At 35.7% G+C, this 72,089-nt stretch overlaps 2 protein-coding genes across 3 annotated transcripts; one reads left to right on the top strand and one right to left on the bottom strand.

Moving 5' to 3' along the window:
* Positions 1-19,295: 19,295 nt before the first annotated feature.
* On the top strand, positions 19,296-23,042 carry LOC131158141 (uncharacterized). Of its 2 annotated transcripts, none has more exons than XM_058112783.1 (2): positions 19,296-19,619; positions 22,750-23,042. In XM_058112783.1, exons 1-2 carry the CDS (start codon positions 19,383-19,385, stop codon positions 22,930-22,932), a joined length of 420 nt encoding a protein of 139 aa, XP_057968766.1. In that variant the 5' UTR covers positions 19,296-19,382; the 3' UTR covers positions 22,933-23,042. The 2 variants fall into 2 exon arrangements, with proteins under 2 accessions (XP_057968766.1, XP_057968767.1); XM_058112784.1 differs by lacking the exon at positions 22,750-23,042 and adding an exon at positions 20,737-20,999.
* A 695-nt stretch (positions 23,043-23,737) lies between these two features.
* LOC131158255 (uncharacterized) lies at positions 23,738-69,676 on the bottom strand. Its single transcript, XM_058112992.1, has 11 exons — positions 69,132-69,676; positions 62,911-62,979; positions 58,222-58,314; positions 56,871-56,992; positions 56,021-56,216; positions 50,071-50,246; positions 41,042-41,171; positions 34,930-35,090; positions 26,793-26,884; positions 26,516-26,612; positions 23,738-24,065 (listed from the first exon to the last, which is right to left on the bottom strand). The coding sequence occupies exons 1-11, from the start codon at positions 69,435-69,437 to the stop codon at positions 24,020-24,022; spliced, it is 1,488 nt and encodes a 495-aa protein (XP_057968975.1). The 5' UTR covers positions 69,438-69,676; the 3' UTR covers positions 23,738-24,019.
* Between the last annotated feature and the right edge of the window lie 2,413 nt (positions 69,677-72,089).

The following is a 72,089-nucleotide window of genomic DNA, read 5'->3' as shown; positions in this document are numbered from 1 at the left end:
GGATACAAAAGTAGAGCATTTAAAGAATCGGAATCGCATTATCACTCCACCTTCAAAGAGATTTTGGCGATGAAAAGAGGGATTGAAAAGTTCAAATTCCATCTAATAGAACATACTTTCATAGTCAAAAGGGATATGTTATCCTTTCCAAATATGATTCAATTCAAGTTAAAGATCTTCCCGCAGGGACAACTTCTTAGATGGGTGAACTGGTTTTCATAGTATAAATTTGAAGTGAAGCACATCAAAGGAAAACACAACATCCTTATTGACTTCCTCTCAAGACCAACCAACCCCTAAGTATTTTCCTCATGGCATCCTCGCCCAAAAACCCAATCTCTCTCATAGCTTGTCCATACCTTTCCTAGTGAGATCCAAGATAGCATTCTCGGTCACACCATAGATAAGGGGAACAACAAAATGGTTCAAGGTCTCCAGTCCATCTGCCTGTCAAAATTTGGACTAGTTGATGCACCATTAAAATATCTGGACTGGCATCCACTTTTTCCATATATTAATGGCCTTTGGGTCCCCACACTATCTTATTTAAACTTCCCAAAATAAGTCTTTCTTCTTCTTTGGTACTTTTGAGTGAAGAAAGCCAAAATGTTCGAGATGAACCTAAGGCGAGATATTTATAGGCAGGTGGCAGTACTGAGGATCCAAGATTTTGCAGAGTTGGTTGATAGGGCCACTATAGTAGAGGAGAGTCTATCTAGAGAGACGAAGACACAGAGTCAGAGGAAGAGGACTGCGCCCTTGAGTTTTCAGGTGAGTCCCAGCCGAGACCCTTGGAGGGGAGGTAGATCTGGCGAAGGCCAAAGGCAGATAGTAGAGCATGGGGGATTTCAGGGTAGACAGCTTCCTGCTATTTGTCCAAGATGCAGACGAAGACATCCTGGTGAGTGTCGACTAGGGGAGAATGTCTGTTATTGTTGCGGGATGCTCGGCCATATGGCTCAATCGTGTCGGATGCAATCAAATTATGCACCGACTCCCAGACCATTTCGAGGTGGATATCAGGCACCCTGCGGAGGTCAGCAGAGGAATACTGCATCAGCGAGAGTCTATGCGTTGACGTCGGGAGACGCTAAGACGGCTAGAGATGTGGTTATAGGTATCATTATTGTTTTACCATATAAAATTGTTGTTTTGTTTGATATAGGTGTCACTCATTCCTTTATATCAGCGAGATATTTGAAAATAACTGGAATAGAGACACAACCATTAGATATAGAACTCTCTGTGGGTACATCGATAGGGTCTGTGATAAGATGCAGGAGAGTGTTTCGGAATTTCCCAGTGAGTGTTCAAGAGAGAGTACTACCCGCGAATCTCGTGGTCCTAGATATGTAGGGGTTTGATGTGATATTAGGCATGGATTGGCTAGCAACTTATCACGCCAGTATTGATTGTCATTAGAAGGAAGTAATTTTCAGACCCCGGGCGAGCAAGAGTACAGATTCGTAAGATTACGCGTACGTGCCTCGCCACAGCTGGTATCGGCTATTCAGGTGAGGAGGCTGCTACAGGGTGGTTGCCAGGGGTATGTCGCATACATAAAAGATTTTTCAAAAGAAGAATTGAGACAAGCTGACATACTAGTAGTGAGAGAGTTTCCAGATGTATTTCCAGAAGAATTACCTGGTTTGCCACCTGATCATGAGATTGAGTTCATTATAAACCTATTGCCGGGATCTGCCCCAGTATCTAAAGCATTGTACCGTATGGCTCCAGTCAAGTTGAAAGAACTGAAAGATCAGCCACAGGAATTATTGGATAAAGGTTTTATCAGGCCTAGTGTGTCGCCCTGGGGAGCGCCAATTTTATTCATGAAAAAGAAATATGGAACCATGAGGTTGTGCATCGATTATAGGGAGATAAATAAACTGACAGTTAAAAATAAATACCCTCTCCCTAGGATCGATGATTTATTTGATCAGCTTCAGGGGACCCAGGTACTCTAAAATTGATCTGCGGTCAGGCTACCATCAGGTGAAAGTTAGAGTAGAAGATATTTCGAAGACTGCATTTCGTACTAGATATGGGCATTACGAGTTTTTAATAATGTCATTTGGGTTGACTAATGCACCAACAATATTTATGGATCTAATGAATCGGATGTTCCATCAGTATTTGGACCAATTTGTAGTTGTGTTTATTGATGATATACCGGTCTACTCGAGGAGTTTTGAGGAGCATGAGCATCATTTGAGGCTAGTGTTGCAGATATTAAGGGAAATAAAATTTTATGCAAAATTTAAGAAGTGTGAGTTTTGGTTAAAACAGGTTACTTTTCTTGGCTATGTGATCTCTGAAGCAAGTGTATCAGTTAATCCAAGTAAAATAGAGGTAGTGGTGAGTTGGGAAAGGCCGAGAAATGTTCAGGAAGTCAGGAGTTTTCTGGGATTAGCAGGTTATTACCGGCGCTTTGTGGACGATTTCTCTAGACTATCAAGTCCATTAACATGACTTACGAGGAAAAATGTAAAGTTTGACTAGACCGACGACTGTGAGCAGAGTTTTCAGGAGTTAAAGCGACTGTTAGTTTCAGCTCCAGTACTGGCTATTCCTTCAGGGGAGGATGGGTTAATAATATATAGTGATGCCTCTTTGAAGGGTCTTGGATGCGTGTTGATGCAACATGGCACGGCCATTGCATATGCATCCAGACAGCTTAAAGAATATGAGAAGAATTATCCTGTCCATGATTTAGAGCTTTCTGCGGTGGTGTATGCCCTTAAGATTTAGAGGCATTACCTATATGGTGGAAAGTGCGAGATTTTCACAGATCACAAGAGCTTGAAATATTTCTTTACCTAGAAAGCGTTGAATATGAGGCAAAGAAGGTGGCTAAAGCTCATTAAAGACTATGATTGCACGATTAGTTATCACCCACGAAAAGCGAATGTAGTGGCAGATGCTCTGAGTAGGAAATCAGGGGGACTCGTACTGGTAGTTATGGCAGATGCTCTGATTGCACGTGTTGATGCAGCATGGCATGGCCATTGCATATGCATCCAGACAGCTTAAAGAATATGAGAAGAATTATCCTGTCCATGATTTAGAGCTTTCTGCGGTGGTGTATGCCCTTAAGATTTAGAGGCATTACCTATATGGTGGAAAGTGTGAGATTTTCACAGATCACAAGAGCTTGAAATATTTCTTTACCTAGAAAGCGTTGAATGTGAGGCAAAGAAGGTGGCTAAAGCTCATTAAAGACTATGATTGCACGATTAGTTATCACCCACGAAAAGCAAATATAGTGGCAGATGCTCTGAGTAGGAAATTAGGGGGACTCGTACTGGCAGTTATGGAGATACAGCACTCAATTCTGATGAATTTGGAAAGGCTCAGCATAGAATTGGTAGAGAAGAGTCATCAGGTGGTTATTGCTAGTTTAGTAGTTCAGTCTATACTATACGAGAGGATTAAAGCAGCTCAGAGTGATGATGCGGAGTTGGCAGAGGTGATGGCTAGAGTGCGGGATGGTCAGGGAGAGGAGTTTAGTATATCAGATGACGGAGCCCTGCGATTCCGTGCTAGGCTCTGTGTTCCTGCAGATACCAAGATTAGGAGAACTATATTAGAGGAGGCTCACAAATCCCTATACACCGTACATCTAGGTAGCACTAAAATGTATCGGGATCTGCGAGGGTATTTCTGGTGGAGTGGAATGAAGAGGGAGATAGCCGAGTTTGTTCAGCAATGCTTGATGTGTCAGCAGGTTAAAGCTGAGCACTGGAGGCCAGCAGGGCAGTTTCCGCCGTTGTTTATTCTCGAGTGGAAATGGGACCACATTTCTATGGATTTTGTTATGGGATTACCACCAATGCGACACGGGTTGAATGCGAATTGGGTGGTTGTTAATCGTATGATGAAGACCGCTCATTTCATCCTTATTAAAGTCAGTTATTCCATGGACAGGTTGGCAGAAATTTATGTTCAGGAGATAGTTCGCGTCCATGGTGTGCCGATATCCATTGTCTCAGACTGAGATCCTCAGTTTTCTTCATGATTTTGGAAAATTTTTCAAGAGGCTATAAGTACACAGTTAGCTTTTAGCACTATTTTCCATCCCCAGACAAATGGTTAGACTGAGAGGACGATTCAGACACTAGAGGATATGATTCGTGCTTGTGTGCTTGATTTTGGAGGCAGATGGATTCAGTTTATGTCGTTAGTCGAGTTTGCCTACAATAATAGCAACCAGACTAGTATCGGCATGGCGCCATATGAGGCATTGTATGGTAGGAGATGTCGTTCTCCTCTCTTCTGGGACGAGGTAGGCGAAAGGCAAGTTTTGGGTCCAGAGATAGTACAACAGGCTTGTGACAATGTCTGACTAATTAAAGAAAGAATCAGTACAGCACAGAGTCGGCAGAAAAGCTACGCAGATACTCACCGCTAAGAGTTAGAGTTTGATGTGGGAGAACGAGTATTTTTTAAAATAGCTCATCTGAAAGGAGTTATGAGGTTTGGAAAGAAGGGCAAGTTGAGCCCTAGGTATATTGGCCCTTTTGAGATACTAGAGAGAATAGGGTCAGTTGCCTATAGGCTAGCTTTGCCGCCAGCTTTGGCTTGAATTCATGACGTGTTTCATGTTGCTATGTTAAGGAAATACATCCCAGACCTGTCCCACATCATCAGTTATACAGAGATAGAACTCAAGGATTCACTAGCCTATGAAAAGACACCAGTACAAATTTTAGACAGAAAGACACAAGTACTGTGCACCCAAGAAATTCAATTAGTGAAACTTTTGTGGAAGAATCATGCTATAAAGGAAGCTTCTTGGGAGCTCGAGGAGCAGAACAGATAGAGATACCCGCAATTGTTCCAAGAGGTATAGATGTACTCAGGTAAGGTATAATAGTTAGATAAGTTTCTTTTGTAGGTACATATATGGATTTAGTTAGTAGATAGTTTTTTTTATAGTTTTATATGGGTAATCTCCCAGAACCTAGTATGTAACCCCGGTATTCCTCCACCATAAGTGAGGGCACGTAATAAAATAAGTAGCCTTTTGCCTTTATAGGATGATAAATGGAGATTCAGATAGCAAATTTCGAAGACAAAATTTTATAAAGAGGGGAGAATGTAACGACTCGAAAAATAATGGAAACAGAAATAGAAGGAGGCAGTAGGCTTTGTCGACAACATTGTACTTTGGATGGAATAACTTGAAAGTTACATGCAGGGCCTCGTTGACGCTCGTCGACGAACACAGGGAGTTCGTCAACGAGCGCATAAGAGGACCTTGTCGATGAGAAGATACCGAGAAGGGTTTTTGGGACAGTCTTAAATTCGTTGACGAGGGAGGAAGTTCATCGATGAAATTATTAAAGGACTTGTCGACAAGGTGACGTGTCTCGTCGATGAATCCGGCTCTATAAATAGTGAAAACTCGAATTTTTAATGGAATTTCAGCGCAGGAAACCCTCTTTTTCTCTCTCTACACCCCTTCCTCCTTCTCTCTTTGATTCCGTCTCTATTTCTCACCGAATTGAAGATCTGAGGCCACAACAATGCTCCTGGCAAAGTTCTCTGCAAGTCTGCTGGAGCTAATCATTGGTGGAGTTGATTTCGATTTTGTCCTAATCTCAGGGTAAGACATTTTATTCGATATTTGTCTTTCCCTCAGTTATAAGAAATACAATACACGAAGAAATACTAATGTTTTGTTCTAGGGGATGTGATTTTCAGGGTGTTGAGTGGAGAACCCTGTGGGTATAGGACTAGAGTACAGTAGGGACATTTTAGAGATAAGGTAAAAGAAATATGCTATGCTAGGAGTTTTATAATGTTATCAGAGATTTTTATATATGTATATACTAACTTATTACTCAATTTTTATAGAATGAGTTTTAAATGCTTGTGTGGCTTGAGTAAATAATTATTTGATGAAGAACTTACAATTTTTACAGTATATCATACTATACAAAATACACAGATATAGACAGTATATTACAATTTTATTCAGATCAATATGTTATAGTTTTATACAGATCAGTATATTACAGATTTCCACCCAGAATTGTATATTATAGTTTTATTCAGATTAGTATGTTATAGTTTTATATAGATCAATATATTACAAATTTCCACCCAGAATAGTATATTATAGTTTTATTCAGATCAGTATGTTATAGTTTTATACATATCAATATATTATAGATTTTCACCTAGAACAATATATTGCAGTTTTACTCAAATCTGTATATAACAGCTTTATTTAGAATAGTATATACAACATTTACAGTATCCCATGTTTCCTATTACGATAACATTCAGAGTATACAAACAGAGTATATAAACATAATATACAAATAGATATACAAAGATAGCATTAAGATGCTACAGATATATGATACAAAGATTATAGAATTTACAATATAGAAAGATAGCGTTATAGTAATTGTGGAAACATGATGAAAACAGTAAAAGACTATATATGTATATATATAGTATCAGATCCCTGAGGAATGATTACAGACAGATACAGATAAAGAATACAGAGCACAATACCGTTGCTATATACACAATAGAGTGCAACCACATATCTTAGATAGTGTGTGGGTACCGTCAAACTGTGCTCGGAGAGGATGTAGCTCCCCAATTCCCTGGGTTGAGGGGGCCAGTTTGATAAGGTAGCAGTCAGTCCTATGTCTCGGAGAGTATGCAGTTTGGCCGAACTGAGGTAGTGTAGAGTATATTGACTTATCTGGAGGGCCGACCAGATTAAGTCCCGCCTACGAGCCGCACAACCCTATCATGAGGGGTCAAATCATGACATACAGAGTTCCAAAGATAAAGCACAGTTATGTATATGTATACATTTTTACAATATCTGATGAGTATAGTATGATATTAGCAGTATGAAAAGTAGAAAATACAGATGATACAGTTATATTTTAAATTGTGAAAATGATGGGCATGCTTTACAGATTTACTATTGTATTATAGTTTAGTTGTTAGTTAAACAGTATTCTTAACTTAGTCACCACACACTAGTAATAGCATATTTCCACTTACTGACCGTCGACTCACCCCACGACTTTAACATTTTTCAGGTGAACCAGCTGGGCGAGCTGACCAAACTCGCAAATAGAGAGTCTATTTGATTACCTTGGATTAGAGGGTAAGTTTGTGCAGGATTTTGTGTTTTGGGACAAATATTTTGGAGAGAGATGTATTATATAATATGGTTTGGAAATACAAATTCCTAGTATTGTATGATGTGTATGGATGTATGGATTACGTTTCTGCTGCATAGGTATGATTTTATATTTAGATTTATCCCGATGCCTTCCGAAGTATCTATCAAAGAATAAGTCCTTGAATCGAGCCTAGGTCATCAGCACTGGTATAGCCCTCTACTCCTCCAATAGTCAGGTGGCTAACCACCATCTCTCGGCCTCCCCTGCCAGCCTATGCGTGGCATATAAAACTCCTTGCTCGTCGGTGCAATGAAGCACTGTCAGAATCTTCTCTACCTCTTGCACCCAGTTCACTGTAACTGCAGGGTCAGTCGCTCTAGAAAACGCTGGCGGATTCATCTTCATAAATTTCTCTATGGTACATCCCTGAGCTGAAGATGGACCTCCCTGCTCTCTAGATGTCCATGCAATCTCAGTTATAACTTGTTAACTCACACTACGTAGCACAGCATTTGAATCCCCACCTGCTGCGCCAGAAGGACCAGCACCATCGTCCTTACTAGCATGAGCATTATTGCCTCTTGGGTCCATCCTACAACCATATAGTACACCGTTTCAGAATTCTATTTCCCTATAGACCCAAATTATTCAACTAAAACTCCAAATTCTTTATTAGCCATCCCTCCTGATCCTAACCCCAAATCACATCCCATAACCTAAATATATAACTTGTCGATAGTTTACTATGGCTTTCCTGAAGTCGTTACCCCAGGAAAAACTCAGAAACCACCACAAAAATCCTATATCCGGATCATAGAATAAAACCTCAAATTTTTTTCCTATATTCTGGTATTGTTTTCCGCTGCACTCTAAAGTCTACAAAACCTAGAAACCTAGGTTCTGATACCAAATTGTGACGACCTCAAAATTTACATCATTATATATATATATATATATATATATATATATATATATGCACTACTCTGATACCCTCTGCTATGAAACTCGAGCCTCGGAAGGCATCGGGATAAATATGAATATAAAATCATACCTATGCAGCGAAAACGTAATCCATACATCTATACACATCATACAATACCAGGAATCTGTATTTCCAAACCATACTATATAATACATCTCTCTTCAAAATATCTGTCCCATAACACAAAATCCTGCACAAACTTACCCTTTAATCCAGGGTAATCAAATAGACTCTCTATCTGCGAGCCTAGTCAGCTCGCCCAGCTTGCTCACCTGAAAAATGTTAAAGTCGTGGGGTGGGTCGACGCTCAGTAAGTGGAAATATGTTATTACTAATGTGTGGCGACTAAGTTAAGAATACTGTTTAAATAACAACTAAACTGTAATACAATAGTAAATCTGTAAAGCATGCCCATCATTTTCACAATTTAAAATATAATTGTATCATCTGTATTTTCTATTTTTCATACTTCTAATATCATACTATACTCATCAGATACTGTAAAACTGTATACATTCACATAACCGTGCTTTATCCCTGGAACTCTATATGTCATGATTTGACCCCTCATGACAGGGTTGTGCGGCCCATAGGTGGGACTTAATCTGGTCGGCCCTCCAGATAAGTCAATAAACTCTACACTACCTCAGCCCGGCCAAACTACATACTCTCCTAAGCGTGGGACTGGCTACTACCTCGTCAAACTGGCCCCCTTAACCCAGGGAATTGGGGAGCTGCATCCTCTCCAAGCACAATTTGACATTACCCACACACTATCTGAGATATGTGGTTGCACTCTATTCTGTATATAGCAACGGTACCGTGCTCAGTATTCTTTATCTGTATCTGTTTGTAATCATTCCTCAGGGATCTGGTACTATATATATACATATATAGTCTTTTACTATTTTCATCATGTTTCCAAAATTACTATAACGCTATCTTTCTATACTGTAAATTCTGTAATCTCTATATCATATATCTGTAGCATCTTGATGCTATCTCTGTATATCTGTCTGTATATTATGTTTATATACTCTGTCTGTATACTCCGAATGTTATGGTAATAGGAAATATGGGATACTGTAAATGATGTATATACTGTTATGAATAAAGCTGTAATATACTGATTTGAGTAAAACTGTAATATACTGTTCTGGGTGAAAATCTATAATATGCTGATTTGTATAAAACTATAACATACTGATCTAAATAAAACTATAATATACTATTTTGGGTGGAAATCTGTAATATACTAATTTGTATAAAACTATAACATATTGATCTGAATAAAATTGTAACATACTGTCTATATCTGTGTATTTTGTATAGTATGATATACTGTAGAAACTGTATAAGTTCTTCTTCAAATAATTATTTACTCAGGCCACACAAGCATTTAAAACTCATTCTATAAAAATTGAGTAATAAGCCAATATATAGATGTATAAAAATCTCTGATAACATTATAAAACTCCTAGCATAGCATATTTTCCTTACCTTATCTCTGAAAAGTCCCTACTGTACTCTAGCCCTATACCCATAGGGTTTTCCACTCAACGCCCTGAAAACCACATCCCTCAAAACAAAACATCAGTATTTCTTCGTGTATTGTATTTCTTATAACTGAGGGAAAGACAAATACCGAATAAAATGTCTTACCCTGAGATTGAGATGAAATCCAAACCAACTCCACCAATGATCAGCTCCAGCAGACTTGCAGAGAACTTCGCCAAGAGCGTCGTGGTGGCCTCAGATCTTCAATTCGGCGAGAAACAGATTTGCAATCGAAGAGAGAAGGAGGAAGGGGCGTAGAGAGAGAAAGAGAGGGTTTCCTGCGCTGAAATTTCATAAAAAATTTGGGTTTTCATTATTTATAGAGCCGGATTCGTCGACGAGACACGTCACCTCGTCGACGAGTCCTTTAATAATTTCGTCGACAAACTTCCTCCCTCGTTGACGGATTTCAGGCTGTCCCAAAAACCTTTCTCGGTATCTTCTCGTTGAAGAGGCGTGGCTTCGTCGACAAGGTCCCCTTATGCGCTCATCGATGAACTCCCTGTGTTCGTTACAACTTTGCTAGGAATTATCATATTAGCATTGACCCTGCATAAACCATGGACCTATGCCTTCATTACGAATCAAAGGGAGAGACCTCGCCAATATTGTTACCTAAAATATTAGCTCTTCTTTTTCAAACACAAAAGCATAATGGGTTGAACATTTATATTTAATATCTGGGTCCCTATACTTACTTGTCACCTTCCACTGCAAAGGTAAAATCCAAAACCAAGTTAGGAATAAGTATGTCAACATCCCCCCCATCTGTGAAAGACTATAGAATTTTAAGGAAAACCTTTTGCGGATCCACATCTATCAATAGACAATTAGGTTGATATAGGAAATAGCCTATGCTACATCAATCATGTTGACCTAAACAAATTACCACAAGATCTATTTAACCTAGTGCATTTTCAAGATTATGGAAGAGCCAAGAGCTCTAATTACTCAATCCTATTTTCTCAATTTAATAACACCTATCTAACAAATAGGATGACACTCTACTATGTATAACAGACAGGATGTAATAGGATAGTAAAGGACTTGGAAATTATGGCGATCTATCCAACTAAAGAGGAAGATGAATACTGATCAAGATATGATCTTTGAAACAATCACATGGACACCAATTTTAACTTTTATTGTATTGTTACTTTTCGTGTGTTGTCATTTTTCATGATTAAAGTGTTAGTTTTATCTAAAGTTACTTTTCTAAAGTTACTTTAGGTAATGAAAGTTTTAACTTTATTTTTGTAAGCTATATGTCACTACAAAAAATAAGGTTATTGGTGAAGGATCAAAATCGTCACTAATACTTATAAATTAGTGACCAATTTATAAATATTAGTGACGGTTTTAAATTAGTTGTTATATCTGCCGTTACTACTAATTATTAGTGACGAATTTTGATACCGTCACTAATAATGTAGTATTAGTGACGGATTATATCCATCACTAAAACCCCAATACCATCACTATAAATTCTATATTGGCTCAGCACAAATTCTTCACTAATAGTACGGTATTAGTAACGAATTTCAAAATCGTCACTAATTGTGTAGTATTAGTGAAGGATCAAAACTGTTACTAATACTCTACTATTAGTGACAAATCCTGAAATCGTCACTAATAGTAGAGTATTAGTGAAGGATCAAAACTATCACTAATACTTATTAACCTTTAGTGAAGGATCATAATTCGTCACTAATAGTTGGGCTTTAGTGAAGGATTAGTATTCGTCATTAATAGTATAGTATTAGTGACAGTTTTAATCCTTCACTAATATCTATAGAAATCGTTACTAATAATATAAAATTAATATTTTTTTTAAATCATTAATTCTTGTGAAAATCTGTAATTACATTTTCGCATAGATAACATTAAACCATAATTATTAAAAAGATTCATAAATTATTAAAAATTTTAATTCAAAATCAAATACAAATACATTATACAAATTCTGAATGTTTTATACATGAATCCCATAAGTTAAGATAAAAAAAAATATACAAAAAAAAAATAAAATCAAAAGCTATGTCCTTCTGTAGTGTAGGGCATCAGCTACTGCTCTAGCGGTGTCTCGGTCCCGTGCCATTTCCTCTAGAAGACGACGCAATTCAGGGGTAAGAGGGGAGGGTGGTGGTTTGCGTAGCCTGAGGATACGGTGCGGCTCCAGCTCATTAGGAATGTCCGCTGGAGGCCCTGCAACAAAATCATGTGGCATGGTCGGCCTAATCGTATGGAACAACACCGGATGAGTGGGCATGTCTTCTGTAAGGCCTGGGGTAACATTCGGGGACTGCTCTCTAATGGGTGGTGCAATAAATCGTGCTGGGGTCAACTGCACATCATCAAGAGTCACCCTTGGTGCTCTCATCTCATCTGAAATTTGTTCGTGCTCACTCAGGGCCGCTCGACCCCTGGAAGAAGACTCTCCCCTTGGCGAATCCTGGATCCTCTGCCGCTTGGCAGTGTATTATGGCGAGTGGTCGTGCTTTGAGGCAACCCGAGGCTTCGTTCGTGGAGGCATTGGCCAGGAAAGACGAAACCCTAAAATTTATGTTGAAAACAAATTTTTTTTTCAGAGGGACATACTTAACAATAACATTACGAGAAAATATTCACCTCTACTTAAATAGTTCAACATAAATTTAATTTTAAAACTCATTTACTAAATAAGTAAAGTATGTTAAAAGTCAACTCAATTTGGATCGACTTGATTGTAATCTTACCTAACAATAACATTACGAGAAAATATTCAATTAATAGGCAGACGTATATAACTCACCCCTTTCATTCCATTGGAGACACATGTAGATGTGATCAAGTGATCAACTGTGGCCAGCTCAAACATAGACATGCATACAATTGTCATTTTTAACTTTGACAAATACAATGTGTGTAACACATTTTTCGAAAATATAAACAAGAAAATAATCGTATGCATATTTTCCTAAATCTAGAATATAAAAGTATGTATTTGTTAATGTTTAAGCATATTTGTGCATTTAGAATAATTGTACAAAGAAAAAACAATAATAGGAGTAATGACTACACACTAATGCAAATCTTGACAAAAAATTTGTCCAACCCATGTGATTTTCCTTATAGTTTTGTGTAAATGAAACTAAAAATGTAATTTTTTGAAAGTATCCACATTGGAATCATATATATATATATGCTTAGATGGGTTCTAAATTCAAAGGCATGCATCCATTATATTATATCGCAGTTATATACTTCAACATTTATTATCTCATATTTTGGAAAAGTTTTTAACAAAATTTCGATAGCATGCCGACTGTAAAGTGAACATTTCTAAAAAAAAAAATTTACTTGAAAAATAGTTTATATATAAGATCATGTGAGAACCTAGATTCACTACCAACATGTGATACACAAATCTGCATCAGTCATGCAGAAGACATATTCACAACCAGTATGGCAACTCAATCTAGTTTTTCACAAGAGATGCAATATTATTTCAATAAGAGTAGAAAGTCTTAACACAACACTTATATGGTAAACAATACACTAACAAGAAAGGAATATACATTCAAATGGTGAAATAAACTCAAATTACAAACAATCAAATATATCAAGCCAACAATATTCACATTTTTCTTGAAATACGACAAAAAGTATATGTAAAAACAAAAAATTCTGAAGATACAAGGAAGAAACAAACAATTGAGAATATGCTATTTTAAGGCATACTTAATGGGCATATGGAGTTATTATGTTAAATTACATGATCAGAAACTAAATATATAAGTTTGCAAGTATATGATGACTAATGGATTTGGATACATCCAACTAAAATTTCTGTTTATAACCTGTTTATTCTTACCCAAGTGTGCTTAGTTTTTCCAGCCACTAGCCAGCAACTCTAATAATTATTACAAACACACAAACTTGCACATGGACCTCTAAATACATTCCAGTACATGCTTGCTTATACAACTTAGTCCCTCAAACAAAATTCAATCACAACAGAGTGAAAAAATAATGGTTTAAATAATTGTGTCCAGTAATACACACACACAGACAAACACACACACACACACACACACACACACACACACACACACACACACATATATATATATATATATATATATATATATCATAATTAAGCAGGCTTCATAATAACTCCTAATAGAAATCATGTTCATTTTCATATGTTATGCTTTAATTGTTGTTAGCTTTACCGTAATCCCAAGAGGGGGGGTGAATTGGTATTTTTTAAAAATTTAAGCCTTAGGTTAATCTCCTAACACCAGTACATTCACAACCCTATGGACAATCTAGTGCAAGCAATGTAAACGTATACCAGAAAGTAAATAAATCAATTTAATCAATCACACATGCACTAGAAAGCAATAAAGTAAGAGTGACACGCAGGAATGTTATCGAAGTTCGGTCAATTGTCTAAGTCCTCGCCTTGGCTAAAAAGCACAAGGATTACCACTATAACTTGCTCACTTAAATGGGTGGAGCGGCACCGATGCAAACCAGGTCAATTAGCACAGGGTTGACCTCAACCTTTACAACAATCCTTACTGGGCTGGATTATTGCCCCCTCTGGCTATGCCTGGAAACACTTAGATTTTACAATCAAATGGTACAGATAGAAGTGCTTTCAAGTAAAGCAGATATGTACTCAAATGTGTTCAATCATATAAACCACAAATGATTTAATACGTAAGCTCAGTGTGGTCTAAATAGTTCAACTCTTAAATGTATTTCCTATCAGTGTAATGAGTACGTGAGAGTGTCAACAATCAATCTTTGTATTTCAAAATGTTCTCAATTAAGATGCTTAAACAAATATATTACTTAAGTTTCAAATAATCCAAAGAGTAGAATATATCAATCATGCAAATAGTGTATATGCTTGGTTTGCAAAAGATATTTAACCTTTGTATTCAACAAATGATATGAAAGTGAATAAATGTTGTAATAAAGATCAATATCACAAACACAAATATCTTTTCAAAAATATGTCAATATAAATCACACAAGATAATTGAGTATGTTTTGAAAACGTTTTTGCAACCCAAATACAAATACGAGCTTCCTAAGATATTACAACACAAATGCAATGCTCAGAAGCTTAGGCAAGTCTTCTTAAGATAGACTTATGAGTAAAGTCTCCTAAGAATACTTAGGTTTGACTCTTAAGAAAATCGTTTCAATCAAACAAACAAGGAGAGCAAACCTTTCAATACAATCACTCAATCAACTTACAAAGACTTATGGCAATAGGAGAAGGTAAGTATGAGTGGTTTGAGAGAGAGTAGGAATAGTAGTGAGAGTTTTGCTTGAGAGAAAATTTTTGAATTTTGTATGCTAATCAAGTTACTAATTTTCCCAAATGAAGGGGTATTTATAGACATCCCAAAAGTTTTTACCATTAGGGATAAGGCTGGTATTATTAGAAAAGTTTAATGATGTATTAGCCATTTTAACCCTGTTTTAAAAATATTAACCACAGTAAAAATTCATAGCAACCCGAGAGACCCGGTCGACCAGAAACCTTTTGGTCGACCGAAGTTCATATGGCTCGGTCGACCAGGCCAACTTTGAACTTTAGGGTCGGTCAACCAAGAGAGGCGATTTTCCCAACTTGTGCGGTTCGGTCGACCAGGGATATTTGAACTGGGTGATTCGGTCGACCAGACCGTTGGGACTTCTCCCGAGGACCCTCGGTCGACCACAGCATTGGAGTTCATTTTGTGCTCGATCGACCACGCAGTCAAACTATTGACTCTTGGGAGGTTTCGGTCGATCGGGGGCTAATTGAACCATATAGTTCGGTCAATCGGGACAAGATCAATTTGTTGACTTAAACCGGGTTCGGTCAACCAGGACAAAATGAACTGCATGGGCCGGTCGACTGAAAGTGCACAAAGTGTGCATTTCGGTCCTGTTTTGATTCACAAACACTCTATTCAAGTACCTATCACAAATAAATGTAAGGGTGAGTGTTCGAGGGTCTCTTTAGGCCCAATTTGAAGACACCGAAAGAATTCGGTGTTGGTCAACGGAAGGGTAAACCCTAAGGTCATTTGTATTATGAGCTTACGTATTTGACCATGCATGTGATGTATGTGATTATTACATACAAAAAGCTCTAATTACTATTACAGACCCTTTACATGAATGAATTATATTACAACATAAGAAATTGGGTCTTCAATAGAAATTTAGTCTTTAAGCTTCACTCCTCCATGTGCATTATGATCTATTGATTTAAGTTCCTGCACAGTCTCAAACACTCATTAGAAACAATGAGTATTTGTCATAATCAAAACCGAGCGTGACCTATAAGGTCAACAATAATGTTACAATTTTAATAGCAATAATTGTAGGTAAAATCATCGACTAAAAAGAAAAGCATATGTGAAGAGAAAAAAAGATTGTACGAACTTCTACCAAAAAAATTCTAACTCCTCTAAAAGCGCTCTAATTCTCCACTAAAATCCATCCCACAAAATACATATTTTTAGCTTTTTAGGGTTTTAAAAGTCATAATTTTTAGACTCCTAAAGAAAAGAATACTTTGAATAAAATTTCGTAACCCTCAAATATTCAAACGGATCCATAGAATTATTTTCATTTCAATAATTTCAAATATTTCAACAATTTCTTATCACAATTTCATATGGTAAATTAAATTCCACCACTCATAAACCATTTGTCTGTCAATTTCCTCGGGAATGATTATTGTTGAATGAAGCTTCAATAAAATACCACACAATCGAAAACAAATATCTATTGTCAAGCCATTTTTTCTCGACAGATAAGGTCTCAAATAGGAGATATTCTGCATTCATATCTGGGCACTGACATTCCAAAGTATAATATTGTAATAGGTTCAGTAGTTCTCCCTCCATATCAACAAACAATTCAAAATACCTAAACATTTTTAGAACAAGTTCGATTCAAATATGATTCGAAGCATTTCTTTGTACACTTTTAAAATCCAAGGACTCATTTGTGCAGATACGCGAAATATTCTATGATCACCCAAAAACTTGGAAAATTTTTTTTTCATTATCTCAATCACAGTCTATCCATCTGGAAGGTATTGGTAATTTTGCCCCAAGAGCTTCCTCAGCAACTGAGCCAACAACATGTCAGTAGATAGCCCACCCTCCAAAAAGGGACTATGAGCCAGTGGCTTACCTCCCCATTCTCCTTTATAGAGATGGGTAATTTCTTAATTTCTTTTTTAAGAAAGTAAGCCATGAAATTTAGGTCAAAGCAGACAACCCACAAACAAAATCTCGGATTTAAAAACAACAAAACGTAAACCCATGAAACATTTCCAGAAAATAAACCAATTGCAAAAAAGAATAAATTTTTTTTTTTAGGGAAAAAAAACTCTTGAACCAACACAAACATATAATAAACATAAAAAAAAAAAAAAAAAAACATACGAAAACAAATTCTTCAAATCCTAGTTCAAAGATACCTTGAAGGCTTCTGGTAGTTGATCTCCTCGGCGAAGGTGATGGGGACGGATCTAGAGCGTTAGCAATGGCAACGAAGAGAGAGAGAGAGAGAGAGAGAGAGAGAGAGAGAGAGAGAGAGAGAGAGAGAGAGAGATTGAGAGATGGAGGGAAAGGAGTGAGATTGGGGGAACCCGCGTGCGTTTTTCAGTGTGAGACTATTAGTTACGAATTTTTAAAACCGTCACTAATAGTGTTTAATAATTATTTTTTATTTTTTTAAATAAAAGAAGTATTAGTGACGGTTCCGAAATTTGTTACTAATATGTGGCTATTAGTGATGAATTTGAAGATTCGTCACTAATACTGTTAAATAATTTTTTTTTTATTTTTTTTAAATAAAAGAAGTATTAGTGACAATTCCCAAATTCGTCACTAATAAGAGGCAACTAATGACGAATCTTCAAATTCATCACTAATATTGTGAAATAAATTTTTTTATTTATTTTTAAATAAAAGAAGTATTAATGATGGTTCCCAAATTCGTCACTAATAATGGGCTAATAGTGACGAATCTTCAAATTCATCACTAATATTGTAAAATAATTTTTTTTATTTTTTTAAATAAAAGAGATATTAATGACGGTTTTTAAATCTGTCACTAATAATGGGCTAATAGTGACGAATCTTCAAATTTATTACTAATATTGTGAAATTAAATTTTTTTATTTTTTTAAAAATAAAATAAGTATTAGTGACGGTTCCCAAATCCGTTACTAATAAGGTACTAATAGTGACGAATCTTCAAATTCGTCATAAATATTGTGAATTAATTTTTTTTTATTTTTTTAAATAAAAGAAGTATTAGTGACGGTTTCCAAATCCGTCACTAATAATGGGCTAATAGTGACAAATTTTCAAATTCATCACTATTATTGTGAAATAAATTTTTAGTGACGGTTATTTAATTGTCACTAATAAGAGTCTTTTAGTGACAGAATTAATTCGTCACTAATACTGCAGAAATCGTCGCTAATATTTTTTCGAGATAATTTCTCACAATATTTTTTGATTTTTAGTGATGAAACTATTAGTGACAGTTTCAAATTCGTCACTAATAGTGTCATATTAATGACAGTTACTAAAACTATCACTAATACCTACTTTTAGTAATGAAATTAAATTTGTCACTAATAGTTTCGTCACTAAAAACTAATTTTTTTTTTTTTGTAGTATGTAAAGGAAATAAAGATAAAGAATATATTAGAACATATTCCAAGATGTCATGACATATTCTTTACTCCTCATCTATATAAGGAGGGTTTCAACTTTTAGTTAAGTAGGGCAAATGAGAGCAAAGAAACCTCTTGTAAAAAGTTATGTATCCTCTTTGTTTAATGATATTTTGCTCAGTATGTTTTTATTACCAATTGTTCCTTTCTTCCATCTTTTTACCTATGATCCTACACATTTGCCCTAATTGGTATTAGAGCATTCTATTGTTCCTTTTGTCTATGGTGTGACTGAGAATGCTATGTTGGATCTCAATAAAAAGGGTCTGGACAAGCTATGAGAGAGATATACCAATGCTTAGCTAGGCTCCAAATTAGAAAGAAAAAAAAAAGCGTGACTTATTAATTCTATAAATACAGTATTACCATGATTGATGGTATATGTTTATAGAACTTAAAAATCAGAGCTTTATTGAAATTTATATAAATTTAGACAAATTATAATACAAATTAATTGGATTAAATTTTTTCTAAATTTATGTACATTTAAATTCAAATATAAAAATTTAAGTTTTCAAATACAAAGATAAATGATTTTGTGTACGCTAGAAAAAAGGTACCGACAAATTGTGTATAAAAAGAGAAAATAAAAGAAAATTATATCTCTAAGATTACTTGCTTGTACCACAAAATGAGACTAATGTTGATTTATTCCGGTTGAAGGTCTATATAGTTAATTTTTTTTACTATATTTGAATTAGTTAGATGATTATTTTAAATCACAAGGGTAGTGTTTTGTGCAGCATTGATGTTTATGAATGAATAATATTATTATATGATGAACAAAAATTTTAAAATAAAATATCAATATATATCAAAATAGAAACATGTTTATTTCAAATAAAAATTGACTATTTATATTTTGAATTTTAGAAATATTTTCAGCCAAGGCCTCGGGGCGACAGACCGTGACGCCCTTAGCCAGCAGATTATGGCTGCCGCAGCCGTAGGTCTTGCAAACACACGGCCGCCGTGGTCTGCCCGCGGCCGCGTACTGCTCAGTCGCACGGCTGCGGTCGTGTGCAACTTCGCCGTCGGTAACCCGAATCGCCTCCCCACGCCGTCGTCCAGGAGGCTCTTTCTGGCTCGAGCTTCAGAGCCCCAAAAAGAAGGAGAAGAGGCTTCGACCACCAACGAGTACGACATTGCCAGTGCCTTCACGTCTCAGGTCTGCCCCCATTCTCGCTCCCATCCACACTCCAAACTTTTATCCTTAAATACGAGAATAGTTTATTTTGCTCTCGAAATTGTATTTGGGATCGGGAAGAACTTGTCGTGATGTAATCACGAACTTTGGAAGTGGAAAATGGACAACTAAAGCTCTCCTTGATTATTGATTGAAGACAAAATTTCAAATTGCGTCTATGAATGTAAGGGGGGCATATGAAATTTGAAATTCGGAAGCTGTCCATGAGTTAAAATGGGCATGAATGATAAATTTGAACGAATTTCTGCTAGAATGCGCTAGGAATTAGTTAACATTCAAAGGATTGCGGCTAATTGATGGTTGGATATCAGAGACATGCTGAGGAATAAGGATAGTATAGTTAGATTAAAAGTTCTGTCTGTCCAGCATGTTAAGTTCTTATGACAAAGTGTTGGGTGCAGGTGCATCTCCGAGTGTCAGGCTTGCCGGTTTCACAAAAAATTTCATTATTTTGAAGTATCCAAAATCCAAAGCACCTCAGTCCCATATCCAAACATCTGACGTGGGCACTCTAAGGTGAAAGGAAGGACTTTGGGTATCAAATCTACCCTATATAATATATTTCCTGATTTTCTAGATTGACTCTAAATGCTTGTTCTTTCTATATGGTTGAAACTTATTTTGAGGCCAAGTTTCTAACAAAGATAAGTTTTGCAAAGAAAATTTTAGAACCCACTACATAGGAAATCAATGTCTCAGTGCCGCTCTAGTGTATGGTGTTATTCATGCATTTGTATCAGTGCATCATTGTGTGCAACCATATGTAGTGATTGATGAAAGCTCATTGTACGGTTGTACCTTTTTCCAAGTTCTCAAGTGCTTGTTTGAGCTTTCACCCCCTTCATGGATTGATTGGTTTACTGGTTTGTTTATTGATGTAGTAATTTTTCCTTTCCCTTAATTTATTTGAATGTTTCTTAAATTCAAGGTCTTATGTTCTCAATTAATCTTTGAGGAATTGAACTCCTGATTGTAATTTATCGAATCAAGCTTATGTTACTCTTTAAAAGAAATCTTATATTGATTACAAAAAAATTCTAAAATGTGTTTTTTTTTTTGTTGTCCCTTTTTATGTCAGAGTTAATTGCATCAGAAGTGCACAGAACTTATATTTGCTGAATGGGAAGTTCGATTGTCAATGAGAAAGGAGAACAGAGCCTTTGTTTTTTCTGCACTTGTGGATTATTTGAAAATAGGCCATTGTATATCTTATTGTAAGTATAGGAAGTACAATGAGTGCAGTCCGTCCTTCCCGTGATTTCATCTTTGAGACAAATGGGATCTCATAGCTGGGACTGTAACGAATGAGAGTTGGAAAATAAACCAGGGCTTGAATGACCACATACTTTGCATTTGCACCAGACACAAACGCGCGCACATACACATACATATTGCAGCATATACAAATGCCTAGTATCCTAGAATATGCTAAATACAATAATTGGCAACTGTGGAGGGCGATGTAGAACCCTTTGCTGTCAGTGAGGCTGCCACTGCACCCTCACATGATAGGCATGTTACCAGAAACACTAATCTTGGATCAAAGTGTAGTATATTGTTGCCAAGGGAGGGTTTTTATGAGCATGTCTACTGGTAGATCCCTAGTAGAGACATGGGAGACATGTAGCTAATCTTTGAAACCTATCTTGGACAACAAAATAAAATTCATAGCTGCCTGTTTCATATGAGAATGAAAAATTGGATTGGCACAGGGCCACAGGCATTAGTAGCTGTGGTATTATGACCAAAAATGGTAGGAGGTGAGGAGGAACCAATTCCAGTCTGGTAAGCGGAGTGAGCCCACTCTAATTCCGAGTTGCTTGTAGCAGCAATTGAATATTTGGCTTCAATAGAGGAACAAGCATTTGATTGTCACCCACAAAGAGCTCCGGGTTATCAGATTCCGCAGACGTAAACCCCACAAGCAGAATTGAAATATAATCATCCTTATTGTCTGTCCAGTCAACACCAAAAAATGCATGAAGAGCTTATTCTATTTGAGATGCAACCATGATAAAGAGTACCTTTGAGATAACAAAGAGCCCTGTTTAATTAGCTGGGATGATGCATAAATTGGGGGACCCTGTTTACTGCAAAAGTGATGTCAGGAACCTCGAATAAGCTGATGTAGGCAGCGTTAGAACCATCATGTAGTGATAAGGAGGATGATTTGAGCAGTGGAGTTGAATAAATCTCAATCATTCATGTTTTTAGGCACAAAAAAATGTCTATTGAACCATGAATTGCCTCCACTTGAATAGTTTAGATTACTGACTTGAGAGAAAATTTGAGAATCTAAGACATAAGACTATTTGTTTAAGAGCATGCTGTTATACACGAGGATCCAAATCCTAGTCCTGATGATGGTACACAATCTTTGGAATCCTAACCTGCTTCAACAAGAACAAAATCAGCTGAAAAGTGATTATACGGCTAATATGCTTTCATTTCATGAATATGTTCTTTGGCTAGTTGACATAGTTCCAAAAGAGGATTTTGTTTCATACTTTACAATCACCAAGTACTATTTAGCAAGGAGATCTTCCGTGTCATGTCCATCTACAAATTCTTGGCTTTCAGTTTATCTGCTAGTGCTACACTCTCTCCCTCCATCTACACTATGCTTTGATTTGAGCTTGCTATGATGCTACTATACGACATGAGGCTATTGGAATAATGAAAATATCAATTTTGAAATTTATGTGAAGCTCTATGGCCATGTGCAACATTAAGAACATCCATCAATATTAAGGATGATTGCACAGAACTCATCTTGCACTCTTAAAAATTGAAAATGAATTATTCTGAATGATGCTTTCTTAGTTAAATAAATACATAACAATCATTGTCGTTGGAGTACAGCAATTTTTAACCAGCTAATCAAATGGTGAAACCCACAGGGTTTGGGTCAATCTGTATGATCTACTTGATAAGCAGGATGGGCTTTTAGCGCTGTGATAATAACCCTCGCAAGGCCCAACTTTAGAGGGCTTAGTGACCATATGTTTTGTTTGGAGCTATTTTCAGCATCTGTTATATCTTTGTTAGTTAATATCAATTCAACTAACCATTGCTGCTGTGACTAAAACAGGAGGATTTGGATTACTTATGGAAACTAGGAGCTGGTTCTGTTGTGGGTGCAGCTATCATAAAGTATGGAAGCATCCTTTTTCCTGAGCTAACCAGACCCAACATTGTTCAGGCTCTGATTATGATACTAAGTCCTGTCGTAATTGCTGTTTACCTTTTGACTAAGCAAAGTCGTGTAGAGTGATGAGGTGAAGAAACTTCATGTAGCATGTTGTATTCGCACTTGTATATAAGATAATCATGTAAGTGTAAGTTGTTCAATAACATTTATGCAATCAAATTTAGTTGGCAAAAGGTCTTGCTTGTGCTGAGATAAAGATGCATTGCATCAGAAAGCGATGTTTAAAGTTGTGAAAACATAACGACTGGTGAACATCAAAGGCTTGATCGAGTTGATTGTATCTCTTTCTTATAAACCACCTGACTGTACCCAAGGGTGGGCAGTGATTTGATTCTGGAAGTTTCTTCCCAAAATCTTAATAGTTTTAGATTGCTGTCTAATTTTATTCTTGCATAAGAGTGACAGGTCTTTGGAATTGAAGTTCACTCCCTATAAGGTTCTAATTGTAACAATTTTAATTATAACAGTTGATGCTTAAACTTTCACATACGAATTAGTTCATGTTCCTGTTCAATAATGTTATTAAAGTTGAAATTAAAATTTTCAAATATTAAACTATTACAATAAAAACTTTAAAGAAGTTAAGTGCAATTAAATGACACTTCAGTCTGTTTTGATAGAAACTTAATTGAAATAAAGGTTTGATTTTGACGCTCATTTTGGCAACAGGAACAGTTCTGGAGAATTGATTGGAATGATCCACTTCAACCACAAATCCCAAATCCACCAGTAGTTCCATAGCATAATTTGTATTGCAATTTGTCCATATTAAAACAAAACCAGAAACATCTGAACCCTCTCTGGTCAAGAAGCTAGAGCACCAAGAGGCCAAGAACCATAAAAAATTGTGTTCTGAGGGGGGGTAAAGTTACATTCACTAGCTATTGCCACTTGCCATCCTGCTTATATTATACCAAATTGATACACTTGAATGGGTGAAACTGTATCAATTCACGCAATACCATAATTTACAAATGAAAAAACAATAAAAGAATACCCACTGGGGATGCTCGATCAAAACCTTGAGGCTAAAGGGAGCAGAGTCCTGCGGCCAGTCAAAAGGTGAAAAAAAAAACACCTATAGCCTGACATTACACAAATGTAGTGGGTACAAATGAGTTTAGATTTCACGTAATGGGGAAAAAATTGATTAGAGATTGTCCTTCAACCATTTCAGAGCTCCATTTGCAAGAGACCTGCAGGTTTCACATTTTTCAGTTAGCTCTAGACGAGTTCATTGACAAAGAATCCAATATACAACACAAATAGCAGCATGAGAGATTTAAAGTGAAAAAATTTATCACCAAAATCAAAAAGACCAGCATGACAACCAAATTTAATTCATCAAATTATGATGTGCAAAGGGTTACTCTTTTTTTACTCCGTAACTCTATAAAGCCTCCGCCAATGGAGAACAGCACCTAGTAACAGGCCTACAGTCAGTTACTTCCCCTAACTTATTAGACATTCTGTTTAGCTAAAGCCAGCCAGCCAGCCCAATACAATAAGGTACAAATGGTAGATATTTTTTGTTGTTGCTGATCAGATTGCATGCTCTGTTGGTTTACTGTGAGCTGTATGACCTCAAGATTGAAACTTCCTAAACAACAAAGCCAACCCTAAGTGACTATCAGGTAAAGACTTTCAAAACGCTGCTGGTCAACAGTTATTAGTCATCATCTCAAAATGTGAAAAATTAAGACACGGTAGTTACTGGGTATCTCAATTAAGCCTGTAAGATTAGTGCTTATAAGAAGAAAAAGAAGTAGAAAACTATTGAGCTTTATAATAATTTGGACGGCATAATTTTATCATAACAATTCTGAGAAGTTTTAAGATCAGGATGTCCAATATCATTTAACTATGAAAAAAATCTGACAATAGTAAATCTTCCAATCTGTCAGCATTGAGAAACCATGCATTCAGTCTGCTTTGGTTAGGTAAGAGTCTCTTCAATAGTTAAATGTGCTCATGTTTGGAATGCTTTAAATGGTGAAAATAAATAAATAAATATTCAGTTTATATCAGAACCCATCATGGCAATCTAGAAGCAGAAGTTCTTTCTACAACATTTCCTTCACCACTGGTCATAATCCTAAACTTATGGTCAAAGTTGCGGGCTATATAAATCCCAGATATTTTTTTTGATACACAAAGAAATTTATTAGAAAAGATAAGAATGTACAACTAAAGAAAAAAGTCGAGAAGAAAGAAAAACCAGGAGCATAAAAAATCCTGCCTTTTGACACAAAAAACAAAGAATTACACCAGGAGATCAACGTAATCTGAAAGCCAAGTCAATGAAGCAGAGCCAACCAGTCCCACCCACTGCAGGTCTCCCAGAGAAACATGATGAAAACAGCCATCAGCCGAGACCCACAAAGACGCACGATAAACCAGTCTACACCAAACCAAATTAATAGCTGTGGCCACCCTTTTGAAAATTCTGGTGTTTCTCTCCAACCAAACACACCAAATAACAGCCATAATAGTGCATCATCACAATGCTTTTCTATCCCTCCCTTTTCCAAAACCCCTAAAACTGATAAGAGCAAAAAGCCTTCAAAGTGGAGGGACAAATTCAGTCTTCACCACATATAACAAATAATTTATTCCAAATGACCCAAGTTAAGGGGCAATGAAGAAACAAATGTGAGCAAGTCTCCCCATTACTCAAACAAAGGACACAAACATCTGGTGATAGGGCCTTATTGGGCCTTCTCTTCTAAAGCGCATCATTAGTATTAATTCTATCAAGTACTGCAGTCCAAATAAAAGCTTTTATTTTGAGGGAGCTTTAGCTTTCCAAATCAAAGAGTACAAACCAAAATGATCCTCGGTTGCAAGTCAGAAAAGGAAAAAGGGATTTACAAGAGAAATCCCCAGAAGGATCCAAGCTCTGAACTCTGTTATCATTCCCCAAATCAATGTGAAGAGAATCAAGCAAACTGGTCAAAAGAGCCAACTTATCAATCTCTTTATCGTTGAGATTTCTCCCAAAATGGAAATGCCAAGAGAGACTTATCCCCTTGCAAAAAAAAAAAAAAAATGCAGAAATAGGGGTATTATGAAGAATACGGGGAAAAACAATAGCCAACGGCATCTCTCCCAATCCAAAGATCCTCCCAGAAACAGACTCACTCCCTGTTACCCACCATGAACTGGATTTTAGGAAAGAAATAATCATAAAATATAAACATCCAAGGATTTGCATGACTGATATAAACCCCAGCTTTAGCATCCCACCCATTCTATGATAGACTAAATTTACTACAAACTACCTTATACCAAAGAGAAAAATCAAAAATCAAAAATAAAAAATAAAAAATAAAAAGAGAGAATTAGATTCTAAAGGAAAGCATTATAAAAATTTTCTTATCAAGGAAATGTTTCTGGACACCAAATTACGAAGACCCAGACCTCCCTCCCTTTTAGACTTACATTCTCCCAACCCACAAGGTGATCTCTTTGACTCTCTCCCCCACTTGATCACAAGAAATCACTCATCAATTTCTCAAGCCTGCGGGCCACTAATCCTAGATATAAATATAAGCTACTCTTAATGCGAAACCCAATTCACAGTATCATAAGAAATTATTTGTTGTGACAACACTCAATAGAGTAAAGAAAGCAGAAGAAAAATTACCCTGCAAAATCTTTGAACTTATGCCACAAGTCATTCTGATCTCCTGATTCCTCAGCTCTGTCTGTAACAGCATCCACTTGGCCTTCAGCACGTTCAGCTGCAAGAAGCAAAACATCATGTTCAGGTTGCGCAACCTAGATAAGCACATAAAATCAGATCTATCAAGAGTTCAACAGACCGAGTCAGGAGCGTAAAATCCCATTTAAATTATGAACTATGACATCACAATACGCATGCAAGATAATTGCAATTCACAAATGAAAAGATAATTGCTTACGGGTTGGCTGGGCCTTAGGGCGAGTTCCTCGACTGCTGCTTGTTTTGTTAACTAGAAAAGCAAGTTCTTCAAGCAATTCACGCTCTTTAACACTGCAACATGCAAGAAAAACTTGTGCAATAAGATTCTGAGAAAAAATCTTCTGGCCTCACTGTTATGTTTACAATATGTTCACATGTAAGAATTAAAACTGAAATAAAAAAGTTGGACCTTTAGCAGTCTAACACTCATATTCTAAACAAACAATTTCTCCAATACCGTGTTAGAAATGAGCTAACAGTTCTTTTCAGCACTTGAAACTAGAAAAATACCAAACATAAATCAAGTTAAAAGGATAAGATTAACACACACACCTGGCTTTTTTGATAAAATTAAGTGTTGTGTGATTGTTCACCATTTACAAAGGCAAAGATTCCATCAAAGGTTGAAGCTTGTGTGGATAGCCATCCTTAAATAGAGTTAACATCAACAATCTTTGCAGATTGGAAGACCCTTATAGGGATCTGTCCCGTAATAGGTGTATGTGATGTGTTATGCAAGAGACTCAATTATCGTCTGTTTCTTCATTGCTTTCTGACCTGGAGTTTATGGAACAAGCTTTTTGATTGTTTGAAGTGTGTCGAGGTGCCCTAGTTCTTTAAGGCCTTTCTTTTGATTGCTTTTAGAGGTTTTTGGGAGGCATAAGAATGCAAGTGCTTTATTCTGGCATGCAGTATTTGCTGTTCTTTAGGTTATTTGGTTAAAGACAAATCTTCATATTTTGCAAGATCTATCTTCATCTACCAATTTGATTTGGGACAGGATTGTCTTTTCACTTTGCTATGGGTCTTCTCATCAGGTTGGCAGGACATGCTGATTTTTAGATTGGAAGGCTTTGTTGCCTGATTATTATTTCTCTACAGCATTCACTTGGTTTCTTCTTTTTCTTTCTTATTTTGTTGGAAGGATTTCTTATCTTACTTCCACATACTTTCTTCTCTTGATAAAATGTCATTTTCTATTAAAAAAAATAGAAGAAGTGTTGATCACTGAATTAAGACTAGAATTTCTGAATCAGTCTCTGAATGAATAAGAAGATTAAGGAGATGATAGCTTAACAATTCAAAGCCATCAAAAGGATATTAAAACATGCAATCAAAAATCTATGGTTCATTGAATAAGCTCAAATTAAGAGACTGGTCCATCAAGAGGTCAATATGCGCAAACATCCCACATCCGCCACCCCCCCCCCCCCCCCTCATGCAGCCCCCTATAAATAAATACGTGCCACTCATAGTCAAATGGCATCAACTAAAATGTGAAAACCCCATTGTTAACCATAGGCATGGAAGAAAAATAAACTAGAAGGCAAGTTAAAATCTCATGCTGGGGCGAAATGCAAGAGTTCTTACAAACTGTTACTGGTTACTTCTGTTATTTAGCATTCCTGTTGTTCAATTAGTAAGCGTGAGTAAGGCAATATGGCCATTGTTATGTACTTGGCATATATTGCAGAGGGAGAGACCTATCATTGTGATTCGGTCTTCCAATTTACACAATACACATAACTAGAAAATCCTGGACGACAATGCCTGATTCAGGAACACCCTAACCACTTTGGATCTTGCAAAATCAACGCCATAGCCACCTGTAGACACTGCTGATCTGCCTACACCTGAAATCCCATCGCCAGATCTTCCGTCAGGCACCCTCACACGCCAGTCAAAGGCTAGCAGTGCCAACCCCACACATCAGCATGTGAAGCATCATTTTAGCCTGAATTGATCCTATGCTGTTCCTTCTTTTTTTTTTTTTTGATAATAAAACAAGATATTCTAGATGGAAAGAAGAGAAGGTACAATGTGTGGGGACAAGGAGTTCACCATAAGAAAACACTTGTCAAAGGGAAAAAAAACACACACACACACAAAATCCCAAAATAAAATTAAAACAAAATTAACCAAGAAACCCCTGTTCAAACCCTTTCCATCATAATTTACCGAACTACCCAAATTAGCTAAATTGCCTTTGACCCTTAAAATCCCTCTATAAACCATATTATTGAACTTTTGGTGATGGATTTTTTTCCAAAGATCTCACCTTTTACGTGTTCATGCACAGCACTCCTAGAATGATTGTGTGGTACTGCCAAAGGCTGTTTGTCTGCGTTTATTTCCATTGTGGTGAAACAGTGGTATTCACTGTGATTGTTATTTGTTAAGTTTACCTCGTTCGTTATGTGTTTGTAGGTTGCTTCGCTTGTCAAAGGTTGTGTGTGTTGAGATGGAGTCCATAAATCCCAAAATATCGTGTTCCTTGTGTGTTTGTGACATCTGGTGGTCAACATTGTGTGTGTTGGGATTGAGTCCACAAATCTCAAAAGTATGTTTCCTCATGCCAATGGTGAACAGTGTGCAATAACTATCTAAAAGGAATATTCAAGGTTCCCGCAGTATCAAGTATCTCATTGCATTGCATCGTTTGCTCAGAAAGGTAATACTACAGCCTGCAAGTCATCTGGTACCTCTCCCTCCTTGGATTATTAATCTGCCGCCACTAACCAAATGACAAGTTTAGCGAACTTCTTTTCTGCCTCCAGTATTCTAAAACCCTACCTTGAGTTACCCTTGCTTATCAGTCCATTACTATAGTTAAGGGGATATAAACCCTACTCCTTCACTCTCTCTTTCTTTCATTTTGTAATTCCTAAATCCCCCTTTAATCTCATGTCGATTAGTAAGGTTATGAGATCGCTAAATTGTTTTGGAACCTTCTTTCTTGATTTTGTTGTTATTCAAGATCTGAAGATGAGGAAGACAATTGAGACAGAACGTGAGACTAGTGGATTTTTTTACTACTTCAAGTCGCTCTCTCCTCCTAGTTCCCACTTTGAGTTATGTGTCTAATCTTGAGTATGAATCTTGTCAATCAGGAAACCTATCACCATGTTCCCTTGCTTCCTAAGTCAGTAAACGGGTGGTCAGCCCTTTCATGTTAGTTCATTTTTATGTTTAGGGTCCTAGTTATGTCACATCAAAGTTGGAGTTCTGAAAGATTGTTCTAAGTTATTTAATATCTTTTGTGCCTTCTACTCTCAACTAAGGAGACTCAATTTGATGTAGAGTAAGGATACATCATAGTGAGAATGCTAAGGAGTACTTCATTAACAAATTGACTACTGCTATGGCTAACTCTGGTATGATCCATCACTGATCTCGTGCCCACACTCCACAACAAAATGGGGTTGCAAAGCAAAAAAAACAGACATATTCTCAAAGTCACTTGTACCTTACTATATCAAATGAATGTCCCTAGAGGTTTTTGGAGTGATGTTGTGCTCATTGCTTGCTCTCTCATCAATAAAATGTCGTACTTTGTCCTGAGTGATAAAATACCGTATTCAATTCTCTTCCCAAAGGCTCCTTTGTTCTCACCTCCACTTTGTATATTTGTCTATGTCCTTTACCAATCAATTAAGTCCATGAATGGATAAGCTAGATCCTCGTGCTATCAAATGTATTCTTCTGGGCTACACTTGTACTCAAAAGGGATATCAATGTAATGACCCTATTTTATATCGATTCTTTGTCCGTTATGTTAGCTTCTTTGAGTCGCCACCATACTACAATAATTTCTCGTTAACCTGAATGACTCACTTTCACCACCTAGCCTTCTATATCCTAACCTATCATGTCTGCCTAGTCCTCCAAAATCTTCATCCAATTTGAGTCCTCATTTCTAAGATCACCCTAATTTGCATGCATACACACAACAACGACTCAATAGAGGAGAGCCTCCTTCAACTCCTACTTCTATGCCTCTAGTTCCCTCTCCCAATGATACTATTTCCCAAGATTTTGATTTTTTATTGCTTTTCAAAAAGGTAAATGCACTTGTACCCAACATCCAATCTCTTATTTTGTTTGCTATGATTTCTTGTCACCCCATATTACTGTTTTGTTAGTGCTCTATCTTTTGTTGCTCTTCCTAAATTTGCTTTTGAAGCCCTATCCCATTCTAATTTCTGGGTGGAGGACTACAATGGTTGAAGAGTTGCGTGCCTTAGATGATAATGATACTTGGAAATTGGTGTCTCTTCATCTTGATAGGTCTATGGTTAGTTGTTGCTATGTGTCAATCCAAATGGTTCCCGTGGCTCGTTTGAAGGTCCACCTTGTTGCTAAGGGATATCCTTAGGCGTACAGTTTTGTTTGACACATTCTCTCCAATTGCCAAACTTGTCTCAATTTGTTTGTTCATCTCCTTAGCTATTAGGTGTCATTGGCCCACCTTGGTCAGCGAGAGTCAAGATTAGCATGTCTTGTATGGAATGAAGAAATGGTTGAAGAGTTGCGTGCATTAGATGATAATGATACTTGGAAATTGGTGTCTCTTCATCTTGATAGGTCTATGGTTAGTTGTTGCTATGAATCAATCCAAATGGTTCCCGTGGCTCATTTGAAGGTCCACCTTGTTGCTAAGGGGTATCCTTAGGTGTACAGTTTTGTTTGACACATTCTCCCCAATTGCCAAACTTGTCTCAATTTTTTTGTTCATCTCCTTAGCTACCAGGTGTCATTGGCCCACCTTGGCCAGCGAGAGTCAAGATTAGCGTGTCTTGTATGGGATGAAGATTTCCAAGAGCGTAGTTTGATTGATTCAATGTCATAATACTTAGTTTGGTCTTGCACAGTGCACAACAGATCAGTCTAAATTTTATAATCACCACTGCTTCTGGTAGGATTCTTCTTGTTGCGTATGTCAATGATATTATGATTATTGGTGGTGATAATCAAGGTATCCAGCATTTGATGCATTTTCTACAAACTAAATTTTAGTGTAAAGGACTTAGGGTCATTAAAATACTTCTTGGCTATAGATGTAGCTAGATCTTGTGTAGGGATTGTTTTTTCATAGAGAAAGTATGTTCTAGAGCTAGATAAGACTAAGCTTTTGGGATCCAAACCATCGACGCCCATGGATCCTTCTAGCACGTAGTGCCATATGTGGGTGATATTTTGGTCAACCCTAAATGATATCAGACATTTGTTGGCAAGTTGAACTATCTCATAGTAACTCAATTAGGTATGTCCTTCATAGCAAGAGTCGTGTGTCAATTTCTTGATTCTCTAAGAACAAGTTGGATGTGGTCATTCATATCTTGAGATACCTCAAAGGTGCACCTAGGAGAGGTCTCCTATATCAAGATTAGGGTCATACTTATGTTCAAGGATAAATAGATGCTGATTGGGATATGTCACCTTCCGAAAGAATATCCACAATTGGTATTGTGTTTTTGTTAGTGGCAACTTGGTACCTTGGAAAAGTAAGAAATAAATTGTGATTGCCCAATCAATTGCTAAGTACCAAGCCATGGCCCATACTACATTTAAGGTTGTTTGGCTAAATAATATGTTGGAAGAACTTGGTTTTCCAAATTCTTGGGCTATGAGTTGATCTGTAATAATCAAGTTGGTATTAATATTACCTCCAACACAGCCACTCATTGAAGTTGATTGTCACTTTTTTTGGGAGAAACTTGCATAGAAGCTAATAACAGCCACTCATGTTAAGACTAAATTCCAAGTTGCTAATTTATTTACTAAATCCTTGGGAGGTGCTCAACTTCAATCCATTTGTAACAAGCTAGAAGCATATGATATTTATGCTCCAGCTTGAGGGGGAGTGGTTACTTTAGTCATTCAGTATTACTGCAAAGTGTTATTGTTGTGTTAGGAAGCATGAGTTAGTGCCTAAGGGTGACACGATCATTGTTATGTACTTGGCATGTGTTAGAAATAGGAGAGACCTATCATTGAGATAAGGTCCTCCAATTTACACAATAATCTTAACACAAACAATTAGGGCTATACACATTAGAGAAATAAATTAAGTGTTCCCAGATTTCTTCAGGCCCATTATGTAGGAACTAGAATGGACTTGGCTCAGAATGTTGAAGATCTGGAATGCACAGATCCATCTCAACTCAGGCCACATTCAACTCCTCAAGATAAGCCCATACATAAACCCAGCCCATCCACCCAGCTAAACTCAAGAATCTTAAATTAAAATTATTTAGTTGAGGCTCAAAATCTGTGTGGAAACTTTCAAGGCTTTGCTCTAGTAAGCAGAGGCAGCTTGACCATTAGTTATAATGCTTGGATGCATAAAAGCTCCATAAATATACCTCCCATTCACAACAAGAGGAAAAGAGAGGAGAAATATCTATTCAAAAATAATTCAAATAGAACATAGGATGGTTCATTAGGCTTCAGCAGAATCAGAAATTGGTTGCAAAAGCTCATCTACTTGATCATGCACAAAGGCAGTATTTAAGACCGTCCAAAATGCATTGTTCTGGTGTACTGTATGTTATCATAGTTACAATACCGGCTTACATAAAGGAGTGGAAAGGAGAAAAAAAAAGGGAAAGGTACAGAATTAATTTTTACATTGAGTTGACATTCACTCTCATCTTTAGAAGAATGTCCCATACAAATTGATTCAGTCCACTGTGCCTCTGTTTTTTAAGAGAGGTGGTATCACTTCAACGTAGTAGCTAGTTGACTACTGTTATTGTTAAGACTTGATATACATTGTTGGCACACAACCTAATAGGCTAACATCTTAAGCTTTTAGGTAATGTGGTAATCCAACATGGTATCAAAGTTGGTTACCAGGAGTTAGGAAGTCCTGAATTCCAGTCTCATTGCCCGTATTTATTATGTAGTGTACTAGTGTTTAAAAAAATTATTGTATTCCCTGTAACGGGTGTTATCTATCACATGTTTATCTCTCCACGTGCTGCCGGGCGGCCCGTGCAGGGGAGTGTTAAAGCTTGATATACATTGTTGGACCACAACCTAACAACTTGAGCTTTTAGATGAGGTAGTTATCTAACAGTAATCAACCAAATATATTAAATCACACAACATAACAGCTAGTTTACTGTAACCAAAACAAATCAAATTGCTCATTCCAATCCTAGAATGCCGTTATGCTAACAAGTGTCATAATTGCTATCAAATGCACAAGACACATTTTATCCAAGCAAAACATAATGGATTGATTCAGTGTTTTAAAAGGCTCGCCTCAAGGCACAACATGCCTAAAATGCCCCGAGGCTCAATCCAAAATACCAAATTCCAAAAAAGCTAAACACATTATATGCTGAGGCTAATGCATTTTTACAAAAAGGCACGCCTTTTGCGCCTTTTTAGTGGAGGCTTATGCATTTTGGGAGTGTGATTCTCACATAAAAAATTGGTTAAAAAATTTTAACTACATGTTTGTACAAAAGGTATCCCATAATATGAGTCGGTTTCTAGAACTCTTGAACCTCAATCTTTCCAAAATAACAGAGAGTTATATCTTAGATCATGAAAACAATTTGAACTATGTAATAGTATAGCTATCTCTTGTCATGATTTATATCATGTATTCAAGTTAGCAATTTTTGAATAGCCGACAAGTAGTCTGCAAAGTATATGCAATTTTTCTTTCTTACATTAAATTTGTGATTTTCTTAATTTTTCTTTATTTTTAAAATATATAAAATTTATGTACATTTTTTAATCTTAAAAATAAATTCTTAAAAGGCTTACACCCCAATGTCTTAAGGCTTACGCCTTGCCTTTTAAGGGTTAAAACGCCTTGCCTTATGCCTTCGCCTTTTAAAACATTGGGCTGATTCAATCTTAGTAGTTATCCAAACACGACTTTAAAGGACCAACTGATTGATGTTGAAGAGTCATAAGCTCTTTCTCCAGAGTAACTTCGAGGATACAAAAGCTCATATGGATTGGCGCTTATTTGCCTATAAAAAAACTCATTGCTGTAAATTTTCATACAAAAATTATAAAAAAAAAAAAAAAAATCTGAATCACTTAAAAGAAAAGCAAGAAAAGACGTGCACATAATGCTCAAAACGTACACAAGTATGTACATGAATAAGAGCAAGGCCACAAAGCATACACCAAAGATCAAGAATATTCAATATCGCCTAAAAGAATACATGTAAGAGTAGGAAAAAAAGAAGAGCTAATTTTTTAGGTAAAATGCACACTTGCAGAAACAATAGCACACAATCATCAATATTTATGATTCATAGCACAACAAACAAGCTATTCAGTTAGAGGTGCAATTAGATTAACTATACCCGATACGCCTTGGTATGGTGACTTTAATTGTGAATAAATGGTCACCACGTATTGAGGGTCTGTTCAACTTTGGTGCACCTTTCTTGGCCAAGACTAGAACATCCCCTGGTTGAGTACCCGAAGGTATCTGTAGTTCACTGATACCTTCAACTGTCTTCACCTGTTTTAATGCCAAGGAATTAATTGAGCACCAATAGCTGATATTTATCTTAGCTTGAAACAACTCACTTTTGTACAGTCTATCGCCTTAAATTTCCAAAAAATTGTCGAAATTTTCACTTTCCACGACCCTCAAAATCAAAAAGAAATTCAATTTCCATCAAATTTTCCATGAACCATCCAAATTTTATCAAAATCTCAAATTAAAAAAAAAATATCAAAATTTTGATTATGGAATAAAATTTCCATGAAATTGAAATCTGAGTTTCAAATTATCCAATATTATAACTCAATTTAGAACTATTTTTGTAAAAATTTGATGGAAAATTTGTGGGTTCTATAATTTTTATACAAAATTTTGACAAATTCTTTGAATTTAATTACATAAATTGCTTCCCTCAATGGAATTTAAGTGTGTGAAGTTTGAACAAAGCTTTAATAATTTACATAAATCTTCAATTGAGCAGTAAGCCATTCAGCCAACTGAAAGCCCTCCTTTTATGTTTTGGATCATGCAAACTTGTTTCCAATCATTTGACACCTTTCCCATATTGAGTTAGAACTTCATCTTCCATTTAATAACTTGTACGTACATATATTTTCCATATCTTTTCTTTTTCTTCACCAACAAATAATTTTTATTTTGGTTATTCATATTGAAAAGTAATTACCATATTATTAAATTATTAGTTTAATAACTCAATACTTATTCATCTCAGTAATAAAGTTGTATCATAATAAACAAGTACAATATATATATGAGTTATTATATAGATATATATATATATTCGTTTGACCATTATAAATAGATTTTACTATAAATTGGCATCAAACATTTTGTCAACTTATGACTAAATGATCTCTTTCTATTAAAGAATCCTTTTTAATAAAAAAATAAATATTTTTTTTATATGACAGAATTCTATTAAGAAAGAAAGAAACAATACACAAGACTAAGAACAAGAAGTCCACCACATAAAACGAAAAATATGATATAAACCAAAAAAAACAGACCGATTAGATCAGAAAGCTCTCCACTAAAATATAACTCCAATATACTCCTACAAAAGCACCCACAACTTAAGACCACAAAGCAAGGTACAGAAAACCATTTTATCCAAAGCAAACGAGGAAGAAAAATATCCCTAATGATCCTCAAATTCCTCTCCAACCAAATGCACCATATCATAGCAAGCAAAGCAGAGTCCTATAAAATCCTTCAATCCTTCCTTCGCCCAAACACCCAAATCTTGAGAGAAACAACTCCTATACAGAAGACAGGCATGCCCAACACTCCTCACTAATGCTCTAAAGAAGATTCCACAAACTCTTATACAACATTGGGACTGAGAATCATGCACAAACAAAAGCCTGAACTTGACAGGAATATTGGCCTCCCAAATAATTTTTTTTCCAAAAGGAAAGGAAGCTCAAACAATATATGTATAGAAAGAACTACAGGGAAAAATACCAGAGCTATCAAGACACCAAAGTACCTTGTCCATAGGGAAGAGAACCCACTACGAGTCAATAATAGTACTCGAAGAACTGAACTTAGCAACCTCTCTATCATTAAGATTGTGAAAGAATGGAAAATTCCAAGAGACATCAGAGCCATCTCAATTTTAAAATTAGTAATAGGAGTACAATGAACGAGCCTTGAGCATCTTGAAATTTTATGTATTATTATTAACTCTCAGATTAACTTCAACATTTTATTCAACCATTTATTTTTGTATTTACATATAAACTAATATTTAGTTGATTCATGAATGTTCTTATAGTAACTAAAGATCTTTAATGTCTATCATTTTATAGTACTTATTCGACAGTATACAACTTACAGTCGTCATTTATGCATCGAATTTTCAAAATTCATTTCTAAATCACAGATTACTATCTCTATCATCAATTTCCAAAATTTTATGACTAATTCCAGGTTTTACTACTACTTTCCATCATTTTTAACAATTGAAAATTGAATAAAAATAAAAAATTTTGCAACCCTAATTTTAGTCAAATTTGAAATTAAAAATTTGTGTATAGAAAAAATAAACTAAACCACAAATGTTCTTTGAAACTCTAAAATTCTGAAAGACATGTCATGTAGCCATATGACATGTGCTATCTATATTTTTCTTTTAGATAGAAAATAAATTGTTAGAAGAAAATATGTTATCTTTCAACTTAAATGGTTTTTAGTAATTTTTGTCCATACATCTTTTTTATTCTTATTAATATAAGAGGGAGGCCTGGAGCTGTACATAGGGCGCCAGGGAAACTGCAGACTGGTTTTTTCTTCTTTATCTCTTCATCTCTAACCCTGAGTGCTGTATTTTCTTCTTTGATTCTTCAATTTCTTTTAGAGTTACAACATGGTAATAGCAGTTTCTCTGAACCTGATTAATCTGACATAGTTACAGCCCTTCTCTTCCTCTCCTTTTCTCTCCCTTGTCAACCCTTCAAGTATAGATTTTTTTTTCCTCTGCTTTGAGACTCGTTTAGGGTTTCTTATCCTTCTCTCAGCCGTGAGCCACTCTTGTGGGTGTTGTGTGGCCTGTGGTAGTTTGCTCACGTAAAGACGACACCCTACTGTTTCTCATGAACTCCTGCTGCTGTTCTGATGTTTCCTCTGACTGCTGGTTCAGTGATGATACTATTATGCTATGATGTTGTGTTGAAGAAGGTAGTGAGGACTACCTTTGTAAAATCCATGAGTTTGTTTATTTAAACCCACTGTGTCTAAAGGTTGTAGCAAGCTGGGGATACGTGAAATCTATGCACCTACAGGGTTAGGTGATATTTATACAACTCCAGCTTGAGGGGGAATTTAGAACAAAATATGTTATTTTAGTAATTAGATTGCATGTAGAGGTGGGCATGAAAAACCATAAAGCCAAAAAACTGAATGACTGTAAAACCAACCAAATCGAACCGAAAAATCAGTTAACCATTTTTTTCAATTGGTTACGGTTTAGGGTTTTCAATTTTTTTGGTCAAAGGTTCGGTTTCGCTTCGGCCCATGCAATAACCGCTGTTAACCGAGCTGAACCGATATATTACAAATAAATAAAAATATGTATCATGTAATTGTATATTGAATAATATTTTAATAATTATTATTTAAATAAAATTTTTGTTTTCAAATAATAATTTAAAATTTTGGTTGGTTACTTTTATGCTATGTTTTTAAGAATTAGAACTTGGATTATTGATTTTATTTATGTTTAATTCATCGCTGGATGTTTTCAAGCCTATGAAGGGTGCTAATTTAAAATTTAAGACTTCTTATTGATGATTGAATTTGAATGTTTAAATTAAAATTTACAAGTTGATTATAGTGGAAGAAAAATGTCAATTTCTAGTGACTTCAAAAATTTTAATTGAATCTACCGGTTCAGTTCGGTTAACCATTGTATATTTGCCTAAAAACCAGTTAGCCAAATTTCAGTTAACTGTTAAAAACGGTTCAGTTACGGTTCACACTTTTTGGCAAATTGGGATTTCAGTTTGGTTACGGTTCGAAGGGAATGGTTTGGTTAACCAAACCATGCCCAGCCCTAGTTGCATGAGCGGGAGTATTTTTGTCCTTGGATCTTATTTATTATTATTAGTATACAAGATAGCAGACCTGGAGCTGTGCGTAAGGCTCCAGGAAAACTGCCGTTTTTTCTTCTTCTAGTCTTCTTCCCTTTATCTCTAACCCTAAGTGCTGTATTTTCTTCTTTGATTCTTCAATTCATTTCAGATTTACAACAAAAACATTATTCAGATAGAAAAGAAATGGAGACAAGATATCCTCCTCCAACAAACACAACAAATGAGGATAACTAAAACAACCTGCTAATCAACAAAAGCCCTCCAATTTCTGTGCACATCAACCAGCTGCAGTCTTCTAAACAACCAACTTTAGAAACCAAAATGATACCAATATACTAACCCTACTCCAAACCAAATCAATAAACATCACTTGTCCAAGCATTTTGCATTCCTACCACAACCAAAACCCTAAACATTTGAAGAAAAAACTTTCCCAAGTACAACACAACCACTGCTCCCCAAAACACTAAAAAGACTGTTCAAAATACTGTGGAGGAAAACAATGCAAAAACAAATGCGTATTCATCTCCCCACTTTGGAAACAAAGAACACACATATATATATGGAGATAAAGCTTTATAGTGTCTTCTAACTTAAAGCATGCCAATGGCATTTATCCTATTAAGGACTGAAGAATAGGCAAAGATGTCTTAACTCTTGCCTTTCCTTACAAGATAATGCAAAAGAAATTGAGCAGCATAAGAATTACAGTTAAGATCTACCAGAAAATATCCCAAAGCAACCATAATCCAAACCCAGCAATCTCTCTCAGAAGAGCAAGAAGAATTAAGCACCCTAACAACTGAACAAGATCAGTTGTTTCTCTCACATTTAAGTTCATTCTAAAGAAGCATTCCAAGAGACAATGCCCGTCAAAGATTTATTAAAATAAAATTTTGAAAAAAAAAAGAAGCACTAGGAACATTATGGCAAAAGTCAAAAGGTGAAAGAGATGAAGATAGGCAATAATACAAGGAGCATCCCTAATCAAAGAATACACTCAAGACAAACCATTTCTAGTCTCTATTGCCAATGAAAAACTTTTCCAATGAAGAAAAGAATGTGAAAGCTAAGAAATGAATTTCAAGGGTTGCACAAGACTAGTATTATCACCTGCCTTCTCAGCCCAACCATTCCAATGTACACTACATTTATTGCAGATCACAAGACTCAGCTCAAATGGAAAGTGCCATAACCACTTACCATTAGAGTTTAGAGGAATGTTCCTAGAAACTAGGTTTCACTGGCCCAAACAACCCATGCACTTCAGCCTATAAACTTTTATCCCCACTAACCAAATCATCCCTCTAGTTCTCCCCCACCCTGGGCATAGAAATCTGGCACCTTCCCCAACCTATGAGCAATACACGCAACAGAGATAGAAAATACAGACGTATTAAAGGATAAAGAGGCCCAACTCAAAGTAAGATGGTCTCATAGAGTGAAAAAAATTCTTAAGTCCTAGACACTTTCTTCACAACCAGGCTCCCCACCTACCCACAACACCACCCCCCCAACACACACACCTTAAGCCACATATTTTCAAAGCAAAAAGTGCTGGATCCACCTCAAACCACCTGCAGCAAGCAGAATCAAATGATGATTTGAATATTAGATGTAGGCAGTTGGCCTGAGCAAAGGCTTTTGAATAACCTTTGAGGAACAAGCTCTTTGCCTTCAGGAAATTTTAAATTTTTGACTGATTTAGAGTCACAAAAAATTATAAAGTGGTTACCAATTTTTTGGCATTTGTTCTTTCATTGGATTTTTCCCCCCATGTAATCCCCTAGTTAACCCTCAATTAGGAAAATAAATGCCAGAATTAAGAAAGAAGTTTTGTTGAAGTATCACTCCTTGTGCCTTTTCTTTGGGTATGAAATACAAAATAAAATGATGATTGACGAGGTTAAGCTCCCTATTTTGAAGCCTTAAGAGACTAGCTTTATTGTGGCTTGAACTTTTTTTTCCTTTGAAATTGTAAAAGTGTCAGAAGAGATGCGCACTCTGTGGTACTCTTGCATTTCTCAACCTTGCAATTCATTTTGCGTTATTTCTTTCTTTCTTTTGTTTTTTTTTTTGGTGTTAAGAAGATTCACATTATTTAGTGGAACTCCTGATTGCTTAATTAACCTTCCATTTTGTTTTTGTTTTTTTTTTCCCCTTTTTGGGGTTCTAAATTATGTATATTTCCTGTGTACTATTCTTGAGTAAAATTCTTTCTCATTCATCAAAGTAGTTTACTACAATCTTTTAATTTGACACTAATGGAATGAGACAAAGACTAAAAGCTCAAATACAAAGCAATTAACTTTTCCACTATAAAAATAGTAATAAAAAAAAAAACAAAATTACCTTAACAACAGCCCCTAGTATTGCATCTAAATAACTAATAGAAACTGTTGAACTGAGATTTATGCCATCTCTTTGAATCTCTGGTATCTCTTCTACATCAAGATATACAAAAAGATCTCCTGGAGGGCCCCTGCGGGAAAGAAAAAAAAAAGGAACTATTATGATTCTTGGCTGAGTTTAAAATCTTCTAAAATTTTTATAATATTATAAGATCAATGAACTTTTGACTGGAAAGCAAGAAAGTCTTGAGAAGATAGAAATTAAGATATCCTTCGTTTTCTCAAAAGAAGTGAGAAACTACTCGCTTTATAATTCTAAAAGTCTTATCATTACAGCAATAGGACATAGATGAAAAACAGGACAGGCAAGCATAAGCAGACTATGGAGCCAACCCAAGGTATCCCAAGAAAATGTTCACATATTTTTATGCCAATAGGCATGACTATACCAGGCCCTCCCCAGACACCCTTGATAGCATGGAAGCCTTGTGCACTGGGTGTAACATTTTCTTTTCATTTTAGTGACAATAGGCAGCATATGAAACTTCAAAAACATGGTCTCATTTGCCTTACAACTAAAAAAAGGGTGTCCGGCATCAAATGCTACAATATAAACATGACAAAATCATTATCTTCTTCCCTACAGAAATGCTAGAAAAAATAAAGCTATTTTTTATTCAGAAAACGATAGTGAGAAACAATGTTATTGATCCTCATGTGCTGGCCTTTTGTTTGCCTTTTTTCTCCCTTTTATTTTGAAAAATGCAGGATTCTTTAAAAATATGTTAGTTTTTAATAAATACATTTTTAAACCAACATTTCACATTGATTTCTATCTAATGCATGGAAACCTAGTGTAAATTTTCCTATTTGAGTGATGAAAAATGCAAGAATGATTTAATTTGATTTCCACCAATCCTGACTCAAATTTGAGCTGCAGAAAAAGACTCCTTCATTGCACAGAATTTCAAAAAATATTAACAATAAAAAGTTACTAGAGGTAATAAAAAGGATCTGCATATTTATAATAGCAAACAAAATGAGTTGAGAAAGTAATTGGTTATGAAAAGAAATTCAGCAAATAGTGTTCCACAGCTATGGAATCTTAAAATATCAATGCACAGGCAGTACATACATTTGCAGAAGTTCCAAGTGACACAAAAGGAATTCTCTTAATATTCATGACATATTTCAAAGAAAGATAGCATGAAATGAGAAGGTAGTTGGCAGTTCATTGAGTGTTTGGTATAATACTGTAGTCCACAACACAGAATCCTAGAATATCAAACCTGCCAAAAATCCTAGAACACTTGAGAGCATTCTCACAAAAACAAGTTGTAAAAAGAGCATCAGTCCAAAAGGTTCTAAAAACATGCATATGAAGGAGTAGAGTCCATGCTATGCCAAGTAAATGTCTATTTTTAAGTCCAACAACTCGGATTCTAAGGCGTATGTATGCATGATGTTTGATGAATAATCCCTTTGACCAAGCAAAAAGACTGAAACTCATTTTGAACAAATTCAAGTGCATTATCACATCAAAAAATTCGAATACTGATGCCAAGTTGAATTTTTATTTCTTGTTAAAATTGTGTAAATACATTCAAAAAATTCAAAACTTGTCTTCAAAAAATAGATTCTAGGTCCCTTTGGCTAAATGTCTATGGCGCTCCGCCGCTTCCCTCTAGAAGAATTGTCCCTTTGGCATAGAGAAATAAGAAGTAAGTTCGGGTTGGATAAGAATGGATGGGATACCAATGTTAGTTTAAGATTGCTCCTTGGGTAGTCTGTGGAGGTCCCCCATTCTCATATTTATCCTTCTTTCATCCCTCACAATAAACTTGAGGTGGGGAGGGGCTCTCAAATCTATTTTAAGAAAAGACCCTTGGATAGGTAATGCATCATTATCCACTTCATTCACTCGTATTTTTCAATTGAGCTCCGAGCAAAATAAAGTTGTATCTTTCTTTGTTGGCGATTTGAGTAGCCTATTGGTTTCGTAGAATCTCCATTTTAGGAAACTACTTAATGATAGGGAGTTGGTGGAGCTGTCTTCTTTGTTATCTTTATTGAATGGGAATAATATTTCATCAAGGAGGAATGTTCGGATGTGGTTTTTGGATCAGTCGAGAGTTTTTTCTTGTAAATAGTTTTTTAATACTTGACTCACTCCAATTCTTCTTTACCACTCTATTTGTTAGCGTTAGTGGCTACACCATCATTGTTTAATGTGTTTTGATGATATTAACCTATATGTTGTTCCTAGTGTTTTCCTATCTTTGCAAATCATGTTTGGTACAGGTATTCGTACATGAATTATTGGATCGAAGGCAAAGATCGGACCAAGTAGACGTCAAGAAGGAAAGATCAAATGGACATGTACTTGAAAGGACCCAAGCACAACCAAAGGAAACTTAATTGTAGAATTATTTGTAATAAGGGTTATGTGAGGTGGTATGTCTTGTAACTCTTGCGAGTGTGTTTCTTGCATGATTTCTGAGCAAGAGTTGAGCAAATGCATGCATACTAGGACATTTGAGTATATAGGATTGCACTAATTCATAGTTTTCTAAGTTAAAACAAGAGTTTGTCAAATGAATCCTAAAACTCAAATATGTTTTCAAAGGGACAAGTTTTTAACATCTTAGTTTTAAGAACATTTTTATACTTAGTCCCGATTGTGTTAAAACAAGTTTTATGTCCTAAAGGTTCAAAGAAAGTCAAATATATTTATAAAAGGACATACTAAGCATATAAGATATCAAAATGGGTTTTCAAGCGTGTTTTATTAATCAAGATATCTTATATTCAAAAGGAAACTCATTTGGACAAGTTTTAATCTTCATTAGACTTAATATATTTCATATACTTTTGTTCAAGAATGTTTTGAGTCATTAAAACGCTTTTTGACAAGAAAAAACAAAGCAATCGTTACTACCGTAGTGCAGCCTTGAGTTATGAACACCTTTCGGTATTTTGGGCATAACTTTTTTCTAGAAAAGTCCAAAAAGGACGATCTTGGTGTCCCTGAAAAGCCAAGACAAAATGCCACAACTTTCATGTTGATGACTTTTTCTAATTCAGGGCACTCATCGACGAACACAGGGGATTCGTCGACGAGTTGCAGTGTGTGATTAATCGACAAAAGCAAGGGCTTGTCGACGAGTCCAATGGGCAGAACCACTCCAACGGGAGGAAAACGGCTAGTTTACCAAATAAAATAATTTTTCTTCCCCCCAACGGCCAGTTAATGGCTCCTTTGGCTCTTGGGCTATAAATACAAGCTATTAGACTTGTATTAACATGGTTTTGAGCATTGTTGATCATATTTGTGAAAAATATCGTATATCCAAAACCTAAGCACTTTGCACTTTAGTTATTCTTCACAAGTGCTCAATCCTCTCTTGCTCACTTATCTTGTAAGATTCATTCCTTGAGAGAATAGAGTGAGGATTTGGTTGTACTTAATATTGACTTATTTAAGGAGCGGCTTGGTGCTAAGGCATGGATGTAGGCTTGGTACCGAACCACATAAAAATACCGGTGTTGTTCTTTCTCTCCCTTATACTCTTTATTTATATCTTGTGCATGATTTATATTTATATTGCGATAGAATTTCTTGTATCTTGCCAAGAGTTTTTATTTTGTAGAAAAATACGTATTTCGCGAAAAGAGTCTATTCACCCCCCCCCCCCCCCTCTCCAGACTATATACTCCCAGGGCTGGGACAACTAACACTATCATTTCAACTGAAAGGTTAAGGATCCTCCAAAAATTAAGGCTTTCACTTGGTTGATTGTTCTCAATAAAATTAATTCTAATAACTTGCTGCAAATTAAAAGACCTTTGAAAGCCCTCTCTCCCGATGTATGTGTGCTCTATTACAAAAATTCTGAGACGGCTTCTCATCTTCTTTTGCATTGTGAATTTTCTTGGAGGATTTGGAATATGCTTTTTGGTATTTCTGGTGAGCGTTTGGTCTGCCCTTCTTTGGTTGGTGAATTGTCAGCTATTTCTTTCAAAGGCTTTGGTAGGAGAAAGGTTAAGGCAGTATATGGAAGGGTAGAATACTCGCAGTTTTATGGGGGTTATGGTTGGAGCATTATGCAAGGATATTCAATAGGAAGATTAAATTGGGTGCTGCTTTGAGAAAAAATTCAGTATTTGGCCTGTGGTGCGCTGGTTTGGGTTTTTTCAGAGGAATTAGTTTCCACAAGTTACATAGAGATTAGAGGAACATTTTGGAATATTGATCTTTTATTTATTGGTATTTTTTAGTTGTTTCCTTCTGGATTGTTCTAGGCCTTTTTTGGGAGATGTCTCATTCTCCCTCGTGTAAATTCTATTCCTATTAATTAAATATTCTTTTTCTATCAAAAAAATAAAATAAAAAAATAGATCTAGGTCATATGCTTTTAACATCATCAACAAAGGACAAAATAATGATGATGAGTCAAATTCTTGACTCTACACAGACCCCAAATATCCGATTGAATTGAGAAAACAATGATTTACTATGAGAATTGACTCTAGACTGAAGGGATGGATGACTCAAAAAGCCACTAATGCAGAGAAACATGTCACTTTTGAAGGGATGGATGACTCAAAAGCCACTAATGCAGCCAAAAAAAAAAAAAAAGGGCAGCCCAGTGCACAAAGCTCTCATGTATGGGGGGTCCGCATATGCAGAGAAGAGTAAAAATTGAGAAAGTTGCATGACAACTAGGGGTGAGCATAATTCGGTTTTAACCAAACTAACCGGCCAAATTCAGTCGATTTGATTCGGTTAATTTGTAGTTCGGTTCGGAATGGAGTAAATTTGGGTTTTCGGTTTTCGGTTCAGGCAGCCCAGTGCACAAAGCTCCCACGTATGCAGGGTCCGTGTATGCAGAGATGAGTAAAAATTGAGGAAGTTGCATGACAACTAGGGGTGAGCATAATTCGGTTTTAACCAAATTAACCGATGATATTCAGTCGGTTCGATTCGGTTAATTTGTAGTTCGGTTCGGTATGGTTTCAGAATGGAGTAAATTTGGGTATTCGGTTTTCGGTTCGGTTATGGGAAAAATGTAATTCGGTAAAGCGAATTACCCAAATTTTAATTAATTAATAATTAAATATAAATTATTAAATTATATGATTTTAGGCTAGGGTTCCAATGTTCCATTCGGCCATTCCCATTTTGGCATTTCCCACTTCCCTCTTCCCTTCCCAAGTTCGCACTTCACTGTTTGGAAATTTACCGCATGCAGTGCCGCAGCGGAACGCTGGCAACCAGCACTCCCAATCCCAGTTCCCTTTGGCCTCCACCTTCCCTTCCCAATTCCTTCCCACCTCACAGTGCACACGTAGTCAGTGACTTGGTGGCACTCCTTATTCCCCCTTTCCAATTCGGCAGCGGCGATTGCCACGACTCAGCGTCGGCAAGTTCGCACTTCCTGTTCGAAATCCAGTGACAGTCTTCCCCTTCAGGCTTTGGCTTCCAGTGCTCCCAGCCTTCCACAGCTCCATCCGATCTGAATCCACCGATTAATTTTAATTTTATTTGGTTAACCAAATTACCCAACAGTTCAATTCGATCGGTACAGTTCTGTTAAAGAGATCAATTCTTTCGATTCGGTTAAGGGATGGGGTTAACCGAAAAAATTTGGTTAATTGGCCAAACCGACCAATTGCACACCCCTTTGACAACAACCAAATCCACCACGACTACCATTAAAATAGTATAGGCCATCCTTCTCAAGTCCTCCACCAATGTCCGCTTCTTATCTAGACGTCTAAAATAACACAATGAGAGAGGAAAGAATGCCAAAAATCAGTTAGAAAATTTAGTTAATTAACAAACTTATACTAGGTTCAAGGGAAATTTAGGTACATATAACACAAAGGTAAAAGGAATAGAAGGAATCAAAAGAATATTGCCACAGGCCCACAACCAAAAATCATTGTAATCGGGCCAGCAGCAAGAGTAACCTTAAGAGTGTAATAGTAGGATTCAAAAACTGACTAAATTAGGACAACTTGGGAGGAGGCAAGAAATCAATAACCCAAGGAGGATGAAGAGGCAAGAAAAAGCCTGAGCCTAAATAGGCCATAGTAGCACTAGAGATCGAAGACTAAGTTTGGAATTGTTGAACCATGCCAAAAAGATTGTTGTAGTCCTCTTCGTTAGCCTCAAGGTTTCTTGGCCTAATTTTGATGATAACAAACTACTTAAGAACTAATTACCTTGAGCTTAAGTGTGATGCAGAGGTCATTAATGAATTCATGAAATGGACAAAGCTTCAAGGATATTTTTAAAGACTTAGAAATGGGCAAAGCTTGAACAAAATTCAAGATTCTTTCATTATGTATTTGATTGTATTTTCTAAGTTGAATTGTATGTAATCTCTAAGAAAATGAAAGATAATGGGACCAAAGTAACATAAACAGGAAAAGGAAGAGATATGGAGATTGTTCTGGGCTTGCCGCAATCGACCAAACCATAGCGCCTGGTCGACCAACCTTGGCAGAATGCTTGGACCTGACGACTAGCCCAAGTGGGCGGTCAACCGATTCAGCTTTTTAAAGACTTCAACAGTCTAACTTTTACTCTAACAACTAGTATCGACCAGCCTCACCAGAAATCAGAACCCAACAGACAAAGACAGCTAGTTTGACCAAATTTTATATATATGTGCCTTCTAAAGCACTACGAAGAGTATCTAAGCTATTGACACTGATAATTGAAAGTCTTTAAAGCTCTCCTCTTAAAATTCATTTGTGCTCAAATTTGCTTACTTTTGAAAATCATTTCAAAAACTCTTGTGCCATAATCTCATTCATTCTTTCAGAGTTAGTTTTTGTACTTACATTTGTATATCCTCCCTCGTGAGGAATTCTCATCTCTCTCAATCAAACTTGTCGTAATTGGTATCCTTGCCACTGGGTGAAGCAAGGGTATCATAAGGAGTTTGGAATTAGTGGAACCTCAAGGCAAATTGTTCCTTGAGAGAGTGGATGTACACCTGAAGAAGCTGAACCACTATAAAGAGTTTGCACATTTCTTCTCCCTATCTCATTTATTTTAGTGTACTTGCATTAATTTCTGCGTACATTAATTTCTTGTCTTCGAGTTTCTTTTTTTTTTTTAAGTAACCAATTCAACCCCCACCCTTGGGGTTGACTATGGGACAACACTCTTGGGATAGGGTAGATGATGCATTTAACTACCTAGTGAGTGGTTAGGTGCATTTGAAGTGGCAACAGTAGAATCACCCTCGACAAAAGTATTGGCTAAGTTTTTTTTTTTTTTTTCCTGATAACAAAAGAGTTTCATTGATAGAATAGGGGTACAAGAAGGATAGTGAAGCATCTCCTTTTAAAATTCTGGGTTACCCCAGAAAAATAAAAAAATGACAAAACAAAAAGAACATTAGAAACAACCCAAGAAAATCAGCAAGCCCTACCAATTCAACAAGGAAAGCCAGTCATGCTGAACATGCAAAAAATGCATCCCCCTGAAGTTCTCATGACCAACAGACCAAAGAGAAGCCAAACGTTGAATCTTCTCCCAAAACCAGTAAAAGAGACGACTTCTTCCCAGTAAAAATGCACACATTTCATTCCATCCACAAACCCCAACAAACTGGAAATAAGGCACAAATCCATAACTCCTTACCCTCCTTTTTCCTGCCAAAACCAACAAACTGACTTGCCAAAAACTCCTCCACTGTCTTTGAACAAACCCAGCATTCCCCAAAATAATTAAATAGCTTGTTCCAAATCCTCTGGGTGAGATCACAATGATCTCCCAAGGAGATTGCAACAATTATTAATAGTATGATTGTCCTTGCCACAATGTGTGCAAATGCAAGAACAAAACAAACTCCTCGTCCTATACACTACCGGAGCCATGATCCTCCAAATCTCATCCTAATCCTCAAAAAGTTCCCCTACCAAGGTTAGAGACAGTGCTAATGCTGAATTATCACAGGAAAAATCTTGAGAAGAAGTCAGGCAGCAGACACTAGCACAAAACAGCACTTCAGATTTCAGAACTTCAAATATCCAAAACCTACAGAACTTCAGAACTCCAAAGATCCAGAACTTCAAAGAGGCAGCTATGACACAGAACTTAGGTTACAATATCCTAGAGGAATAACTTGACCAGAAGTACAGGGCAGACCATAACAAAGCAATGCAGGCACTACCTGAACAAGCTGGCAGCAGCTACAGGCATTACGGCTGGCAGCAACTGGTAGCCAACACAGGAAAATAGAGTCATCGAATACCAACAGAAATCAACCAGCAATTGATAAGATTGTGAGCAATCAATCACGAACACACGCAACCTCAAAACAGCATCATCAGCAAACAAGAAACACAGTATAAGCCTGTGGAACAACGGAAAAGCAACAGCAGTATGCGAGAAACAGAGTATAATAGACTTTGCATCAGCCTTCCTATCAAGAATGCTGCATAGCCTAACCAAGAAGAAGAATGTCCCTAAACAACTCTAAAACCAACCAGAAAATCAGATTCAAAAACTGATTAGGGGAAGACAAGGGGAAAAAATGAAAAAAAGAGTATCAAAATCAATTCAGCTAAAAATCAGATTTAGAGGAGATGAACGCTATGATACCATGTTATTAAGTTAGAGATGGAGGAGAGAAGAAGAGAACAAAGAAGGAGGAAAAATTGCGTAGCAATTTCCTGGTCTGCCTCTTATATATCAATAATAATAATAAAATATTTAAGGGCACAAATACCCTCACTCGCACAACCTACATACTAAAACAACATTTCTGTTCCAACAGTATCTTCTTTCTCTTGGAGGATATCTTATCCTCCCCATCTTTCTTTTTTTTTCCTTGGGTACTCCTTTTTTCTCCAGTAAAAAACTCTTTGTTTATCACAAAAACATAATACTAAAGAAGGCAGAAAAAATCCACTTAGCACATATAACAAAAGCAACAACTCCAAAGCTCTGGACAGTATAATAAAAATTGAAACTTAGCTGAATTATAAAGACAAAACTCATCCATATACCCTTTTGGTCCAGCATCACCCTCACCCGCAACCCTGAGAATACTGCCCTTGCTGACTCCAGGAGGAATTTTAACTTTGATATCTTTCTTAACACGAATATGTCCTTCACCAGAGCACTTTCGACAGTACTCCGAAATTACTTCACCATCACCAGCACAATTTGGACATACAGAAACCTATCATTAAAACAAAAATAGAAATTAAAAAAAAAAAAAAAAAAAACCAGAATAAGGAAACATCGCAGGAGAAGAGATGGCAATGCCTGAAGTTTTCAAAAATAAGATAATATTAAAAAAACCTGCACAAAGAAGTAAAACTCAGTCAGATCCATCCCAAAAATTACTCAATCTAGGATCCATTATCCATTAAATTACCAGCCAACAAGTTTTCACCCGCCACCCATACCTACATGATATTTTTGTCCCTCTCTGCCCCTGCAAAGCCTTAAAAGGTGAGCCATCAAATTACATATGATTAACCAACCCAGCCAACACTTTCTCATACTCTCCCCTAACTGGACTATCACAACAGCTGTACCTTCTCATTAACGCATATATTTCTAAATTTGCACATTCTAGTGTTATCGTTCGTCTCAAAAAATCCTCATTCAGCAATTCCCACAGATGCACAATGTTGAAAATAGCAGCCAAGATTTTTGCAAAGGAACAATAGATATTGATTTTTTTTTGGAAAGATATTGCCAGAGCTTTTTCTTGGTTGCTTCCACAACCATTGAAGGCCGTTAAATATTTCAACTAGAGCACTATAGAAACCACCAAATATCTCTAGTTGGGCCTTCCCATTATTCCAAATAGGTGGCTTGTTCCAGAACAATAGGATATTGCTCCAATAGCCATTTGGCAGCCAGCACAAGGATAGAGGGAAAAAAAAATGCTGGAGACCGCCTGCCACGGAGTTTAAGAAAAAAAAAATTCTCAATGTAAGTTAATGCTGTCATTATGGCTGACATGCTCACAAGCAATATGATGCCAGTACAAACGTGTGGAATTTTACTACTTACTGGTTCCATCTGAATTATCCTACAACTAATCAAAAGTAGGTACCAAATTGGCCGAATGATGAAAGGTCAACCACATGTGAACACAAATTAAAAAAACACCAATTTCTGCTGACCATTCTGTTAAAGAGGGGCCTGGCCAGACAGTGGCAGACCCAATAGAAGCCAGTGGAGCCTAAAATTTTTCCTTTTTAACAAAAAAAAAGAAGTATTGTAGCAAATAAAACAATTTCCCCAAAAAAGGAAAGTTTGCCCACATAAATGCCCCCCAAAGCATTTGGGTAGCCCCCACTTGATTTCTTCTTTTTTTGGTGATAAGAAAAGTAGGATTTTGGTGAAAGAAGAAAAGGCAGAGGGCAAGAAATCCACCAACAGAAAACAAAAAAATAAAATACAGAGAAGAATGTAGAAATCAGTAAATCAAAGCTCCCCTGTCGTGCCAAATATTAGTTAATGGAACTCCTGCAAAAACACTAGCCACCAAAGAGCAAAGCAAGGCAAAAAAGACCACCTAATCCCAGAGCAAATGAAAATGAATAGGACCAAAAGTATCCCTAAAGATCCTTTAAATTCTTTTCCAACCAAATAGACCAAATGACAAAAAAAAAAAAATACAAGCAAAGCAGAGTCCAAGGAAATCCTGCAGTCCTTCCTCCACTCAAAACCCCAATATCTTGATAGTAACAACGCCTCGATAGAACTTGAACATACCCAACTCTTCTCTACGACAACAACCAAGTCCCAGCAGGGGGGTTGGCATGAATCCTCTCCAGTCATTCCAGTGCAATCCATGGAAATATCCTCCAAAGGTTGGAGCAGTGTCAAACCTTTACTCACTAACTCAGTCCAAGTTATTCTAACTCTTAACTCTACCCCTCCCCCTCATATTGCTAGTAGTAAGCTCACTCACTCCTCACTAGTGCATTATTTGGTCTGCAAGTGCCCAAACCATCCTAACTATTACTCCTATCCTGTCCTTGGTGAATGAAGATATTGGATAGGCTTCACCGAAAGAGAAGAGAATCAAGAGACACTTACGAAGATACTGCAGATGGTCTAAGTATGCTTGAGCGACACAAAGCACTGATAAAAATTGGCACTAATCGCATGCCAACAGAACTGTTCATTCACTGTTTCAGACAATGAAAAGGAAGAATGGGTGAAGATCATTATTTGTTAGTTTGTGGTTGCTTGCTACTAAGCTTTATTTGACAAGCTATTGAATTTTTTCTATAAATTAGATCATTTATGTTCTTTTTTGAACTGTTTCTTATGGATGTTATCCATGTTTCATTTGGAATGAATGGGATTATTTATCTCAGCAATTTACTCTGAAATTTTTTACATTCAATTGCTATATTAATTAATTTATTTCAGAAAAAACAAATTTCCTGACATCATTTGTGACAATAGGAAGTTCAAGATTAAGCACAAATTAAGAGAAAATGTCAGTTTCATTGCATGTTTTTTAAGATTATGGAATGATTCATTCCTCTACTTATGTGATGAATTTTTTATTTATTTTGTTTAGAATTTTTAAAAAAGTAACATAGAGAGAAAACATTAATTACCGTGCATTTTTTTTCCTTTTAAAATTTTAAAATTTTTTGTTGATAAGCATATGCTTTATTTGTCAAGAAAAAAGAAGGAAAAATGAAAAAAAAAAAAAAAGATAATTATTTGTTGACAATTGACATTTCAAAAAATAAGAGCACTCCATTCCATAATTAAAATTAGTTTTACCAAACATGGGAATGTGAATAAGAATGGAATGTCCATCCAACTCTAGTGTCATTCTATGTTTATAAATTATAATCAAATAATAGAAAGGAAATGGCCATTCCATTCCTATCTAAATTCCATTCCATTCTCAAATACCAAGCACATTGTAAATGTATAAATAGTGATGTAGTTAAATTTTTTTTCTGCAGAATGCTGCTTTTTACTATAGTTGGAGCCTGTGGTGGGGGCAGTGCCAAAAAGAGAAATTGTATAGACATATGGCATGGTAAAGTGCCAATTATAATATGCAAGTCAAGAAGAAATTAAATAATGTTTACTAATGATTTTTTCTTCATTTTATTTTTTGAAGTGAAATTGAACATTTTTTTTATTTTTTTATTTTTATTTTTGCTTTTGGTAAACAAAGGATGAGAGTAAAGGAAAAAAGGAGTACAATAAGAGAGGAAGGACAGACAGACAGAACAAGATATCCACCTATCACAAAAGGAAAACAACTAAACAAAAAGAAAATAAATACAAGGCAAATATAATAAATTAATGCCAACCAATCCTGCTGCAAAGTCTTCCAAAGAAACATGACAAAAGAATCCATTTGCCGAACAGCTAAGTGGCGCAAAGAAGACCACTCCCAAGCATACTACTAGAAGTGGCAACACCTTTAAAGGCTAGCATTTCTTTCCAACCAAACTCACCTAATAATAACCAGAACAGTACAACGCCAAAACACTTTCCTCTCTTTCCTATTACCAAAACCTCCAAATGTAATAGTACAAAAACTCTATAAAGAAGCAGGGCACACCCAATTTTCACCAAATATCCCAATAAAATTATCCCAAAGACCCAAGAGAATGGACAATTTAAGAACAAGTGGGAGTAATCTTCCCCATTCCTACTCTTGGGACAATATAAGAACAAGCAAGTAATTCTCCCCATCCCTAAAGCAGAGGACACGAACATCAAGAGACAGGACCTTATTAGGTCTTTCGCTTCAGAAGTAAACCATCAAAATTGATTTTCTCAAGGATAACAGTCCAAGAAAAAGCCTTGATCTTTGAAGGAACTTTGGGGCCCATTTAGTGTCGAAAATTGCTTTCATTTTCCATTTTTGTTTTCCAAAGAATTACAAAAAAAAAAGTCAGCTAATTTTTCAGTTTTACAACATTTATATAAAACAATGAAAACATAAAATTTGTTGGCACTATTAACTTGTGAATGTAGTTTTGTTTTCCATTTATAATTTTTTTTTTCAAATAATTACAAAAATGCCACTTTGTTTTCCTTTTCTCTAAATTTATATAGGAAAGTTGGAAAACATCTTTTTATTATTTCCTAGATTTCTAATTTCTTACCCTGTGTTTGGGAGCATGGCATTCAGATGTTGGATTTGGATATGTACAGATTTAGACAAAATATAGTATAAAATTATATTTTCTTCCAAATCCACGCAAATCCAAAATTAAGCCCCAAAACCTATGCTCCCAAACACTACCTTATGTAATTTTTGGAAAATTGAAAAATAAATTTCCTTTTTGTAATTATTTTACAATCTAAAAATAAAAACTTTTTCGCACACCTAAACAAACTCTTATTTTCTATCTTTTCTAATATGAATCTTGAAAAACTAAAAAATAAGCAAAATTCTTTATAATTCTTTGGAAACTAAAAATGGAAAATAGAAACAATTTTGCACAACTAAAAGGACTCAGCTTTCCATAGTAAAGAACAAAGGGCAAAGGGGCTAACAATAGGGTCATGGATCAAATAAGAAAAGAAACATTTGCACAGGAAATTCCCAGAAGAATCTAAGGTCCAAACACAATTATCACTTCCCAACTGGACATGAAAAGCATAAAGCATAATAGTCAAAGAAGCAAGCTCATTAGTTTCTCTCTCATTGAGATTCCTCCCAAAATGGAAATGCCAAGAATGGCATCCTCTTGCAAAATGAGGAAGGCAGCAATAGGAGACTTGCAAAGAGTAGATAAATGAAAAAGACAAGGGAAACCAACAGCCAAAGCCACATTCCCAATCCAATTATACTCCTAAAATCGGATTCTCCCCACATTAACCCACTTTATAACAAACATTAAGGAAGAAAGAACAATGGATCTGGGACAAAATTTTCCAAGGACTCAAGCAAGTAATATTAACTCCTGCATTAGTTTTCCACCCATTTTGTAGAAGTCCAAATTTACTATGAATTATTTGATGCCAGAGAGGGTTAGGTTCTAAAGTAAAATGCCACAACCACTTCCCCGCCAAGAAGATGTTTTTAGGCACCAAATTACCTAGACCACACCTCTCTTCCTTCTAGACCTACTCACAATGGTTCACCATACTAAATGATCTCTGCCCTGCTCATCAGCACCTGACCACAGAAGATCCCTCATCAACTTCTCTAGTCACCAAGCAACTCTCACCAGGATTTAAAAAGAGGTAAATACTACACGAGAACAGAAGAAATGTCTAAAGTTAAAAAGAAAACTCCTTTCCACCCATCCAGCCTCCTAGAAATCCTCTCAAAGACCAGGTCTCAAAAGGAATCAGCGGTAAAATTGCCCCCTAAAGGGGCTCCTAAGTAGGTAACAAGCCAACTCAAAAACTGCGAACCTAGAAAAAGAGCTTGGGTCAATGCCTACACCCACAATACCACCGTTAGAGAAGTAAATTTGTAAACCCAACACCTTCTCAAAAACCTGTAGAGCAGTCAGCACATTAGAGAAGCTGCTCCTGTCCTTGGAAAGAAACAGAATGTATCATCAGCTAACTAAAGGTGAGAAATGGGCAGATCCTCATGAGTCATGACCCACCTTAATGCAAGTCAATCCATCATTTTCATTTGTAAAAAGAAGTGCACACATCTATAAGTGGACTCCAATCTATACTTTAACAATGACAAGAAACTTGTTCAAAGTCACCTAATTTTTCTTTATACCATTCAATATATATCTTCATACACATAAGATTTAACAGCCTCCAATCACTGATATGAACTTTTATAACATTTTCAACAAATCCTCCTCTCCAAACAATTTATCATCTAAAAACATGCATAACTAATCAGACAGCCCAACTACAAGTACTACATGAAAAGATTTTGTTTCAATATTTATCTTCAGTATCATAAAAGAATTTATCATTGAAGCAACAAATTAGCAGTCATATGAGGAACAAATAGTACTCATATACCTGTGAAAACATGCCAAAAGGTGTTTGCTCAGTTCTCATGACTTGACCCCTGCCACCACAAGCTGAGCATATTCTCATCTTGGAACCTATTTTTGCTCCAGTACCAGCACAAGCTTCACATGTTTCCAGATGGGAAAGCACAAATTCTTTTTCAGCTCCAAAGATAGCCTCAGAAAATTCTAGAATCATGTCATAACTGAAGAACTTTGGAATCATGAGTCAACTCTATTGTCTTTCAAAACATATTAAAGTACTCTCAGCATGAAAAATAACAATTACTGACCAAAAAGAGAGTCCAGATTTGCTGAAGCTAGCATACAATTACTAACCAAAAAGAAAATACGGTACAAATATTTATAGAACCACCCATGAATTGACTAAAAAGTAAAGGAAATTAGGTCAAAACCTCTAAGAAATGCTTAAATATCTAATATTTATATCTATATCTATATAGACATGCAGTCAGCTTACACTCCAAAATATCATGTGTACACAATTATTAGTAAGAAAATTGCATGCGAAATCACCAAATGGAAGGTGAAAAAAGCACTTGACACATTAAAAAAAAAGAGATAACCATTCAACCTGATCGCACAGGAAACAAATTAGTGCAAATCAGGAATTTAACATACATAGACTGCATCATATGCAACAAAATGTAGGCATTATACATCATTATCTTTTAGAAACTCAACTGAGTATGTAACTAAAGCTACCCACAACACAGCATAAGCATTGACTTAACATTGTCTTGCATCAAAATAGAGGCAGGAATTCTATGCCTAGTAACAAATGTAATGTAAGGAGGAAATAGTATCAACACATTGTTTCTATCAAAATTTTGACTCACCGTATATCTTCACCCTTAGTAACGGTACTACGACGCCGTGTTCTAAATCCCATTTGATCCATACCAGGGAAACCACTCATGCTTGGTCCAAAGAATGTTTCAAATAGATCAAAAGGATTAGTCTGCAAAGAGAGAAAATACAAAGAAAGACATAAATTGGCATAGACTAAAAATGCACAAAGTTGCAATTAAAATTGTCCTCATGCACATGTAGTGTGCATGCACAATTGTACAGATGTGCAGTTACAATAAATCTATATGATAAGCTAACTTCCAAGAATAAGGAGGCTTTGTTGTCTCGTAGAAAATAGTTTGTCCTTTTCTTTTTGATTGACATTTGAAAAATCAGTGATGTTGTAGTGAAGAGGGTCTTAATTTTTTGCAGCTTGGAAACTGGAATGACAATTCAAGTATATTGCTTGCTAATTTTTTTATCTGTTTTTCAAAAAGAATAATTGCAAAATACGTGCAATAATTGCACATAGAAAAGATAAAGCATATTCTCGACAATATTCTACAGGAAAAAGAAAATTAACATTCTTGTGTGAGCAAAAGATAAAAATATTTTAAGATAAAATTATTAGTATGCTAGTTGCAAAAAGGCAAATTACACATGCTGCAATTCAACTCTTCTACAAAGGTTTCTATTCTCTACAATCTCTCTCTAAGTTCATATTCATAACAGAATCATCATGATGCTAAAGAGCATGGCATTGCAACAAGAACAGCAAGTGATGTTTTAGAGCATGACTTGCCACTACAAAACTTTTGTACACCCCAAACTCCCACATGCAAGCATACACAAAATGGAATTCAGTGCAAGTAACAGCCTGCATGTACCACCTTGAGGTTGTATCATGAAACTCGCGGAAAGTACCATATGCTCGCCACATAGGCAAGCTTTACTGTGCATACTAACAAGTAAAAAGATTGCAATTGATCCTTGGACAATGCACCCTTCCCCACAAGCAGTATATGAGTAACACCCAGTGCACAAGGCTCCCACACCATAATTGGCTCAACCAATTGAATGTCGTTGACCCAGGAATCCAGCACAGACCAAGCACCATGTAGTGGTAGGGCTACAGTAAACCATGCCACCCACCCCAACCTCCATCCCCCGAGGATAAAGGAACAAATAAATTTTTAAAAATGGCTACACAATCGGATGTCATGTTTCAATCAACCTGAAATTCAGCGTAGTTAATGAAGAAGGAAGACTAACTTCAGTTCAAAGGATGGCCACAAAAAACATACTTGTGTCGCTCAAATTAGCAGACAAGCATGACTATGCTTTTGCTACATCCCCCTCTTTTGTCATTTTATAAAAGAACAAAACTATATGTCCTACCGTATAAGCACCAGCTTGTCCCCCAACTGCACTCTTAACTCCAGCTTCACCATATTGATCATATAAAGCCCTCTTTTTATCATCTGATAGAACCTGACAAGTTACACTTCAGAATTCAAAAGACAATATGAAGAATGTGAACAAGAGGATAACAAAAAATAATTTAAATGTACACAATAAGCTAATTCTCAAAATGCAAGTGGTCTAGTGAACTGAAATAAGCATAACTGCTTAACAAGTATGCCAATGGATCCATGATTAAAGCATCTAAAATTTAAAGTAACTGGCATAAAATGCAACATTTGTAAGACCACAAATTGAGGCATTGTAATTGGGCACAGCTAAGATTTAAGAATGGCAACTTTAGTGCAAACAATTGTGGTCCCTGGCATGGTCTTAAATTCCACAAATTTGTCAAAATTTCCACTTTCCATCACCCTCGAAATCAAAATGGCAATCAATTTCCATCTTACATAATTTCCGTTGAAATTTCAACTAATCATCCAAAATTTAACAAAATCTCAAAATTTTAGCAAAATTTGTCGAAATTTTGACTATATAATGAAATCTCCTAGGAATTCAAATGTGAGATTTAGATAGGAAGTGACATTTCTCTTAATTTATCTTATTTTCTTATTGAGACAAAAGAATATTACAAGGGATTTTTTTGAAATTAAAAAATTAAACTTACTGTTAAAGCTTGATATACATTGTTAGCCCACAACCTAATAGCTTAAAGCTTTTAGGTAAAGTGGTAATCTAACATGGTATCAGAGCAGGTTACCAGGAGGTCTTGGGTTCTAGTCTCCTTGCCCGCATTTATTGTGTGATGTTTTAAAAAAAATTATTTGCTCTCAGTAATGGGTGTTATTTATTGTGTGTTTCTCTCCACGTGCTGTTGGGCTGCACGTGCGAGGGAGTGTTAAAGCTTGATATACATTGTTAGGCCACAACCTAATAGCTTAGGATCTGTTTGGTATCATTGTTGTTTCCTGTTTTTGTTTTTGTTTCTCCACAGTGAAAAAACAAATTATAAAAACGCATTTGTTTTTGTTGTCAGTTTTCTGTTTTTGTTGCCAGTTTTCAGCTATTGGCCAAAAAATTGAAAACCATATTTTATGGTTTTCAGTTGTTTTGGCAATCTGTTGTCAGAAATTTTAATATCCAAAAATAGTTTTTTTGGATTAAATTAATCATTTTATACACTTTTAAATGAAAAATCAAAATTAAATGATCATATGGATTTAAATATACTTAAAAGAAAAATATACATAAATTTCATAAAAAATAAATAAATAAAGCCAATTACAAAATACTTTTACTATTTTTCAATTGTCATGTTCAATAAAAATTTTATTGTAAAGTAAATTTTGAAAGTAGAACAATTAAGTAAAATAATTATAATAAATTTTACGCTTATTATAGTAATTTTTTTAATGTGCATTATTTGTTATTTTATTATTTTAATCATATTTTTATAATATTAGTTGATTTAAAGATGAAAATGAGCATTTTTTTAATTAAGTTTTTAATTTATATCAATTTTATAAATGTTAACCAAACAGGTTGCTGGTTTCTGATTTTTAGTTTTCGTTTCTGGTTTTCATTTCTCTAATTTTGGACAGTGATACCAAACAGTCCCTTAAGCTTTTAAGTAAAGTGGTAATCTAACACTTACAACAACATTAAATTAACATTATTGTGTCTATTAACCATTCCTAAAGTATCATAAAAGAAATCCATGCTTTACTACTAATTTCCATTGTTTTTTAAAATCAAAATCGAAATTTCCAAATTTTTGGGGCTTCAAAATTTTAGTCGAAATCAAAATTTAAGATCTTTGGTTACTAGAAAATTCTATAGGATTTTGTCCATAGAAATGCCTAGATTGGATCCTTGTAGCAGTTACTTCTACAATGGTTATGAAAAAAAAATCCTAATTAATCAAAAAAAGTAAAATTTGTAGCAAAATATTGAGATGAATTATGCTATATGAACCATGTATATAAGGCAACCAAAAGATAGCAAGGTCATAATATATTAATATAGGTAAGGATGCTGGACTAAACAAGTGGAACATTGATAAATACAAGAGTACAGCTGCCTCGCAAAGTAAAAGGTTCAGCAATCATTTGATATAAGGGAACTTTGTAAGTTTTTAAACAGAAAATCTTTTGAAGGCATAGAATCTCCTTTTAATAATGTAAAAGACAAGTGATCTAAAACTTTGAAATTTTTTGTCCATTTTACAGAATTTGTTAATATTCACACTGCCAATGATTTTTTTTATTCACTCTCTTTGCAAATTTTAGTAGTGCAATTAAGTTGCACCCTTGGTCCCTTTAATTTGAACTTGGTTCATGGAATGGAATAGTTATTTTATAGGGATATACAAGTTTACAAAAAAATCTGGTACCATTCCAAGGCAAATGACCATCCAAAAGTTCGTATTATTCCAGTCAATATAGAATAGTAAAAGAATGACTATTTCCAAATCTCAAAATAGGGATGTCTATTCCAGACATACTCTATGTTGGTCAGAATAATACCAATTTGTGCATAGCTATTTGCCTTAGAATGGCACTGTCTTTTTTGTAAATTATCATATCCTTACATAATAGATATTCCATTCTCACTGTATTCCATTCTGCGAACCAAACAGAACATTAGTGTTTCTTTTTTACCTATTAAAAAAAAGTAAACATAAAATGCTGTGCATCAAAAAATTACAGGTCTGACTACCACTGGCATTAGATAACTTTGTAAGTTTAGGGCAAGGTAAACTAGACCAAGATCAAAGTGGGATCTGCCCACTCAAGATATTTTAAGTCGACTGAACCTAAATATTAATCAAACTAGATCAATATGCCCAAAGCCAGCCATCAAAATTTTATCATGTTCAGGATAGATCACAGAGGTACTCAACAGTCAGCGATAGCAACAGTCTGTATAAATAACAATAGTGTTTTGAGTTTAGTTTTTTTTTTTAAAAAGAAAAATATATTTCATTAAAAAAAATAATGTACAAAAAAGAGAATAAGACATCCTCCTAAAAGAAAAAGAAAACAAAAAAGAAGAAATTACAATCGAAATAACATCAAAATAACACTGCCTTCTAATCTTGCTGTCAATCTAAAAGTGACCCCACTTTAAAACATCCAGCTGCAAAAAACCAAAGCAAAGCCCATAATGAATCTCTTTCCAATAACAAAGAACACGTGACCTTATTCCCCATAAAAATACGTGTACATTGTTACAACCAAATTCCTACGAAATTGCCAAAAAATAAAAACCCACAACTCCAAAAAATTGAACTATATCCACCCTTCCCAAAACCTGTAAAGGAAATAATCAACAAATCCTCCACTGTCCCCAGGCAAACCCAAGTCTCTCCAAACATACTCCAAATCCTCCAAGACAAAGAGCAATGCAAAAAAAAAAAAAAAAACCGAGCTATCAAAACATAAGGTACATACATCTGGAGATAATGCCTTCAAAGGCCTCCTACTCTACAACAGATTGTTGGTGTTAACTCTATTAAAAGCTTTTTTAGGGAGGAGTTTGGCTTTCCAAATACTATGGTGAGGAAAGGACAACGATCATTTGAATTTTATCCTACATGAAAAAGGATCAGTTAGAAGTTTAACAAATGTATGCATGTATATATGCAATTGACACTGTGTGAGCACACATATATCCTGCTTTTGATGCATTATGTTCGCACTTGAGTTCAAAGCATTGGATTAGCGAGACCAGCATGTAATCATTGCCCAGCCCAGACTAGATTTCTGCCTAAATTTTGGTTAAGTTTTAAGCACAACAGTCAAAATCTTCATATGTTCGCACTTGAGTTCAAAGCATTGGATTAGCAAGACCCGCAGGTAATCATTGCCCAGCCCAGACTAGATTTCTGCCTAAATTTTGGTTAAGTTTTAAGCAGAACACTCAAAATCTTCATACATTCGCACTCAACTTCCTAAGACCTTTTGTTGCCAATTGCATAGGGACATGGAATGCATATTAATGCATAATGAACCTTAATAAATTAAGTACAGTTTCATATTTCTTTTTCAGCATTATCGCACAAGATCAAGATGCTGTTTATGCATTCATTTGAGCCAATTTCATGGATTACCGTAGAAAATAGAATTTTTTTTCCAGTTTCATGGAAATGAAACATCCAATGTTTCAACGCTATGCCAATACGTACAAAATACAGGTAGAGACATTTAGAGTATAAAGTTTAAACCATCATTCTTAAACAATCTAGAATATACAACTGTAACCCTAAGTCTAAATTTTTCTCCTGTACAATGTTAACACTAATTTAATCATAAATATATATCATTACATAGCTTCATTACCTCAAGGGAGCCACGTCTGTGTTTGACAATTCTTTAGCACTTTTCAAATTTCTTTCTAGACATAATAATGATATGTTTTTTTTACTTCTCCTTCAACTTATTCATGAAAATAACTATAGCAAAGAAAAATGAGCATGCTCATAACAAGCCTGTCTATTTTTCCATAGAAAAGATATTTAAAGAATTTCTATTAGAGGCAAAAGCATGCAAGTGTAAGTAGCAGAATAAAATATGTAAATATATGGAATCACACATCCGGTTGTAGATGTTAAAAACATGTTGCCTTGCTAAGATTATATACACTAAAAGGATCAGGCATACCCACCTCATAGGCCGCACTAATCTCCTTAAATTTTTCTGTTGCTCCAGGCTGCTTGTTGACATCAGGATGGTACTTAAAAGGCAAGACAAAAATTAGAAAGTCAGTACTTATTTGAAAAACTAAAAGGAAGTTCAAATGCATAATAAAAAGCATCAAAGATTGAAGACAACACCCAAACTTTTGCAACATTTTTTGGAAATAGGTCCAAAGCCGTAACACTGGTTGAAAAAATTCACGAAAGTACTTCAGTAGCACCAAGTGAGTTTCACAGGATAAGATTGTAACTAAGTTTCCCTTGGTCATCATATTAGAAGATGAAATGACAACAATGTCATCACATTCATATTGTAGCTTTGCTTCCTAACCCTGCAAATGCATGGGTTATAACTCTTATTTATCTATAAAGAAGCAGAAGGATTATAAAGAACATGACTTTTACAGATACTTGAAACTTAATTTACTGTCAAGCTTCATACGCATGCGCAGGCCTGTACAAAAGAACACTATTATGCGCCAGCCTGTACATATGTCATAACCCTGCAATCTGGGCTTCTGTGTTTTGTATTTCCAATCTTAACAAAAAACTTGGTTGCCATTTTTCCAAACTAGGGCACTGGAAACTAAACCAGGAGCAAAACTTAGTGATGTAGCAGTAAATATTAATTTACTCAATGACGTAGCAGGGGCATACGATTCAACACACATCACATGTCAAGCTTATAGGAAGCTTATAGGGGCATCACATCTTCAACTTGTATAGCCACAAGAGGCAACTTTTTTTTTTTTTTTTTTTTTTTTTTTTAAAATAGCTAACTATAGTTTTGGTTCCACATTCTAAAACAAAATTTAAAATATATATATACATATATATATATATAGTCCAATTAGTGGTATAACATTGAAAGATAAATTAAGGAATGAACATATTCGTGGTAAGTTAGGTGTAGCTCCTATAGAAGATAAGATAAGGGAGGGATGACTCAGATGGTCTGGACACTTGCAATGTAGGCCTTATAGTGCACCTGTGAGGAAGAGTGACTTAATTACTGTGGAGGGCAATAGAAGGGGTAGGGATAGACCTAAAATAAATTGGGAAGAAATAGTGAGTAAGGATTTAATATCCTTGAATGTATCAAAAGAAATGGTCTATGATCGCATAAATTGGCGGAAAAGGATTCATATAGCCGACCCCACTTAGTGGGACTGAGGCTTGGTTTTGGTGTTTGGTTGGAGTCCAATTAGTCCAAAAACTTCTATTTTGGTTAATTGTGTCACTGAACATGTAAAATTGGCTCAATCAAGGGCAATCGATAACAAGTTTATGGAAAACCTAGGATTATGTTGAACTTTTTTTCCTTTTTGCTCAATAATTTTTTAACCTTGTTGGGCATGATCAACACAGATAATTTCATAGATGTAGACATTAGGTAGTAAACATACCACATGGGATTGGTCTTTGCAGCTTGTGTTGTCTTCATTTCAAAAAGAATTATTTTCAATGGATTATTCAACAAACAAGGGCTCAATTTCAATAGAGCAACTTGCATATGAGCTTTAAATTTTATTGTGAATAATTTAGGGCTCCATATCTCTTATTAGCATGTTTGGAATTTGGAATTGATCAATTTTTTTGTCTCCAGACAAATTTGTTATCATAACATAAATACGAACAAATTCAAGAATTGTATTTCATGGTAATAAAAAAAAATGATGGTATAAGAAATATTCCATATTAAATTTTACGAATTAAAAATTTGTCTAGTGGTAAAAAACTTCCCAACACCAAACATGCCAATCTGAAGTTACACGTCATATGAGACGTTCTGACTTCTGAGGCCAAGGTCTAAAGGTGGTTTGAAGATATCACCCATGCTAGTCTATGGGAATTCATCTTCTAAATTTATCCATCTTCCTTCCTTTTACCCATTATAATTTTGAAAGGGGTTTTAAAATCCAATTTTGGATACTTTATAGAAAGTGGATGCTCTAATATGTGATGATTTTTCTCTCCTTTACCACCTCTCCACTCTTCCTAATGCTCCAATCTCTAAATTTGTCATTCAAGAGGATTCTTCTATTTCTTGAAATCTACAATTTCATCATCACCTGGATGAGTTAAATTGATGGGAATCAGCATGCCCTACCTATGTCATTTTCAAATGTTGTGACATGTGGACGGCCTCCCGATGTCCACATTTCCTTTGCCAACATGATGACACATGGACAACCTCCCAATGTCCACATCGGTTCATAATTGTTTGTAGGTTTTGAATGAATTATTTGAAGACCCTATTTGAAGATCCACAAGAAGTGTTGAAGCAAGTAAGACTCGTGTCGGCCCCAAGGCCCCACACGGATTTGGGCCCCTTCTTTGGCATATGTTCATATTTAAAGTTGTAATAAGTTTAAGTCAACTTGCTTGCTTGCATGTGTATGTTAGGAAATTGTGTGAGTATGTCCAGTGAATTGGAGTGTTAGTAAGTTGTGCTTAGTATTTATTGTGTCTAGAAAGTTGGAGCATTTATTTTGTTAGTAACTTGTAAGAGTAATTAATGTGTCTAGTAAGTTGGTGTCTTTATTATTTGTGTCTCCCATGCTTGTGTGGGAATTGTTAGTTGTTTAATGTCTTTGTTCCCCGATGCTAGCTAAGCTTATTCATGCTTTGTCCCCTCATGCTAGCTATATATATACCCCTTCATTGTAAGAACTATGTAGAGAAAAAAGTATTGATATTGAAAGAAAATCCTTTGTTGAAGCTTGTTAAGCTTTGTCCAATCCTTGTGATTGTGTAGTGAGAGGCTACACCGTTCTCCTCGGAGATCAAGTGGTGAGAGACCACTATTCTATCCAGCGACTCTATCCCTATCCCACTTTCACGACTTCCCTCCATCACCCACACGGCCACCACCAAGTTACACCCAAGGCCAACAATCCACCATTCCATTGCAGCATACATATTACATTTCAAAGTTTGCACAAAGGGCTTCAGGAGAGTTCTATCTTGTGTAGAATATTGTCCAGTCAAATATCATTTTGATTGGTAAATTCAGCATTCATTTGGATTATTACATACTTACAGCAATTCCACTTCCCCTCCATTACATTGCTGCATTTGTCTCGGTGTTTTAAGCTTGTTCCAAGGAATTTTCTAGCATGGTCTAAGACTTGTGTTGAACAACGTCAAGTCATCCAAACAATTCTCTTGGTAATTTTATTACTTGTGTTTGAATCCTTACTATATATTGTAAACCCTTGCTTATATTGAAGCCTTTGCATGAAAGCCTGAAATTCCATACTTGAATACCACATTTGAATCCATTAACTTCAATATTGATACTTGCCAAGTTAAAATCAATTGTGGGAATATTGCTTGCTAACAATAGAACTTAAATTCTTAAAATTTTGAATACCATCTTTGTTGCATATAATCGATTCCTTTCTGAAAGAACTCTTGGGACTTATTTCTGAACAGCATCATACACCGTTTAAAAATTCAACAACATGTGAAATGAAGCTTGATTTATTGTGTTTATGTTTGGTTAATTGAGTTCTTAAATCAAAGTGTCTTGAGTGTATGTGCTTGTGTGAGGGTTGAAACCATAGGACTAGGCCACCCTCACCCGTCCTACATCATAAATTCTTTGGGTAATATTGTTCATTAGTGTCAAATTTCTTATCCTTCTTATAGGGGGTAATATTGCTCATTTGTGTAAAATTTCTTGTCCTTCTAATAGGAACGTTGTGACCTTAAAAAATAGCTCTAGTCATTTCTCTTGTAAATCTTTTATGTGCATATTGTACCATCCTCCATTGATCATTCTTTCCTTTGGAGAAGTTTATTTTGCAAGGCTAAGATTCCCTTCATGATCAAGGCTTTTGCATGGTGTTAATGAGATCAACCCTAATAACCATTTGTAGATGAGGAGACCTAATAAGGATTTATCTCCTAATATGCATGCTATACATAAGCAAAGTAATGACACTACAATCCATCTTTCTCTCTCTTTTTTATTTCACATTGCCCATTAACATGGCAGTTGTAGAATTTACTCTTTCAACCATGGTTTTAAATAAAGGCCGTGACCGTTATGTAACACCGTTACGTAACAGTTTTTTGGGTTACCGATACCGTTACACATCACAAAATCGGTGAGAAGAAAAATCATGGCCGTAGCGCCCATTACGAACTGCGACCATTATGTAAAGGTCGCTACAGCCATTACGTAACTGCTACGGGACTGTTACACCAAAAAAATTATTTTATTTTTTACTTTTTCTTCTCACTTTTTCCCTCTCTTTCATAAATCATTCTCAATATACCATGTGGCTAGAGAGGGAAAAGATTATAATGAGAATGACAATGATACAAAATTTACTATTTCTTTAAATACTCACAATAGATGCATCAATTAACAATTTGAAAATACTAGTTAGGAAAATATTTTATTTTGATAATATTAGTAATGTGATATTTATGTTCTATATTTTTCAACTTCAACCATCTTTCTTTTCTAGTTATTTTATATTTGTATTATGTGTATGTCTTATGTCTCTAATAGATTAATGGAGTGTCTAATGTATTTTGTTCTATTAATTAATTTAGCACACATACGAATTTATCACAGATAAGAACAATGAGAAGTATAAATACACACACGTAACTTTTTTATCAATGGTGGTTTAAAACAAATGTAAACTTGTTGCCCATACCAAATAACTTAGTTACTCAAACTAAAAGATCCAAAATACACTAAAACTCTTTCTAAGAAGGGCTAAAAGCTTAAAACATGCAAGTACGCTAATATACACAAGGTTGTGCGTACTTCAAAAAAATTCACGACCGTTACACCCGCTTCCCATTATGTAACATCCGCTACTCCCGCTTCCCGTTACACCCATTACTGTTACCGTTACGCTACCCGCAACCGCGATTTAAAACCATGCTTTCAACATTGAGGGGTAGAGTCGGGCTTATCCAAACTCTATGGAGGAGTTATTTCGTTTGAAGCATCGGGGCTTTGTCTAAAGGAAGGAATGTGTGATTTTGAATTTTTTGCTGCATTTTATTGGAAAAGAATACTAGATCTTCTGGGATGATTTCCTCCTTTTTCTTATCGTTTTTGAGGAAAGAGTGTTTTTGGCTTCACTTTGGTCTTTAGTTGCATTGCAGATGCTTTTTGTAGGTGTTCCTCTTGCTCATATGTCTTATCCAACACAATTAGAAGGCTCTGTTATATTGATTGTTCTTTCTTTGCTTGGCCAATCGTGGGTACAGCTGGGACTAGAGATTGAACCAAGAGCTTGGGGAGGTATAAAGCCATGCATGGAAACGAAAAGAGCTAGAAAGAACCTCTGAAGGGAAAGCAACGCCCCTTATACTGTCATAAATTTTTTGGAAATCATACCATATGCTTAGTGTAATTTCTTTTTGTATTTGTATTGGCACTTGGCACACCCCAGTACTCTTTTGAACTGTTTTGCCGATGAAAAATAATAATAAATCAAATTATAAATATTTAAAAACTAATCAGCTAGAGCATCTCTGGGAGTGCAAAACCAACCCGTTTACAGCTTGTAGGTTGAAGTTGCCCAAAAATGACCCCTTAGAAAAAGAACCCATCCAAAATCCAATTAAGGTTTGCATCTGGATATTCCGCAATCAGATTTTGTCAGCTTTCATGTAATTCAAATTTTTTATTTCTCATCGAACTGAAGTCCTAATCCAGATTAAAACCAGTTAGTGTGACTATGGTACTGAACTTGAGGAATTCAAGCTAATTTTGTTTTTAAAAAATTTAAATAAAAATACAGCAAAACAAAAATCGGACAAATATCTGCATTATATTACTATCTTTAAAATAACGCTTCTTTCTAATCTTGATGTTCCACTAGAATAATAGCAAAAAATTTTCACAGAACATTTCAGTTGTATATGAATAATCTCTCACTGAGGCAAAGACTTGTTTCTCACTTTCACAAGTTTGCATTTTCCCAGAATTTTATTTTCTCTTTTTCTTTCGTCCTCAATTTACTCAGCAATCAAACACCCATCAAAGAAAAGGTTTGAAATTTCTAGAATTGAAAATCCTAATAAGTTACTGCTCCAGTGCTCCATAGCGATTCCGAAGTACGTTCCAGCTTTCAAAGGCTAAAATCAACGCAATGCTTAACCCCCGAACAATCTCAAAACACCAAGCAAACAATACCAAATTTAGCTTCAGTACCTGGCGAGCCAACCTTCGATAAGCAGCCTTGATTTCCTTATTGCTGGCGGATTTGGAAACCCCGAGAGTGAAATAGTAGTCGGAAGAAGCTGAAATCACCGTTCCGGGGCGAGTAGAGAAGACCCTCTTCGTATCTTGACAAGAAGAAGGAGATGGGGTGAGAGCGAGGAAGGCCTTGTGGGTCCTGAGAACTGACCCGCCATTAAAGACGGAAGAAGAAGATGATGATAATGATGATGCAGAGGAAGATGCGGCTGATGGAAAACCGAGAGAAGGGGGGTGGAAATAGAGAGAAGTGATGGCCATTGAAGCATGAATTCTGTAAGTGTTCGAGCTTTGGGGAGAGTTTCAGGAAACCTGAAAGGAGACTTCGGCGATGATTTTTCCTTTTGGGTTGTCTGAAAACTGGTTCTGTAAAGCGTTCTTCCTGCGTCTGATGGAGAAAGATGATGAGAAGTTTCTATGGATGGAAGAACGTGAATGCTCCGTGAACCAGAGGGGAGGAAGGGAAGTGGGAACCGAAGATGTGGCCCGATGCTATTCATAATCAAACTACTTTATATTTTACATTTTTATCACTCTTATGTTTTTTATTGCAAGTCATTTTAATAGGATAATTATTACAAAAAAAATTTCATCTTGCCACATATAAAATTATGATATAATTGGATGAAATTTGATTGTTAGGTTAAAAAAATTTTAAACTTCATTGTTTCCATTTCATCATTGAGTAAAAAATCTAACATATAACAAATTGTTTCATAATTAAATTATTTGTGTAATTTTTTGTTCAAATGAGGGCACTTATCATGTAAGATAAATGAACAATGGAGTGAATTGAGATGGTGTTTCAATGAATGAAATGAGTGATGGAAAGAAAATTTAAGAGAGGTGGTTTAAATTTTAGATCTTATGTCCCTCCCTTTCTACAGAGTTGGACTAATGTTAAGATGACTAATTTCAAGTCAGGTCCAACATCATATTGTGGACTAGTAAAGGTGATTTACCTATCAATTTACTAAAGCAATAACCATGTTGATAGAATGGTGGGTCCTACTTTTTGAATATTGGACATTTAGGCCCTTATTCTTAAGACAATTGGAGTTATCTCATTGTGTTAGAGTAATTAGTATAAATTACCTTCCGCTCCCTTGTTTGGATTTGTAGACGGAGTAAAGGAGATAATTTGTTTTGAGTTCCTTATGATTAGAGCAACAAGGGCTTAAAGACTTTAGTCTTGCATACATTCCTGTAGAACTTGAGCATTTTTTCTTAGGACATTTGTGACAATGTGCATTCTAGTGATGATTATTTTTTTTTTTTTCTCTAAAATAGGCACAATGAACGATGTCATTTTTTTTACAAAGTTTTTTTTTTTTTTTTTCAATTCCTCTTAAACACAATGATATTTTAATATTTTAGTGAAACAACTTTTTGGTTCTTATTTTTTAGTACTAAAATGGAACAATTTTCTCTGAAGTGTCATTACTTTTTACTTCTTTTTTTTTTTGCTAGAAAGATATTGCGAGAAGGTTCATCCAAAATAATTTTTTTAAAAAATAATGAAGCTTCTACCTAGGAAAAACAAATAGGATAAAAAATCATATATAAATAGAAGAAAAAAACTTATTTTCTCTAAATGAGTCATAGATCACCCTAGATCATATTGGGTCAACCCTAGGTCATCAACAAGGCATGGGAGGAAGGAGAGAGAGAGAGAGAGAGAGAGAGAGAGAGAGAGAGAGAGAGAGAGAGAGAGAGAGAGAGAGAGATGGATAGAGAAGACAAAGAAAGAAAGAGAACAATGAGACAAAACAAATAAAATAGATAGAGAAGGAAGAGAAAGAGAGAGACTAAGAACGAAGAGAAAGAATACTGTTGCGAGATAAAATCAGTGATGACCGATAAAACTGCTCCTGATCTTTGGGGGGCTTGAAAGAGATGGAAACAGAAAGACTTGGAGGACCCGGGGTGTACTCCGGGGGATCACTCTAAGGCCTAAGTGAGAGGAATGCTCTGTAGAGGCTGAATGCAACAGTAGAATGAGTTGAATGACTTACCTTGGCTTCTTCCCCACATCCCTTCTTATAGGGGCTCGAATTGACCCTTGTTGATTCATCTTTATTGCGCGGGGGCGTGAATCGCTCCCAGGTCATAAAGTGTTTGCGTCCATCACTCGGCTATTTAAGCCGCTAACGTGGATTTCTCCTCCTCTTTATTGAGTTGGAGTTGGAGTTGGTTGCTCTTGTCAGAAGGTTTGACCCGGGGGGCGTGGGCTAGGTGTTGACTTGCATTTATGGGCTAGTTTATTTTGGGCATATCAAATATGAGATGAGGAGAAAAGAACGAGAGAATTAAAGAGAGAGAGAGAAGACAAAGAAAGAAAGAGAAAGATGGGAGAAAACAAATAAAATATATAGATAAGAAAGAGAGAGAAAGAGGGAGACTAAGAAGAAAGAGAAAGAATATGAAATAAGGAGAAAAGAACGAGAGAACGAAAGAAGATAAAAACTAATTCATTTCAAAAAATAAACAAAGTTGAACCACTAGTAGGTAAATATGGGTTGCCCTAGTCAAAAATGGACCACCAACAACTATCCTTCTTTGATTAATATACTCGTATAAAGACATAAAGTAGATATGTTTTTTTAGCTAGGAAAAAAGATAAATGTTGTCAAAGTAAAGGAAAAATATTACATAGTGAAGAAGGAAAGTAGGCATTTTAAGCGTCCTAAAGTGGATTCTTTAACACCAAAAGAGAATAGGCGATCTTAAGGAGTTGGATTTACCCAAAGTGGATGCCTTGGAGAGATAAAAGAAAAACAATGGGGTTCATATTTACTCCTAATGGATTCTTTAGAGAGATAAAAGAGTAGGTAAGTAGGGGTTTGTATTCATTTACCCAAGTGGATGTCTTAGAAGGAGAAGAGAAGAGGTGATCCTGGAATTTTGTATTTA

Source organism: Malania oleifera, chromosome 6, assembly GCF_029873635.1.
Source record: "Malania oleifera isolate guangnan ecotype guangnan chromosome 6, ASM2987363v1, whole genome shotgun sequence".
Lineage (NCBI taxonomy): Eukaryota > Viridiplantae > Streptophyta > Magnoliopsida > Santalales > Ximeniaceae > Malania > Malania oleifera.
This window is presented reverse-complemented; position numbering and strand designations above follow the sequence as displayed.

Coding starts and splice junctions, on each gene's coding strand:
- LOC131158141 (XM_058112783.1), top strand. CDS start 19,383: ATGGCTGCCGCAGCCGTAGGTCTTGCAAACACACGGCCGCCGTGGTCT. Junction 19,620..22,749: donor CCAGTGCCTTCACGTCTCAG/GTCTGCCCCCAT, acceptor TGACTAAAACAG/GAGGATTTGGATTACTTATG.
- LOC131158255 (XM_058112992.1), bottom strand. CDS start 69,437: ATGGCCATCACTTCTCTCTATTTCCACCCCCCTTCTCTCGGTTTTCCA. Junction 50,247..56,020: donor CTTTTGGCATGTTTTCACAG/GTATATGAGTAC, acceptor TTTTAATGATAG/GTTTCTGTATGTCCAAATTG. Junction 41,172..50,070: donor GGTGATGCTGGACCAAAAGG/GTATATGGATGA, acceptor TCTTTCCCGCAG/GGGCCCTCCAGGAGATCTTT.